We start from the raw sequence: 72,089 nt of genomic DNA, 5'->3' as shown, positions 1-72,089 counted from the left end.
ACTTAGAGTGTATACGTCTGCCTATAGTTACTTAGTGTGTACGTCTGCCTATAGTTACTTAGTGTGTATACGTCTGCCTATAGTTACTTAGTGTGTACGTCTGCCTAAAGTTACTTAGTGTGTACGTCTGCCTAAAGTTACTTAGTGTGTACGTCTGCCTATAGTTACTTAGTGTGTATACGTCTGCCTATAGTTACTTAGTGTGTACGTCTGTCTATAGTTACTTAGTGTGTATACGTCTGCCTATAGTTACTTAGTGTGTACGTCTGCCTATAGTTACTTAGAGTGTATACGTCTGCCTATAGTTACTTCGAGTGTGTACGTCTGCCTATAGTTACTTAGTGTGTACTTCTGCCTATAGTTACTTAGTGTGTATACGTCTGCCTATAGTTACTTAGTGTGTACGTCTGCCTATAGTTACTTAGTGTGTATACGTCTGCCTAAAGTTACTTAGTGTGTACGTCTGCCTATAGTTACTTAGTGTGTATACGTCTGCCTATAGTTACTTAGTGTGTACGGCTGCCTAAAGTTACTTAGTGTGTACGTCTGCCTATAGTTACTTAGTGTGTATACGTCTGCCTATAGTTACTTTGAGTGTGTACGTCTGCCTATAGTTACTTAGTGTGTACGTCTACCTATAGTTACTTAGAGTGTGTACGTCTGCCTATAGTTACTTAGAGTGTATACGTCTGCATGTAGTTACTTAGTGTGTATACGTCTGCCTATAGTTACTTAGAGTGTATACGTCTGCCTATAGTTACTTAGTGTGTATACGTCTGCCTATAGTTACTTAGTGTGTATACGTCTGGCTATAGTTACTTCGAGTGTGTACGTCTGCCTATAGTTACTTAGTGTGTACGTCTGCCTATAGTTACTTAGAGTGTGTACGTCTGCCTATAGTTACTTAGTGTGTACGTCTGCCTAAAGTTACTTAGTGTGTACGTCTGCCTATAGTTACTTAGTGTGTACGTCTGCCTAAAGTTACTTAGTGTATACGTCTGCCTATATTTATTTAGTGTGTACGTCTGCCTATAGTTACTTAGTGTATACGTCTGCCCCTCGCATCAGGCGTTTAGCTGTTTAACCACTATGTCATATTATGGAAGTCAGTGATGGTGGGACCTGTTAAGGATACACAGCTCTTAGACCAAACCTAGACAGCTGTGTCATCACGTTCTTTACAATTTGCCAACAGTAGAATATAACGCAACGTTGTAATGGCTGTTGCCACAGCCTTGAGAGAGAGAGATACAGTGACTTACTTGTCTTTCAGTGTGAGGTAACAAGTTGTTCTGTTTCGATTTACTATTGATAGTTATTACAATAGACTACCTCCTACCTCTTTTACGACTGCTGTTGTCCCTTGACCTGACATGGTGTAGAGAGTGTGTGTGTGTGTGTGTGTGTGTGTGTGTGTGTGTGTGTGTGTGTCCTTGCGTATGTATGTCTGGAGTTATTAAATCTCATCTACTTCCGTGTTGCTTTTATGAGTGCCGTTGTTCCTCCCATGACCCGATGCGATGATGCTTCCATTACGTTGTGACAGGAGCAGGAGCGGTTAACGCCCAACCAGACACATCTCCTGCTGATCGTGTGTTTTATTTAGCCAGGTGACTGTGTTACTTTATGTAGCCAGGTGACTGTGTTACTTTATGTAGCCAGGTGACTGTGTTACTTTATGTAGCCAGGTGACTGTGTTACTTTATGTAGTCAGGTGACTGTGTTACTTTATGTAGCCAGGTGACTGTGTTACTTTATGTAGCCAGGTGACTGTGTTACTTTATGCAGCCAGGTGACTGTGTTACTTTATGTAGTCAGGTGACTGTGTTACTTTATGTAACCAGGTGACTGTGTTACTTTATGTAGCCAGGTGACTGTGTTACTTTATGTAGCCAGGTGACTGTGTTACTTTATGTAGTCAGGTGACTGTGTTACTTTATGTAGCCAGGTGACTGTGTTACTTTATGTAGTCAGGTGACTGTGTTACTTTATGTAGTCAGGTGACTGTGTTACTTTATGTAGCCAGGTGACTGTGTTACTTTATGTAGCCAGGTGACTGTGTTACTCTATGTAGTCAGGTGACTGTGTTACTTTATGTAGTCAGGTGACTGTGTTACTTTATGTAGCCAGTTGACTGTGTTACTTTATGTAGCCAGGTGACTGTGTTACTTTATGTAGCCAGTTGACTGTGTTACTTTATGTAGCCAGGTGACTGTGTTACTTTATGTAGCCAGGTGACTGTGTTACTTTATGTAGTCAGGTGACTGTGTTACTTTATGTAGCCAGTTGACTGTGTTACTTTATGTAGCCAGGTGACTGTGTTACTTTATGTAGCCAGTTGACTGTGTTACTTTATGTAGCCAGGTGACTGTGTTACTTTATGTAGCCAGGTGACTGTGTTACTTTATGTAGTCAGGTGACTGTGTTACTTTATGTAGCCAGGTGACTGTGTTACTTTATGTAGTCAGGTGACTGTGTTACTTTATGTAGCCAGGTGAATGTGTTGCTTTTTGTAGTCAGGTGACTGTGTTACTTTATGTAGCCAGGTGACTGTGTTACTTTATGTAGCCAGGTGACTGTGTTACTTTATGTAGCCAGGTGACTGTGTTACTTTATGTAGCCAGGTGACTGTGTTACTTTATGTAGGCAGGTGACTGCGTTACTTTATGTAGCCAGGTGACTGTGTTACTTTATGTAGCCAGGTGACTGTGTTACTTTATGTAGCCAGTTGACGTGTTACTTTATGTAGCCAGGTGACTGTGTTACTTTATGTAGTCAGGTGACTGTGTTACTTTATGTAGCCAGGTGACTGTGTTACTTTATGTAGCCAGGTGACTGTGTTACTTTAGTAGCCAGGTGAATGTGTTGCTTTTTGTAGTCAGGTGACTGTGTTACTTTATGTAGCCAGGTGACTGTGTTACTTTATGTAGCCAGGTGACTGTGTTACTTTATGTAGCCAGGTGACTGTGTTACTTTATGTAGCCAGGTGACTGTGTTACCTTATGTAGCCAGGTGACTGTGTTACTTTATGTAGTCAGGTGACTGTGTTACTTTATGTAGTCAGGTGACTGTGTTACTTTATGTAGCCAGGTGACTGTGTTACTTTATGTAGCCAGGTGACTGTGTTACTTTATGTAGTCAGGTGACTGTATTACTTTATGTAGTCTGTTGACGTGTTACTTTATGTAGCCAGGTGACTGTGTTACTTTATGTAGCCAGGTGACTGTGTTACCTTATGTAGCCAGGTGACTGTGTTACTTTATGTAGTCAGGTGACTGTGTTACTTTATGTAGTCAGGTGACTGTGTTACTTTATGTAGCCAGGTGACTGTGTTACTTTATGTAGCCAGGTGACTGTGTTACTTTATGTAGTCAGGTGACTGTATTACTTTATGTAGTCTGTTGACGTGTTACTTTATGTAGCCAGGTGACTGTGTTACTTTATGTAGCCAGGTGATTGTGTTACTTTATGTAGTCAGGTGACTGTGTTACTTTATGTAGCCAGGTGACTGTGTTACTTTATGTAGCCAGGTGACTGTATTACTTTATGTAGTCAGGTGACTGTGTTACTTTATGTAGCCAGGTGACTGTGTTACTTTATGTAGCCAGGTGACTGTGTTACTTTATGTAGCCAGTTGACGTGTTACTTTATGTAGCCAGGTGACTGTGTTACTTTATGTAGCCAGTTGACGTGTTACTTTATGTAGCCAGGTGACTGTATTACTTTATGTAGCCAGGTGACTGTGTTACTTTATGTAGCCAGGTGACTGTGTTACTTTATGTAGCCAGGTGACTGTGTTACTTTATGTAGCCAGGTGACTGTGTTACTTTATGTAGCCAGGTGAATGTGTTGCTTTTTGTAGTCAGGTGACTGTGTTACTTTATGTAGTCAGGTGACTGTGTTACTTTATGTAGCCAGGTGACTGTGTTACTTTATGTAGCCAGGTGACTGTGTTACTTTATGTAGCCAGGTGACTGTGTTACTTTATGTAGCCAGGTGACTGTGTTATTTTATGTAGTCAGTTGACCGTTTTATTTTATGTAGTCAGTTGACTGTTTTATTTTATGTAGTCAGTTGGCCGTGTTATTTTATGTAGTCAGTTGACCGTGTTATTTTATGTAGTCAGTTGACCGTGTTATTTTATGAAGTCAGTAAAAAGAAAACATAGAGAGCTTCACCTCCATCGGAAAGTTTCCTTGAGAGAAGAGAGAAGGTTGCAAATATTGTGTGTGTGCTGGAGTATCCAGGGAGAACCACCTGGAGTGAAGTGGAGCGGAGCGTGTTCCAAACGTTCTAAACCTTTTCCGTACCAGACTTAGATGTGGATCTTATGTAAAATGGAAGATGCAAGGCAGCTTTGAGGCTGCTGTGGTGGGGAGGGAGATGTCTGTGTGGTGCCATTATCTCTCCATTATCTCTCCATTATCTCTCCAGAGAGCCACAAACCTGACCAGATTAGGGAAGAAAGAGCCTCAACACCATCTCAAATCACACCTTATCCCTCCATAAGTCCTAGGTGGGAGAGAACAGTCGGAGATCATCACTATAAAGTTTCAAGTTAGGCAGTTAAGTGTCCATTTTGTTTACCTTGTCTTTATTCTTTTATAACATGTTTTGTCTGTCGTGTTGTTGGAGCTCTGCTCTGTCCGGGGTGGAAGGAATGAGGTTTGGCTCCTGGCAGCACCACTCTGGTAGGAGAATGAAAAGAGAAGGTGATGACAGACAGACAGACAGACAGACAGACAGACAGACAGACAGACAGACAGACAGACAGACAGACAGACAGACAGACAGACAGACAGACAGACAGACAGACAGACAGACAGACAGACAGACAGACAGACAGACAGACAGACACCTGCTGGTCTGTCCACACCATGCTGTACACGGAACAATTCACGCCTGGGAGTTTAGGGCTGGGAGAAGATGGAGGGAAATGCCTAAAATACAGATTGGGGAAGGAGGGAGGGAGGAGGAAGAGACGAGGAATAGTGAGGGGAGAGAGAGAGGGACTAAGGAGGAAAACAGGAGCCATGTGGAGGGATTGGAAGAACAGTAGGGGACAGATGGCATTTTCAGGACGGAGGAGAGTGATGCAATTTAGCAATTTCAGTGTGTGCATGTGCGTGCTGTGTGCAAATGTGTGTGTGTGTGTGATGCAGAGCAATACAGATGGTGAACTTGGCAGATCAGATCAGTGGAACAGTGTGATGGAGCTGATCCCATATGGAGCTGATCCTAGTAGAATGGCTAGAGAGTTTTATTTATTTATTTTTATTTAACTAGGCAAGAACAAATTCTTATTTACAATGACTGAATGCCCCGGCCAAACCCTAACAACTCTGGGCCAATTGTGCGCCGCCCTATGGGACTCCCAGTCACAGCCAGTTGTGACACAGCTTGGAATCGAACCAGGGTCTGTAGTGATGCCTCTAGCACTGAGATGCAGTGCCTTAGACCGCTGTGCCAGTCAGGAGAGAGACTGGAAGAGGGAATATCTCCATTTAAGTACTGCCATTGTAACTATGTAACTAAACACTAGGCTTTGAAGAAGATTTGACTTATGATATTCTTTCTATAAGGTTTTAGCTTCTTTATTTAAATGCACTCATTGCCAGTCACTCTGTACACAGCAAAATCAGTGGTGTACATTTAACTCTGTGGTGTTAAAATGTAGACTGTGGTGTTTGCATAGCTCTACTAACAATACTGAGTAATACTCAACAGTGTAAAACTGTTGATTTAGAGTAAATCGGACGTACTTTGCTTAGTGCTGACGCTGTTACACTTTCTCAGTGTAAGAAATGAACACCTGTAGTGTTACAGTAAATCCTTTTGGGGTGTTATTTTAACACTGTGCATTGTAAAGACTAATTTTCATATTTCCTAGGGTGGCTTTTCGTTTTGAGTGAAGTGTAGCGTTACCACCCGTGACTGTATTTGTTAGTGACAGAGACATGGTTATTGAATTCTTTCTTTTTCAAGGCCTGTGGCTTTCACAAAGTGAGTACCTATGTGAATGCTATCATTCAAATTAAACTCTATGACAATACATACAGAACATCCCAAGGCCTTACTTTGATGGCCTAGGTTTACCCTAAGATAGTGGTGTTAGGAAACTCCTGGTTTACAGGCCACATCAGGCCTGCAAATTGCATTATACAGGCTTGCAAAGCAATGTGTAATTCCTATTGAAATCCAGCCAGAGTTAGAATAGTTTTAGTCACCCGCAACCTGCATTCAGATGACTGACAGGGTTAGGTAAATTGATAAGAACACTACCTAAATCATTTATCCTGGAACAACCATTTAAAATTTAAAATCAAATCAAATTTTATTTGTCACATGCACATGTTTAGCAGATGTTATTGTGGGTGTAGTGAAATGCTTGTGTTTCTAGCTCCAGTAAAATCTAACAATTCACAACAATACACACAATAGACACAACCTAAAAGTAAAACAATGGAATTAAGGAATATAGAAATATTAGGATGAACAATGTCGGAGTGGTATAGAATAGAATACAGTATATACATATGAGATGAGTAAAGCAAAAATATGTAGACATTATTAAAGTGACTAGTGTTACATTATTAAAGTGGCCAGTGATTTCAAGTCTATGTATATGGGGCAGCAGCCTCTAATGTGTAGGGTTATGTAACTGGGTGAAGGCCGACTAGTGATTGCTGTTTAACAGTCTGATGGCCTTGAGATAGAAGCTGTTTTTCAGTCTCTTGTCCGAGCTTTGATGCACCTGTAGTAACCTCGCCTTCTGGATGGTAGCGGTGTGAACAGGCAGTGGCTCAGGTGGCTGTTGTCCTTGATGATCTTTATGGCCTTCCTGTGACATTGGGTGCTGTAGGTGTCCTGGAGGGCAGGTAGTTTGCTCCCGATGTAGTTTGCCCCCGATTATGCATTCAGCAGCGGGTGCAATAAATATAACAAATTTATTGGATTAGTTTAGAAAAATGTATGTTATTTATCTTTCTGTAGCATACGATTAATCAATCAATCAACGTTCATGCAAAAACACAGATATTAAAACAATCCTAAAACATCTACCTGCAATAGAGAATGCTGGGAAATATGATAATGAAGGGCGTGGCTTTAATGGGATTGTTTTACTCTCCAAAGTGTAAAACAATAACTCTGGTTATTAACACCAAATCTGTGGGTTATTTTTACACCACTGATTGTTAATTTAACTCTACAGGGTGAATTGAAATCCTGAATCAACACTAGAAATGTTACAATGAAAAATCAACACTGGCCAATTTCCTGTGTTATTAGATCATTATGGGAAGTTGTCTCTACTAGACTTGAACAATTGATATTCCTAATAGTCCCAATGTTCTGTCTGTCTTTGGACTAATTGTTTTTCTGTCTTTCTCTCTGCATCTGTCTTGCTGATGCGCTGCTGCATACTGAACATTATTCATTACATTATTCTACTGTTGCATACTGAACATTATTCATTACATTATTCTACTGTTGCATACTGAACATTATTCATTACATTATTCTACTGTTGCATACTGAACATTATTCATTACATTATTCTACTGGCTGTTTATGTCCCACATTTACCCCTGACCAAATAATAAAATAATGCGATCTCATTTCTACTCTGGAGAGGGAGATGCAGTAAACAGTACTACCATAAGCAGAACGTCTTTTATGGTCTATTTTGACACCATAGGGAGATGAAACATTAAAACGTTTATGTTTGGTAAATTGAAATGTTTAATAGCTGAGCTCTGGAAGTGAAGGTCAACCAAGGACGTAGTCGTTTAAAAACTTGAAACTCCATCTAGGTATATATAATCGATGGAATGAGTTCCTTTTCTGGGCCTTGTTTCCCAGTTGCGATGTAACTTAAGCATTACGATGATTGTACCAGATGCATCATTTACGAGCCAACTTTTTAAGAGTGTTTCCCAAACAAGAAAGTTGAGAGAGCATTCGCTAAGTACATCATTAGACCATGTGTCGATACTGATAGGATTGAAAGTAAAGCAGCGCTGCTCTTGGATCAGCTTTCCCTATTCAAATCTTAGCTTAACATTAGAATTATTCCTCAATACTGATCCGAATCAGCTCCTAGGTAGATATTATTTCTTATTGCTGCAAATATTGAGGCGGATTATTGTAAGTGCTTTACCCTATAATAAAACACTAAATCAACATTTGGCACAACATTGTGCACATGTTGTTACACATCATGTCAGTAGCCTAGAATTAGCCAAATAGAATTCAATTGAATGAATATACAAAAGAAATCTGTGATTTAAATATATAGGCGTACATAGCCTATATTATACACTGAACAGAAATATAAACGCAGCATGTAAAGTGTTGGTCCCATGTTTCATGTGCTGAAATAAAATATTCCAAAAATGTTCTGTATACACAAAAAGCTTTTTTCTCTAAAATGTTTTTTTCTCTAAAATGTGCAAGAATTTGTTTACATCCCTGTTAGTGAGCATTTCTCTGTTGCCAAGACAATCCATCCAGTTGACAGGTGTGGCATATTAAGAAGGTGATTAAACAGAATGATCATTACACAGGTGCACCTTGTGCTGGGGACAATAAAAGGCCATTCTAAATGTGCAGTTTTGTCACACAATAGAATGCCACAGATGTCTCAAGTTTTGAGGGAGCGTACAATTGGCATGCTGACTGTAGGAATGTCCACCAGAGCTGTTGCCACAGAATTTAATGTTAATTTATCTACCATAAGCCATGTCGTTTTAGAGAATTTGGCAGTACATCCAACTGGCCTCACAACCGCAGACCACGTGTATGGCGTCGTGTGGGCTAGCGATTTGCTGATGTCAACATTGTGAACAGAGTGCCCCATGGTGGCGGTGGGGTTATGGTATGGGCAGACATAAGCTATGGACAATGAACACAATTGCATGTTATAGATGGCAATTTGAATGCACAGAAATACCGTGACGAGGTCCTGAGGCCCATTGTGAGGCCCATTTTTTTAAGGTTTCTGTGACCAAAACATTTGTGAAATCCATAGATTAGGACCTAATGACTTTATTTCAATAGACTGATTTCCTTATATGAACTGTAACTCAGTAAAATCTTTGAAGTTGTTGGGTTTATACACTGCTCAAAAAAATAAAGGGAACACTTAAACAATACAATGTAACTCCAAGTCAATCACACTTCTGTGAAATCAAACTGTCCACTTAGGAAGCAACACTGATTGACAATACATTTCACATGCAGTTGTGCAAATGGAATAGACAACAGGTGGAAATTATAGGCAATTAGCAAGACACCCCCAATAAAGGAGTGGTTCTGCAGGTGGTAACCACAGACCACTTCTCAGTTCCTATGCTTCCTGGCTGATGTTTTGGTCACTTTTGAATGCTGGCGGTGCTTTCACTCTAGTGGTAGCATGAGACGGAGTCTACAACCCACACAAGTGGCTCAGGTAGTGCAGCTCATCCAGGATGGCACATCAATGCAAGCTGTGGTAAGAAGGTTTGCTGTGTCTGTCAGCGTAGTGTCCAGAGCATGGAGGCGCTACCAGGAGACAGGCCAGTACATCAGGAGACGTGGAGGAGGCCGTAGGAGGGCAACAACCCAGCAGCAGGACCGCTACCTCCGCCTTTGTGCAAGGAGTAGCAGGAGAAGCACTGCCAGAGCCCTGCAAAATGACCTCCAGCAGGCCACAAATGTGCATGTGTCTGCTCAAACGGTCAGAAACAGACTCCATGAGGGTGGTATGAGTGCCCGACGTCCACAGGTGGGGGTTGTGATTACAGCCCATCACCGTGCAGGACGTTTGGCATTTGCCAGAGAACACCAAGATTGGCAAATTCGCCACTGGCGCCCTGTGCTCTTCACAGATGAAAGCAGGTTCACACTGAGCACGTGACAGACGTGACAGAGTCTGGAGACGCCGTAGAGAACGTTCTGCTGCCTGCAACATCCTCCAGCATGACTGGTTTAGCGGTGGGTCAGTCATGGTGTGGGGTGGCATTTCTTTGGGGGGCCGCACAGCCCTCCATGTGCTCGCCAAAGGTAGCCTGACTGCCATTAGGTACCGAGATGAGATCCTCAGACCCCTTGTGAGACCATATGCTGGTGTGGTTGACCCTGGGTTCCTCCTAATGCAAGACAATGCTAGACCTCATGTGGCTGGAGTGTGTCAGCAGTTCCTGCAAGAGGAAGGCATTGATGCTATGGACTGGCCCGCCCGTTCCCTAGACCTCCATCCAATTGAGCACATCTGGGACATCATGTCTCGCTCCATCCACCAATGCCACGTTGCACCACAGACTGTCCAGGAGTTGGCAGATGCTTTAGTCCAGGTCTGGGAGGACATCCCTCAGGAGCCCATCCGCCACCTCATCAGGAGCATGCCCAGGCGTTATAGGGAGGTCATACAGGCACGTGGAGGCTACACACACTACTGAGCCTCATTTTGACTTGTTTTAAGGACATTACATCAAAGTTGGATCAGCCTGTAGTGTGGTTTTCCACTTTAATTTTGAGTGTGACTCCAAATCCAGACCTCCATGGGTTGATAAATTGGATTTCCAATGACTATTTTTGTGTGATTTTGTTGTCAGCACATTCAACTATGTAAAGAAAAAAGTATTTAATAAGATTATTTCTTTCATTCAGATCTAGGATGTGTTGTTTAAGTGTTCCCTTTATTTTTTTGAGCAGTATATTTCTGTTCAGTATGTTTATCTTTTCCAGTCATATCGGTTTTGCAGCATAGCTTTATTCTTTGCTTGTTTGTAACAATTGCAAAGAAATTGGCAACTTTGTAAGCTATTTGTAGTCAACTTTGTTCTGATGTTATCTGCGGGTCACAGAGAGACACATAAACCTCTTGATTCTGTGTTTAGTGCAGATCTTCTGTGTATAAAGTGACAGGGAAGGGCAGAAAAGCATCTAACGGCGCACTTAGCTGTTCTAAGCGTGGTGTGAAGCCCACATTTCATGGAGAGACAACGGTGTCAACATTTGCCTCCAGAGAGTAGAGAGCGTGAATTCACATATACTGCTTAGCGTATGCCAACTTAACTGTCATGAAAATCCATAATAAACAGTTGCATTTTTTATGTTCGCTATGTAGCCCTTGTGAATTATTGTTGTTTGTTCCTTTTGACTCATCTTATATGTCCTATGGGAGTGTCGTGTCTTTGGCTATGCTGGATTAAGTGATATGACATGCTATTCTATAAAATCCTTTCTCTGTAATTAATATTACCTGATTGAGCTAATCATGTAAATGTAATTAACTAGAAAGTCGGGGCACCACGAAAGAGTGTTTATAGAGCTGTTATCTTCCGAATAAACTCTTAAAGACCTAGTAATATTTTACATCAATAGCAGTCAATATTAATCGTCACCTTATTTCAGTCTCATCTGAAAGTTGTAAATTCTTGGTTATCTTCACGAACCCTGGCTAACAAGTTGAATCAGCAATACAAAATTGGGTTTAATTATTTATTTACTAAATACCTAAATAATCACACAGAATTACATATACACTGAATGCAAATTAAGTCATACAGAAAATGTCCCTGGTGGACGGAGCCGACATGACGGCTGGTTACACAAAGGAAAGAGGGTTGGGTTTGAGTGAAAGAGCAGGAAGACTGAGGAACAAAGGGGAAAAGCTATGCTACCGTAAATACAGTATCTTATGCATTTAAAATTACCGCCCATTTGGAAAAGGAAAATGCAATAAATATTTACTCTGAGCTGCGCTTCAGCAGGTTGGTTGTAGATGCTGGCCGTGTTGGCCAACAGAGATCTTCCTGTCATCGGAAGAATGTCTCTGGTGGTAAATTGGATACATTGTGGTATCAACGTAGTACGTTGTAGTCGTTGTGTGTTAGACTGGATACATCGCCCGTCCTTTCCTAGCCCATGTTTATAGCGGCTGCTGCTAACTCAACGGCTAGGAGGTATCACTTCTGTAGTGAATAAGAGTTCAAAGTTCATACCATTCGCAACCAAAGCTCATGCTGAGGTTGGCTTAGTTCTGTAGTTATTATCTGAATCCTTCTGACATCTGACTGTCGCCCTAATGTACCCGGAACAGCTTATTATCTGCATCCTTCTGACATCGGACCGTCGCCCTAATGTACCCGGAACAGCGTATTATCTGCATCCTTGTGACATCGGACCGTCGCCCTAATGTACCCGGAACAGCATATTATCTGCATCCTTCTGACATCGGACCGTCGCCCTAATGTACCCGGAACAGCGTATTATCTGCATCCTTCTGACATCGGACCGTCGCCCTAATGTACCCAGAACAGGAGGTTACATTTTCGTCAAGGGCTTATATAGTGGAGGGAGAGAAGGGTGTGTTTCATACTTTATAACCCATGTCTCTTCACAGGGGCGGGCCACTGATTGAGCAGAGCTCTAACCTTATGAAAACCTAATTCTCTCATTTCGAAGCTAAAATTACATTTCATCTTTTCACAAATAGTTTCATATTTAAACATTTAAATTGCACAACAATTCCATGTGAATCTGATAACTATAACGTGTAGACTTTCCCAGATACAGTTTGTTGTCCTGTCATCAGTCATAATGTCTCAGATGACAACCGAAATGACATCATATTCATTAAGTACCAACGCATATTTTCAACTGGTTCTATTACCGAAATATGGTTCCTTTCCCCCACGTGTTTGATGTTCCCAGGCTCTCTATGTTTAACAAAGGCTATTCAACAGTCCTTCAGTAGAGTCAGAGAGAGAGGGAAGGGAGAAAGGTATTTATGGGCGGGTCATAAACCTTACCCACAGGCCAACGTCATGACAGGAGCCACCGTACCTGCCTGCTCTAAACAGTTGTTATGTTAGCTCATGAACGTGTGGACAGTTGTAGCTAATACACCTGTGCAGTTTTATAAAGAATTTAGCCCTAGTCTCGTTCTTTCTAAATAACAGTATTCTGGGTTGAAATGGGAGTTCCTTGAGTTTTCCAGCCGTAGCCTGCCTAGGCTATATGCCTGTGATCGAAATCAATACAAGTAGGCATAACGCTACGAAGGGGTTCTCTCTCTCTCCCAGAAGCCATCCTCTCTTTCCTGCCCCCTCCCCTCTCTCTTTCTTTTTCTCACTCTCATCCCTGTCTTTCCCTCCCTTCATTTACAGCTGGATTTAAGGGTGGTGACACGTTTAATTCTGTCCCCCTATTACCCTCAGTGACGGTGTGGCGTCACGTTTAATTCCGTTCCCCTATTACCCTGAGTGACGGTGTGGAAGGGATCGAAACAAATGCAGTGATGTCATGATGTCACCATAAACACGACAGGTCAGGTCTCTCATCGTAAACCTGTCCTCTCTCTCAACCCTCTCTCATTCCCTCTCTCTTCCTCTCTCATCCCTCTCACTTCTTTCCCTTCTTATTCCCTCGTTAGTCAGATGTGAGGGCAGGGGATGAGGTGTTAGAGTGGCGACCACATACTAAAGGAGCAGTTTGGGTTTTTATGTGTATGAGTCTATTGTGGCCTATTAATAAAGCTCTATAAAGACAACACACATTGTAGACAGTCAGACTGTTAATGTTGTCTGTCTGTCTGTCTGTTACATAATGAGTTGAGATGACACAGCACTGATGGAAATAGACAGACTGTTGTTAATGTTGTCTGTCTGTCTGTCTGTCTGTTACATGATGAGTTGAGATGACACAGCACTGATGGAAATAGACAGACTGTTGTTAATGTTGTCTGTCTGTCTGTCTGTTACATGATGAGTTGAGATGACACAGCACTGATGTGCTGTCATGTCTGTTATTGAGTTGGATGGTGGTTGTGTGTGTGTGTGTGTGTGTGTGTGTGTGTGTGTGTGTGTGTGTGTGTGTGATGGGGTGGTTGTGTGTAGACTGGTTGGCTGGAACTTGTCCTTAATGTATTTCAGTGTACAGAGATGTGGCTTCTAAACAAGTCATGCTCAGCAATAACTACTTTATAAATAACAACTTTATCACACACACACACACACACACACACACACACACACACACACACACACACACACACACACACACACACACACACACACACACACACACACACACACACAACCTCAAACAACTTTATTATGGTGCACCTGCAGGTTACATATTTTTATGGGCTCTCTAGGTGTATGGTTTTACAGATCTAGGATAATTTCACCTTCCCCTATCCTAAACTCAACCATTATGTTTCTTCCCCTTTTGGCTCAAGTCAGATGGCGATTGGTTAGAGAGGGATGTCCATCAAAGGCAGTTCAGTTTTCAATCAATCTATTCCAGCTATTAAGCAAGTTTGTATGAGTATTACAGTTTTTCAGTTATCAAAATATCCTCTGATAATGAAGTTCTATCAGTTCTGATGAGTCAACAAAGACTTCCCGGTGTTTAACAGCACTGGGAGGATCCATAAATTAGTGTGTCCCAAATAGAACCTTATTACCTGTATAGTGCACTACTTGTATAGGGAATAAAGTGTCATTTCGGGACTCACTCTAAATCTCCTCCATATGCCTGCATTCTTCATACGTCACTTGGCTGAGAAAAGCTGGCTTTGGGGAAAGCAGTTTAACAAGTTTAATATATCTTTGTTGCTCAACGCAGTGCAGTGTTGCACCTCAACTCTACTCTAGTCTTTTGGGGGCCGTCAAAAACAGAGCTGAACTTCCATTTTCATGGCTTCACATTACCGTGTGTGTGTGTGTGTGTGTGTGTGTGTGTGTGTGTGTGTGTGTGTGTGTGTGTGTGTGTGTGTGTGTGTGACCTCCTACAGCCCAGAGCAGGAAGTGCGTCCTCAGCAGAATAGAGAGAGAAACAGCTAGCAGTCGAGTTGGCAAAACTCTCTCTCTCTCACACACACACACACACACACACACACACACACACACACACACACACACACACACACACACACACACACACACACACACACACACACACACACACACACACACACACACAGACAAACGGAGGGACATGTGTGTTTGTGTGTCCTTATTTACCTGGTGCAACTTGGAGAGGAGGGTTATCTGCCCTCACACAGAGGGTCACATATTCCCTACATGACAGTTGGACCATCAATGCTTCAGTAGCCCAGTCGGGACCTTTGTCTGGTTTGTGTGTTGACGATGAATCACAATATAAAGTTCAACTCCCACTGTTTATCTGCATGGGCTGCATCTCAATCTAACGCGGAAGACCGGCAGAGGCGAATGTTTCAATCTAACGCGGAGACTGTAAGAGGCGGATGTTTCAATCTAACGCGGAAGACCGGCAGAGGCGAATGTTTCAATCTAACGCGGAAGACCGGCAGAGGCGAATGTTTCAATCTAACGCGGAAGACCGGCAGAGGCGGATGTTTCAATCTAACGCGGAAGACCGGCAGAGGCGAATGTTTCATGTTTCAATCTAACGCGGAAGACCGGCAGAGGCGAATGTTTCAATCTAACGCGGAAGACCGGCAGAGGCGAATGTTTCAATCTAACGCGGAAGACCGGCAGAGGCGAATGTTTCAATCTAACGCGGAAGACCGACAGAGGTGGGTGTTTCAATCTAATGCGGAAGGCCGACAGAGGCGGATGTTTCAATCTAACGTGGAAGACCGGCAGAGGCGAATGTTTCAATCTAATGCGGAAGGCCGACAGAGGCGGATGTTTCAATCTAACGCGGGAAGACCGACAGAGACGGATGTTTCAATCTAACGTGGAAGGCCGACAGAGGCGGATGTTTCAATCTAAAGCGGAAGACCGACAGAGGTGGATGTTTCAATCTAATGTGGAAGGCCGACAGAGGCGGATGTTTCAGTCTAAAGTGGAAGACCGACAGAGGCGGATGTTTCAATCTAACGCGGAAGACCGACAGAGGCGGAAGTTTCAATCTAACGCGGAAGACCGACAGAGGTGGATGTTTCAATCTAACGTGGAAGACCGACAGAGGTGGATGTTTCAATCTAACGCAGAAGACCGACAGAGGTGGATGTTTCAATCTAACGCGGAAGACCGACAGAGGTGGATGTTTCAATCTAACGTGGAAGGCCGACAGAGGCGGATGTTTCAATCTAACGCGGAAGACCGACAGAGGCAGATGCGTTAGATTGAAACATCTGCCAATATCGGCCTGTCGCATCTGAGGTGGAAGGTGGCCGAGTTACAGGGGTACTTGTCAGATCATGAGACATCCTAAAAATCGGTCTTCTCATGAAAACGTCTGTAGCATCCAAATGCTACAAACTAATGTGGAAATGGGAGACTCTCACAAACACGATGGGGTTCTCCGTTTTGCTTTACAACGCCAATAAGTGTCACGGGACTCATCTGAAGGTAACATATACAAACGAATGGAAGTAATAAGTAGTTTTCTGCCAACAAAAATATGTGTCTAAAAAAAACTAAATTATTTACATGGGTTTCTTATATCTCCTAGATACAGGACACACTTCAAAACCTTATTCCTTATGATTTATTGACATCAATAAGTTACCATAGCTTTCACCTGGATTCACCTGGCCAGTCTATGTCATGGAAAGAGCAGGTGTTCCTAATGTTTTGTACACTCAGGAGAAAAGAGTGATAAAATAAAATGGGGAAAATAGAGAGAAGAAATTTAGGAGATGGAGTGAAGAGAAGGGTGGGGGGGTTGAGAGAGGGATGGGTGCACAGCGTCCTTGTCACAGTATTGTCTCTCCTCTCTTTTTCCCTCTCCTCCTCCTCTTTTTCACTTGTTTTTTCTGTATGTTCTGCTCAAGCATTGATTCTACTGCCTCTTTTCCCTTCTTCAACTACACCCTGCATCTGTCCCGAGACACTGAGACACACAGGGTACGGTAGCTGGCAACGTGTGCTCTGAGAAGAGACACACCCTGAACAGTGGAAGAAAGAGTGTTGTGCAGGTACTGAGAGCTGTTAGCTCGGTCCAGAGCGACAGAGACAGAAAGACAAACAGACAGACCGGAATTGAGCCGAGCCGGGCTGAGCTGGACTGGGATACTCTGGACTCTCCCAGAGCTCTCTTCAGCGACGGGCACAGGTAGGATGCCAGTTGAACGTGTGTGTGTGTCAGAGAGAGAGGGAGTGTGTGTGTAAGTGGTGCCATACTGCATACTCAGCAGTTTAGAAGGCTTCTGAGAAAGTTCCCCTCATTATGTAAAATGCCTACAGAGAAAGAAGAGATGTATTTCTGTACATGCTTGTCTGAATCTGTTCTGTACGCTATATGTGTGTGGCTATGATGGTGCATATAGAGGACATTAGTGTGGTTGTGAACATGGGGTCTATCTTATAGGGACCAACTGTTAGGCTACACAAAGGTTTCTGTTGAGTGGCTCTGTGTGCTGTGCACATTTCTATAACAAACTGGTGAGCTGGCAGGAACATGGAAATGAAGACAGCATTCATATGGCGTCTGTGGCATCAAATACTCAGAAACCTTAGCCAGTTTTTGTACTGAAACTATTCAGTTTTAGATTACCACGGGGAGTCTAAGGATTCTACCAATGTCTGATACGTCTTAACAAGAATTTAAGCTTTCTGCAAATATCAGATATGTTTATGTCCTGGGAAATGTTCTTGTTACTTACAACCTCATGCTAATCGCATTAGCCTAAGTTAGCTCAACCGTCCAGTGGAGGACCCACCGATCAGAAAGAACTCTGTCCCAACAGACATTCAGACTTTGTCTAAAGAAGGAAGTGGATTTTCAATACCCGTTGTGTCTCCCGTGATTAGTTCTACTTTTTGTCTAAGCTTTATGTTAGCAGGAAGTTTCTTGAAGTTTTAAGTGCTTCTTTTATGAGACAGGCCTAGGGTCCTTAGCCAGGGATTTTGACCCAACCCTAACCATAAGCTTACCCCTAGCCTCAACACTAACCCTAACCCTAGGCTCAACACTAACCCTAGCCTCAACACTAACCCTAACCCTAGCCTCAACACTAACCCTAGCCTCAACACTAACCTTAGCCCTAGCCTCAACACTAACCCTACCCCTCCCCCTAGCCTCAACCCTAACCCTCCCCCTAGCCTCAACCCTAACCCTACCCCTAGCCTCAACCCTAACCCTACCCCTAGCCTCAACCCTAACCCTCCCCCTAGCCTCAACACTAATCTTACTCCTAGCCTCAACATTAACCCTACCCCTAGGGGACAGTGAAACAGTGATCTGTAGAGGATAGGGGACAGTGAAACAGTGATCTGTAGAGGATAGGGACAGTGAAACAGTGATCTGTAGAGGATAGGGACAGTGAAACAGTGATCTGTAGAGGATAGGGGACAGTGAAACAGTGATCTGTAGAGGATAGGGGACAGTGAAACAGTGATCTGTAGAGGATAGGGGACAGTGAAACAGTGATCTGTGGAGGATAAGGGACAGTGAAACAGTGATCTGTAGAGGATAGGGACAGTGAAACAGTGATCTGTAGAGGATAGGGGACAGTGAAACAGTGATCTGTAGAGGATAGGGGACAGTGAAACAGTGATCTGTGGAGGATAAGGGACAGTGAAACAGTGATCTGTAGAGGATAGGGGACAGTGAAACAGTGATCTGTAGAGGATAAGGACAGTGAAACAGTGATCTGTAGAGGATAGGACAGTGAAACAGTATCGAGATAAGACAGTGAAACAGTGATCTGTAGAGGATAGGGGACAGTGAAACAGTGATCTGTAGAGGATAGGGGACAGTGAAACAGTGATCTGTAGAGGATAGGGGACAGTGAAACAGTGATCTGTGGAGGATAGGGACAGTGAAACAGTGATCTGTAGAGGATAGGGGACAGTGAAACAGTGATAACAGTGTAGGGTAAGAGAGGAGGGAACAGTAATTGAATTACTGGTGTTATTGATTTAACCAGATCAGCTTAGCAGGGGTCCCAGAGGCAAGCAACACTTCTCTAACTCTCTCATTAACATATACTGTGCTGGAGAACATTACTGTACAGTGCAGTAGATACCCTCATTCTGTAATGTAATTCTCTCTCCCTTCTACCCTTGTCCCTTACCCCTGCTGGGTAAAAGTTCAGTAGTTATATTCAGCAGGCTGCCTGCCAAAGAGCCAGTAGAGAAAGAGTACAACATTAAAGCAGTGTTTTACAGTGTGGCACGGCAGGGGCAGGGAGATGGGAACTGCAGCGGTGGCACTTTCCCTCTTCTGCCCTCTTCTGCTAGACCCCCCCCCCAGCCCCCCAGGGACCTATAGCGAGTCAGCACTAAGGATCTCTAGATGCCACCATGCATACATTTTTAATAGCAGGGAAAACATTAGCATGTGTAATTAAAACAGTAATTTATTCTCAGACAACTATTAGGAACCATGATCTTCCTCAGGAGTAAGCGGGCAGAAAGACAGCAACACACACACACACACACACACACACACACACACACACACACACACACACACACACACACACACACACACACACACACACACACACACACACACACACACACACACACACACACACACACACACACACCACACTGCACACTTTCTTCTGAAACACAGTAATTAGTCATCACTTGATTGCACTGGAGCTGTAATTTAGACAAGACATGGAGCGGAGTGCTGAAGTGTGTGAGTGTGAGTGTGTGTGTGTGTGTGTGTGTGTGTGTGTGTGTGTGTGTGTGTGTGTGTGTGTGTGTGTATGTATCCTGGTTACTCTGTATGTAACTGTCAGTCATGTCGTGTGTCTACAGTGAGCAATGGTAAACACTGAGTTAAACATTGGCTGGACATGTTCAAATATTGTCTGAGATCCCCCTGAGGATGATGGCTTGCTGTCCTGTTAGCCTACTTCTCTTCTCTCCATCCATCTCTCTCTCTCTCTCTCTCTCTCTCTCTCAATTCAATTCAAAGGGCTTTATTGGCATGGGAAACATATGTTTACATTGCCAAAGCAAGTGAAATAGATAATAAAGAAAAGGGAAATAAACAATCAAAAATGAACAGTGAACATGACACTCACAAAAGTTCCAAAAGAATTAAGACATGTCAAATGTCATATTATGTCTATATACGGTGTTGTAATGATGTGGAAATAGTTAAAATACAACAGGGAAAATAAATTACATAAATATGGGTTGTATTTACAATAGTGTTTGTTCTTCACTGGTTGCCCTTTTCTTGTTGCAACAGGTCACAAATCGTGCTGCTGTGATGGCACACTGTGGTATTTCACCTAATAGATATGGGAGATAATCAAAATTTGATTTGTTTTCAAATTCTTTGTGGATCTGTGTAATCTGAGGAAAATATGTGTCTCTAATATGGTCATACATTTGGCAGGAGGTTAGGAAGTGCAGCTCAGTTTCCACCTCATTTTGTGGGCATTGTTCACATAGCCTGTCTTCTCTTGAGAGCCAAGTCTGCCTATGGCGGCCTTTCTCAATAGCAAGGTTATGCTCTCTCTCTCTCTCTCTCTCTCTGTCTCTATCTACTAACCTGTCTCAGACCTTCGGGGGAAAGCTTCATTCTTTTTCATTAAACCACACTGATGGTGAAATGGCTCTGAGGGAAGATGATGTGTTTTTCTCTTTTACTGTGCTATCTAAAATCCTTATGAGTGTTATGGGGTCATGGATCGCTGATTTGGTGGTTTAATGGTTGTGTTGCGTTTGTGTGTGTGTTTAATAGTTCTGTATAGTCGGACCCCTGGGATGGGGGCTACAGGCCCTGTGAGACCAAGAGCTCTCTCTCATCCTCTCTCTTTGGGTCTTTATTGCTCTTTCTCTCTCTTTCACCAGCTCTGTATGTCTGTTTCTCTTTCTCTCTTTCTCTCTCTTTCACCAGCTCTGTATGTCTGTCTCTCTTTCTCTCTTTCACCAGCTCTGTATCTCTGTCTCTCTTTCTCTCTCTTTCACCAGCTCTGTATCTCTGTCTCTCTTTCTCTCTCTTTCACCAGCTCTGTACATCTCTCTCTTTCCCTCTCTTTCACCAGCTCTGAATGTTTCTCTCTCTCTTTCACCAACTCAATCCATCTCTAACACAATAGAACTACCATCTGTCTCTAATACAATAGAAATACCGTCTGTCTCTAATACAATAGAACTACCATCTGTCTCTAATACAATAGAAATACCGTCCGTCTCTAATTCAATAGAACTACCATCTGTCCCTAATAAAATAGAACTACTGTCTGTCTCTAATGCAATATAACTACCATCTGTCTCTAATACCATAGAACTACTGTCTGTCTCTAATACAATAGACCTACCATCCATCTCTAATACAATAGAACTACCATCTGTCTCTAATACAATAGAACTACCATCTGTCCCTAATACAATAGAACTACCATCTGTCTCTAATACAATAGAACTACTGTCTGTCTCTAATATAATAGAACTACTGTCTGTCTCTAATACAATAGAACTACCATCAGTCTCTAAAACAATAGAACTACTGTCTGTCTCTAATACAATAGAACTACCGTCTGTCTCTAATACAATAGAACTACCATCTGTCTCTAATACAATAGAACTACTGTCTGTCTCTAATACAATAGAACTACAGTATGTCTCTAACACAATAGAACTACCATCTGTCTCTAATATAATAGAACTACTGTCTGTCTCTAATACAATAGAACTCCCGTCCGTCTCTAATACAATAGAACTACCATCTGTCTCTAATACAATAGAACTACCATCTGTCTCTAATACAATAGAACTACCATCTGTCTCTAATACAATAGAACTACCATCTGTCTCTAATACAATAGAACTACCATCTGTCTCTAATACAATAGAACTACCATCTGTCTCTAATATAATAGAACTACCATCTGTCTCTAATACAATAGAACTACCATCCGTCTCTAATACAATAGAACTACCATCCATCTCTAATACAATAGAACTACCATCTGTCTCTAATACAATAGAACTACCATCTGTCTCTAATACAATAGAAATACCGTCTGTCTCTAATACAATAGAACTACCATCTGTCTCTAATACAATAGAAATACCGTCTGTCTCTAATTCAATAGAACTACCATCTGTCCCTAATAAAATAGAACTACTGTCTGTCTCTAATGCAATATAACTACCATCTGTCTCTAATACCATAGAACTACTGTCTGTCTCTAATACAATAGACCTACCATCCATCTCTAATACAATAGAACTACCATCTGTCTCTAATACAATAGAACTACCATCTGTCCCTAATACAATAGAACTACCATCTGTCTCTAATACAATAGAACTACTGTCTGTCTCTAATATAATAGAACTACTGTCTGTCTCTAATACAATAGAACTACCATCAGTCTCTAATACAATAGAACTACTGTCTGTCTCTAATACAATAGAACTACCGTCTGTCTCTAATACAATAGAACTACCATCTGTCTCTAATACAATAGAACTACTGTCTGTCTCTAATACAATAGAACTACAGTATGTCTCTAACACAATAGAACTACCATCTGTCTCTAATACAATAGAAATACCGTCTGTCTCTAATACAATAGAACAACCATCTGTCTCTAATACAATAGAAATACCGTCTGTCTCTAATACAATAGAACAACCATCGGTCTCTAATACAATAGAAATACCGTCTGTCTCTAATTCAATAGAACTACCATCTGTCTCTAATACAATAGAACTACCATCTGTCTCTAATACAATAGAACTACCGTCTGTCTCTAATACAATAGAACTACCATCTGTCTCTAATACAATAGAACTACCATCTGTCTCTAATACAATAGAACTACCATCTGTCTCTAACACAATAGAACTACCATCTGTCTCTAATACAATAGAACTACCATCTGTCTCTAATACAATAGAACTACCGTCTGTCTCTAATACAATAGAACTACCATCTGTCTCTAATACAATAGAACTACCATCTGTCTCTAATACAATAGAACTACCATCTGTCTCTAATACAATAGAAATACCATATGTCTCTAATACAATAGAAATACCATATGTCTCTAATACAATAGAACTACCGTCTGTCTCTAATACAATAGAACTACCATCTGTCTCTAATACAATAGAACTACCATCTGTCTCTAATACAATAGAACTACCATCTGTCTCTAATACAATAGAACTACCATCTGTCTCTAATACAATAGAACTACCATCTGTCTCTAATACAATAGAACTACCATCTGTCTCTAATACAATAGAACTACTGTCTGTCTCTAATACAATAGAACTACCATCTGTCTCTAATACAATAGAACTACCATTTGTCTCTAATACAATAGAACTACCATCTGTCTCTAATACAATAGAACTACCATCCATCTCTAATACAATAGAACTACCATCAGTCTCAAATACAATAGAACTACAGTCAGTCTCTAATACAATAGAACTACAGTCAGTCTCTAATACAATAGAACTACCATCTGTCTCTAATACAATAGAACTACCGTCTGTCTCTAATACAATAGAACTACCATCCATCTCTAATACAATAGAAATACCATATGTCTCTAATACAATAGAACTACCATCTGTCTCTAATACAATAGAACTACCATCTGTCTCTAATACAATAGAACTACCATCTGTCTCTAATACAATAGAACTACCATCTGTCTCTAATACAATAGAACTACCATCTGTCTCTAATACAATAGAACTACCATCTGTCTCTAATACAATAGAAATACCATATGTCTCTAATACAATAGAACTACTGTCTGTCTCTAATACAATAGAACTACCATCTGTCTCTAATACAATAGAACTACCATCTGTCTCTAATACAATAGAACTACCATCTGTCTCTAATATAATAGAACTACCATCTGTCTCTAATACAATAGAACTACCATCCGTCTCTAATACAATAGAACTACCATCCGTCTCTAATACAATAGAACTACCATCCGTCTCTAATACAATAGAACTACCATCTGTCTCTAATATAATAGAACTACTGTCTGTCTCTAATACAATAGAACTCCCATCCGTCTCTAATACAATAGAACTACCATCTGTCTCTAATACAATAGAACTACCATCTGTCTCTAATACAATAGAACTACCATCTGTCTCTAATACAATAGAACTACCATCTGTCTCTAATACAATAGAACTACCATCTGTCTCTAATACAATAGAACTACCATCTGTCTCTAATACAATAGAACTACCATTTGTCTCTAATACAATAGAACTACCATCTGTCTCTAATACAATAGAACTACCATCCGTCTCTAATACAATAGAACTACCATCTGTCTCTAATACAATAGAACTACCATCTGTCTCTAATACAATAGAACTACCATCTGTCTCTAATACAATAGAACTACCATCTGTCTCTAATACAATAGAACTACCATCTGTCTCTAATACAATAGAACTACCATCTGTCTCTAATACAATAGAACTACCATCTGTCTCTAATACAATAGAACTACTGTCTGTCTCTAATACAATAGAACTACCATCTGTCTCTAATACAATAGAACTACCATCTGTCTCTAATACAATAGAACTACCATCTGTCTCTAATACAATAGAACTACCATCTGTCTCTAATACAATAGAACTACCATCTGTCTCTAATACAATAGAACTACCATCTGTCTCTAATACAATAGAACTACCATCTGTCTCTAATACAATAGAACTACCATCTGTCTCTAATACAATAGAACTACCATCTGTCTCTAATACAATAGAACTACCATCCGTCTCTAATACAATAGAACTACCATCTGTCTCTAATACAATAGAACTACCATCTGTCTCTAATACAATAGAACTACCATCTGTCTCTAATACAATAGAACTACCATCTGTCTCTAATACAATAGAACTACCATCCGTCTCTAATACAATAGAACTACCATCCGTCTCTAATACAATAGAACTACCATCTGTCTCTAATACAATAGAACTACCTTCTGTCTCTAATACAATAGAACTACCATCTGTCTCTAATACAATAGAACTACCATCTGTCTCTAATACAATAGAACTACCATCTGTCTCTAATACAATAGAACTACCATCTGTCTCTAATACAATAGAACTACCATCTGTCTCTAATACAATAGAACTACCATCCGTCTCTAATACAATAGAACTACCATCTGTCTCTAATACAATAGAACTACCATCTGTCTCTAATACAATAGAACTACCATCTGTCTCTAATACAATAGAACTACCATCTGTCTCTAATACAATAGAACTACCATCTGTCTCTAATACAATAGAACTACCATCTGTCTCTAATACAATAGAACTACCATCTGTCTCTAATACAATAGAACTACCATCTGTCTCTAATACAATAGAACTACCATCTGTCTCTAATACAATAGAACTACCATCTGTCTCTAATATAATAGAACTACCATCTGTCTCTAATACAATAGAACTACCATCCGTCTCTAATACAATAGAACTACCATCCGTCTCTAATACAATAGAACTACCATCTGTCTCTAATACAATAGAACTACCATCTGTCTCTAATATAATAGAACTACCATCTGTCTCTAATACAATAGAACTACCATCCGTCTCTAATACAATAGAACTACCATCTGTCTCTAATACAATAGAACTACCATCTGTCTCTAATACAATAGAACTACCATCTGTCTCTAATACAATAGAACTACCATCTGTCTCTAATACAATAGAACTACCATCTGTCTCTAATACAATAGAACTACCATCTGTCTCTAATACAATAGAACTACCATCTGTCTCTAATACAATAGAACTACCATCCGTCTCTAATACAATAGAACTACCATCTGTCTCTAATACAATAGAACTACCATCTGTCTCTAATACAATAGAACTACCATCCGTCTCTAATACAATAGAACTACCATCCGTCTCTAATACAATAGAACTACCATCTGTCTCTAATACAATAGAACTACCATCTGTCTCTAATACAATAGAACTACCATCTGTCTCTAATACAATAGAACTACCATCTGTCTCTAATACAATAGAACTACCATCCGTCTCTAATACAATAGAACTACCATCTGTCTCTAATACAATAGAACTACCATCTGTCTCTAATACAATAGAACTACCATCTGTCTCTAATACAATAGAACTACCGTCTGTCTCTAATACAATAGAACTACCATCTGTCTCTAATACAATAGAACTACCATCTGTCTCTAATACAATAGAACTACCATCTGTCTCTAATACAATAGAACTACCATCCGTCTCTAATACAATAGAACTACCATCTGTCTCTAATACAATAGAACTACCATCTGTCTCTAATACAATAGAACTACCATCCGTCTCTAATACAATAGAACTACCATCCGTCTCTAATACAATAGAACTACCATCCGTCTCTAATACAATAGAACTACCATCTGTCTCTAATATAATAGAACTACTGTCCGTCTCTAATACAATAGAACTCCCGTCCGTCTCTAATACAATAGAACTACCATCCGTCTCTAATACAATAGAACTACCATCTGTCTCTAATACAATAGAACTACCATCTGTCTCTAATATAATAGAACTACCATCCGTCTCTAATACAATAGAACTCCCATCCGTCTCTAATACAATAGAACTACCATCTGTCTCTAATACAATAGAACTACCATCCGTCTCTAATACAATAGAACTACCATCTGTCTCTAATACAATAGAACTACCATCTGTCTCTAATACAATAGAACTACCATCTGTCTCTAATACAATAGAACTACCATCTGTCTCTAATACAATAGAACTACCATCTGTCTCTAATACAATAGAACTACCATCTGTCTCTAATATAATAGAACTACCATCTGTCTCTAATACAATAGAACTACCATCCGTCTCTAATACAATAGAACTACCATCCGTCTCTAATACAATAGAACTACCATCTGTCTCTAATACAATAGAACTACCATCTGTCTCTAATATAATAGAACTACTGTCTGTCTCTAATACAATAGAACTCCCATCCGTCTCTAATACAATAGAACTACCATCTGTCTCTAATACAATAGAACTACCATCTGTCTCTAATACAATAGAACTACCATCTGTCTCTAATACAATAGAACTACCATCTGTCTCTAATACAATAGAACTACCATCCGTCTCTAATACAATAGAACTACCATCCGTCTCTAATACAATAGAACTACCATCTGTCTCTAATACAATAGAACTACCATCTGTCTCTAATATAATAGAACTACTGTCTGTCTCTAATACAATAGAACTCCCGTCCGTCTCTAATACAATAGAACTACCATCTGTCTCTAATACAATAGAACTACCATCTGTCTCTAATACAATAGAACTACCATCTGTCTCTAATACAATAGAACTACCATCTGTCTCTAATACAATAGAACTACTGTCTGTCTCTAATACAATAGAACTACCATCTGTCTCTAATACAATAGAACTACCATCTGTCTCTAATACAATAGAACTACTGTCCCTCTCTAATACAATAGAACTACCATCTGTCTCTAATACAATAGAACTACTGTCTGTCTCTAATACAATAGAACTACAGTATGTCTCTAATACAATAGAACTACCATCTGTCTCTAATACAATAGAACTACCATCCGTCTCTAATACAATAGAACTACCATCTGTCTCTAATACAATAGAACTACCATCTGTCTCTAATACAATAGAACTACCATCCGTCTCTAATACAATAGAACTACCATCTGTCTCTAATACAATAGAACTACCGTCTGTCTCTAATACAATAGAACTACCATATGTCTCTAATACTATAGAACTACCATCCGTCTCTAATACAATAGAACTACAGTCAGTCTCTAATACAATAGAACTACCATCTGTCTCTAATACAATAGAACTACCGTCTGTCTCTAATACAATAGAACTACCATCCATCTCTAATACAATAGAAATACCATCAGTCTCAAATACAATAGAACTACCATCTGTCTCTAATACAATAGAACTACCATCTGTCCCTAATACAATAGAACTACCATCTGTCTCTAATACAATAAAACTACTGTCCCTCTCTAATACAATAGAACTACCATCTGTCTCTAATACAATAGAACTACCATCCGTCTCTAATACAATAGAACTACCATCTGTCTCTAATACAATAGAACTACCATCTGTCTCTAATATAATAGAACTACTGTCTGTCTCTAATACAATAGAACTCCCATCCGTCTCTAATACAATAGAACTACCATCTGTCTCTAATACAATAGAACTACCATCTGTCTCTAATACAATAGAACTACCGTCTGTCTCTAATACAATAGAACTACCATATGTCTCTAATACAATAGAACTACCATCTGTCTCTAATACAATAGAACTACCATCTGTCTCTAATACAATAGAAATACCATATGTCTCTAATACAATAGAAATACCATATGTCTCTAATACAATAGAAATACCATATGTCTCTAATACAATAGAACTACTGTCTGTCTCTAATACAATAGAACTACCATCCGTCTCTAATACAATAGAACTACCATCTGTCTCTAATACAATAGAACTACTCTCTGTCTCTAATACAATAGAACTACCGTCTGTCTCTAATACAATAGAACTACCATCTGTCTCTAATACAATAGAACTACCATCTGTCTCTAATACAATAGAACTACCATCTGTCACTAATACAATAGAACTACCATCTGTCTCTAATACAATAGAACTACCATCTGTCTCTAATACAATAGAACTACAGTCAGTCTCTAATACAATAGAACTACCATCTGTCTCTAATACAATAGAACTACCATCAGTCTCTAATACAATAGAACTACCATCTGTCTCTAATACAATATAACTACTGTCTGTCTCTAATACTATAGAACTACTGTCTGTCTCTAATACAATAGAACTACCTTCTGTCTCTAATACAATAGAACTACAGTCTGTCTCTAATACTATAGAACTACCATCCGTCTCTAATACAATAGAACTACAGTCAGTCTCTAATACAATAGAACTACCATCTGTCTCTAATACAATAGAACTACCGTCTGTCTCTAATACAATAGAACTACCATCCATCTCTAATACAATAGAAATACCATCAGTCTCAAATACAATAGAACTACCATCTGTCTCTAATACAATAGAACTACCATCTGTCCCTAATACAATAGAACTACCATCTGTCTCTAATACAATAAAACTACTGTCCCTCTCTAATACAATAGAACTACCGTCTGTCTCTAATACAATAGAACTACTGTCTGTCTCTAATACAATAGAACTACAGTATGTCTCTAATACAATAGAACTACCATCTGTCTCTAATACAATAGAACTACCATCCGTCTCTAATACAATAGAACTACCATCTGTCTCTAATACAATAGAACTACCATCTGTCTCTAATATAATAGAACTACTGTCTGTCTCTAATACAATAGAACTCCCATTCGTCTCTAATACAATAGAACTACCATCTGTCTCTAATACAATAGAACTACCATCTGTCTCTAATACAATAGAACTACCGTCTGTCTCTAATACAATAGAACTACCATATGTCTCTAATACAATAGAACTACCATCTGTCTCTAATACAATAGAACTACCATCTGTCTCTAATACAATAGAACTACCATCTGTCTCTAATACAATAGAAATACCATATGTCTCTAATACAATAGAACTACCATATGTCTCTAATACAATAGAAATACCATATGTCTCTAATACAATAGAACTACCGTCTGTCTCTAATACAATAGAACTACCATCCGTCTCTAATACAATAGAACTACCATCTGTCTCTAATACAATAGAACTACTCTCTGTCTCTAATACAATAGAACTACCGTCTGTCTCTAATACAATAGAACTACCATCTGTCTCTAATACAATAGAACTACCATCTGTCTCTAATACAATAGAACTACCATCTGTCACTAATACATTAGAACTACCATCTGTCTCTAATACAATAGAACTACCATCTGTCTCTAATACAATAGAACTACAGTCAGTCTCTAATACAATAGAACTACCATTTGTCTCTAATACAATAGAACTACCATCAGTCTCTAATACAATAGAACTACCATCTGTCTCTAATACAATATAACTACTGTCTGTCTCTAATACTATAGAACTACTGTCTGTCTCTAATACAATAGAACTACCATCTGTCTCTAATACAATAGAACTACAGTCTGTCTCTAATACTATAGAACTACCATCCGTCTCTAATACAATAGAACTACAGTCAGTCTCTAATACAATAGAACTACCATCTGTCTCTAATACAATAGAACTACAGTCTGTCTCTAATACTATAGAACTACCATCCGTCTCTAATACAATAGAACTACAGTCAGTCTCTAATACAATAGAACTACCATCTGTCTCTAATACAATAGAACTACCGTCTGTCTCTAATACAATAGAACTACCATCTGTCTCTAATACAATAGAACTACCATCTGTCTCTAATACAATAGAACTACCATCTGTCTCTAATACAATAGAAATACCATATGTCTCTAATACAATAGAAATACCATATGTCTCTAATACAATAGAACTTCTGTCTGTCTCTAATACAATAGAACTACCATCTGTCTCTAATACAATAGAACTACCATCTGTCTCTAATACAATAGAACTACCATCTGTCTCTAATATAATAGAACTACTGTCTGTCTCTAATACAATAGAACTCCCATCCGTCTCTAATACAATAGAACTACCATCTGTCTCTAATACAATAGAACTACCATCTGTCTCTAATACAATAGAACTACCATCTGTCTCTAATACAATAGAAATACCATATGTCTCTAATACAATAGAACTACTGTCTGTCTCTAATACAATAGAACTACCATCGGTCTCTAATACAATAGAACTACCATTTGTCTCTAATACAATAGAACTACCATCCATCTCTAATACAATAGAACTACCATCAGTCTCAAATACAATAGAACTACAGTCAGTCTCTAATACAATAGAACTACAGTCAGTCTCTAATACAATAGAACTACAGTCAGTCTCTAATACAATAGAACTACCATCCATCTCTAATACAATAGAACTACCATCAGTCTCAAATACAATAGAACTACAGTCAGTCTCTAATACAATAGAACTACAGTCAGTCTCTAATACAATAGAACTACCGTCAGTCTCTAATACAATAGAACTACCATCAGTCTCAAATACAATAGAACTACCATCTGTCTCTAATACAATAGAACTACCATCTGTCCCTAATACAATAGAACTACCATCTGTCTCTAATACAATATAACTACTGTCCCTCTCTAATACAATAGAACTACCATCTGTCCCTAATACAATAGAACTACCATCTGTCTCTAATACAATATAACTACTGTCTGTCTCTAATACAATAGAACTACAGTCTGTCTCTAATACAATAGAACTACCATCCAGCTCTAATACAATAGAACTACCGTCTGTCTCTAATACAATAGAACTACCATCTGTCTCTAATACAATAGAACTACTGTCTGTCTCTAATACAATAGAACTACCATTTGTCTCTAATACAATAATACTACCATCTATCTCTAATACAATAGAACTACAGTCTGTCTCTAATACTATAGAACTACCATCCGTCTCTAATACAATAGAACTACCATCTGTCTCTAATACAATAGAACTACCATCTGTCTCTAACACAATAGAACTACCATTTGTCTCTAATACAATAGAACTACCATCTGTCTCTAATACAATAGAACTACCATCTGTCTCTAATACAATATAACTACCATCCGTTTCTAATACAGTAGAACTACCATCTGTCTCTAATACAATAGAACTACTGTCTGTCTCTAATCCACATTCCTGTTTTTTATTATGATATCTGACCAAACAGCGATCTCCCCAGAGAGTGACCTCATAAACGTATGACCTTCCCACCTAATAAAAAGCAACACTTTCTATTGGTTGTCTGTCTGGCTGAGGAATTCTCCTCTGGTGGCGTGTCTCTGTCTGCTGACAGCTCTTTACCGTTTAATGCTATTGAGTTGTGTCACCTCTAAGTTATTATATGGAGACACACACACACACACACACACACACACACATTCCTTGGTGTACTGTATGTGTGTATATCTGTGGTGTTTTATAATGGCATTGATTTTATATTTCTTCCGATCCCTGCAAAACAGGAACGCACAGAAACATTGTTAATCAAGTGTATTTGACAGGAACGCACAGAGACCTTGGTAATCAAGTGTATTTGACAGGAATGCACAGAGACCTTGGTAATCAAGTGTATTTGACAGGAACGCACAGAGACCTTGGTAATCAAGTGTATTTGACAGGAACGCACAGAGACCTTGGTAATCAAGTGTATTTGACAGGAACGCACAGAGACCTTGGTAATCAAGTGTATTTGACAGGAACGTACAGAGACCTTGGTAATCAAGTGTATTTGACAGGAACGCACAGAGACCTTGGTAATGAAGTGTATTTGACAGGAACGCACAGAGACCTTGGTAATCAAATGTATTTGACAGGAACGTACAGAGACCTTGGTAATCAAATGTATTTGACAGGAACGCACAGAGACCTTGGTAATCAAATGTATTTGACAGGAACGTACAGACCTTGGATTAATTGAAAAATTATGAATTCTGTTTGAGATAGAATGTTTTCCTTTTGAATTTAGAAGGTTGTCCTTCTTTTCCATGTGTAGATATGTTGGATCAACAGAGAAGCTGCAAATTTGTCTGGTTTCTGTGAATTGATCCCCTCTCTCTCTCTCTCTCTCTCTCTCTCTCTCTCTCTCTCTCTCTCTCTCTCTCTCTCTCTCTCTCTCTCTCTCTCTCTCTCTCTCTCTCTCTCTCTCTCTCTCTCTCTCTCTCTCTCTCTCTCTCTCTCTCTCTCTCTCTCTCTCTCTCACACGCACACCAAGGACACACACTCCCTACCTACAAACACCCACACACACACACACTCCTCTCCATCCATCTCCCTGAAGTGATTGTTCCTCTCTTGTTACTTTATGTTCTAATCAATCAGCATTGAGTGAAACGCCAGTTACACTGGCCCATCAATAGCAGCTACAGACACATGCTAGAGTTATGGCACAAGCCTTCACTGCAAATTGTCATTAAAGTATTTTTTTCCTCTAAAGAAGAGGGGAAGGAGGGAGGACGGAGGAGAGTAATGGATAATCATAATAAGGTGCATATATTTAGCCATCCCATCGGTTTAATTGCTGCCGATTAATTTTCTCTGTGTGTGTGTTTGTGTGTGTGCTTCTGTGAGAGAGAGAGGTGGAGGGAGAGAGATAGATAGGGAGGGGGAGGGAGAGAGATAGATAGATAGGGAGGGGGAAGGGAGAGAGATAAATAGGGAGGGGGAAGGGAGAGATAGATAGGGATGGGGAAGGGAGAGAGATAGATAGATAGATAGATAGATAGATAGATAGATAGATAGATAGATAGATAGATAGATAGATAGATAGATAGATAGATAGATAGATAGATAGATAGATAGATAGATAGTTGATAGATAGATAGATAGATAGATAGATAGATAGATAGATAGATAGATAGATAGATAGGGAGTGGGAAGGGAAGGGAGAGAGATAGATAGGGAGGGGGAAGGGAGAGATAGATAGGGAGGGGGAGAGAGCTAGATAGGGAGGGAGGGAGGGAGGGAGGGAGGGAGGGAGGGAGGGAGGGAGGGAGGGAGGGAGGGAGGGAGGGAGGGAGGGAGGGAGGGAGGGAGGGAGGGAGGGAGGGAGGGAGGGAGGGAGGGAGGGAGGGAGAAGGAGAGGGGAGGGTTCTCCAACATTCCTGTCAGGTTAATCACTGATAGTTACGTGTAGATAAGCTCTAGGCCTTCATAACAGCTTAATCATAACAGCCTTTTCAGATGTGTAAATAACTGTTCATTCATCATTCAAACCTGTGTTTCATGTAAGGTGTTTCCAAACTTCCCTACTAAAACTTTCTAGACCTTGTAAAAACAAACTCTACTCAGTAAATATGTCGCAGTACATAAAAATCAATACAGTGTTATAATGTCATCTCTCAACAAGGATGGGCATAAATCTGTTTTATTACATCTCAAACACTTAGATAAAGTGCAAGGCCTCTGGATGTCGTAAAAAGTTTTTATAGGTTTTTATAAGTTTGCTGTCTTGTGATATTATAAAAACCTGTATTGAAGGCTGTTATTTATCTGTTCAGTGAGGACCTGGTAGAGAGACCTGTGGTAGAGATAGCTGTGGTAAAGAGACCTGTGGTAAAGAGAGCTGTGGTAAAGAGACCTGTGGTAAAGAGACCTGTGGTAAAGAGACCTGTGGTAGAGATAGCTGTGGTAAAGAGACCTGTGGTAGAGAGACCTGTGGTAGAGAGACCTGTGGTAGAGACACCTGTGGTAGAGAGACCTGTGGTAGAGAGATCTGTTGTTGAGACCTGTTGTAGAGAGACCTGTGGTAGAGAGACCTGTCGTAGAGAGCTGTATCTGAAATGTTTGAAGACTCTTCCTTCTCATCCTGTCTTTTCTCTAAGTTCTCCCAAGGGATTTTTGCTTCAAAAGCAACTGCCTTCCTCAGTGAGAACATGCTATATTTGGAAGAAAGAAAAAGTTTTGCAGTTTCTTCCCTCTTCCTCCTTTATCATTTGTACCCCCCCCCCCCCCCTGGGAGTAGAGTGTTGAGTGCTTGTTGTGCAGGTAGTTACTGTGCTTTGTAGTGTTGGCTTCACCAGAGACCGCACACACACACACACACACACACACACACACACACACACACACACACACACACACACAACTTGTGTTGAAGACTTGCAGTACTGAACACCACCTGTTGAGGGTGCTCTAACTATTATAATAATATTTTCTTGAGCCGATATGGCAGCTATACAGGGCTCTCTCTGTGTGTGTGTGTTGTACTGACTGAGTCCATTCAGGCTGTTCTCAGGTTGATGTGTAACCACGGTGACAGGTCTGGTATTCTAAAGGTCACCCACGGCAACATGACTCAGCTGACCACACACACACACACACACACACACACACACACACACACACACACACACCTCAGGTTGTTAGTGTGTTTGAAAAGGTTACTCCCCCTCACTCTGTGCTGTGTATTCTGACCTGGTGTGACAGAAAGGCTTCTGACACATGCAGAGTTTTTTAAAGGTTGTTTCAGAATGGTTTAGATCACTCTGACTGTGTTGAGTAAGATGTACGAATCATACAAATACAACTCTATCACAAAGTGCTTTGGTTACTTTAAAAATACGACCCTGATCCCTGATAACAGAGATGGAATAAGTGTTCTATTGGGATTTAGAACTGTGGAGACTCTCTGGTCTCCAGAGGTGGGACCACGTCACTACTATTCAAGTCTCAAGTCACAAGGTCCGAGTCTCAAGTCGAGTCCAAAGTAAAACAGGTCAAGACTTGAGTCAAGTCCAAGTCGTGCATTCTAAGAGCAAGTCGAGACGATTCACAAGTCTCAAGTCAAGTAAAAAAAAAATATATATAATAATAATAATATATATATATATATAATAATACAAATATGCAGTAGACAACATAATGAAAAGGGCTGTCTGGATGCCTCAATAAATACACAAAGACTTTGGGTTGAACAAGTCATTGCATATATATATATATAATATGTGTGTCTTTATTGAGGCTACCAGACAGCCCTTTTCATTCTGTTGTCTACTGCATATTTTTATTAGCCTATGTAATGGTGAAGTAGAGACCTTGTAGTCACCGTAAGGTCATGACATCAGCAGCAGGCAAAGCAGGTTGACATGCTCAGAGTGTACATTTATTTACAGGTCTTGGTGATCCAATGGTGAAAGAGCCATATCATACCAAATATACAAGTAGATTTACCAATCCTATCTGAACGGACACAGGTAGAGGGCAAGACTGGATAGCCTCCCCTTGAGAAACCAAATATACAAGTAGATTTACCAATCCTATCTGAACGGACACAGGTAGAGGGCAAGACTGGATAGCCTCCCCTTGAGAAACTAAATAGAATTTGTGTAACAGAGGAGCTCAAACAGGTCGGCCCCCAGGACCATACAATTACTCAATTGGCAATTACAACCAATACACTGGTTCTACAATGTAAAAGGCAATTTCCACATCCATTGTTACATTGGTACATTGGTCTTAATCAGACGTATTGATTATTAATGATATTTCAACACCACGTCTACATGGAACAATCATTTTCTTGTATTCAACGTTCTGACTGCAAAGCACGGACCGCAGGCCACGTAGCCTATTTCTATGTGCACTGAGGCGCGCTCCTACAGTATTACCCACAACCTGAATGACAGAGACATAGGTATCAGACACACGGAACTCCGACATAAGCGGGGAAATGTGAACAAAGGAAACCATACATTTAATTAAATAAACAAATTATACCGTATGAGTCTTGTGAACGTTCATCTGCACAGTAAACACCACACCCATTCAGACGGTAAGAAATGGTTGGCTAAATGTATCATAGGCTCATCAAACATGAAACAGAAATGTCTACGTGTTGCAATACACGATACGAGGATGGAATGATAAAACCAGCCACTGTCATAATTCATGTTAAACTATTTCCAAATGCAAGCTTCATAATTAAATATCAATTTCAAGCAATTGTTACATACCAAAAGACCAGCAGACCTATGTTAGTAAATGATGCCCCACTGCTGATGAGCTTGCAATGTAAACAGTTCATGTTCTTGATGGAGTTGCATATTTATTTATTATGGCAATCCTTTCTTCCTACAATTTGACATTTGCGCTGCAGTCGCTCCTATAGCTGTACAGAAAAAGCTATTTGTTAGCTCTCCGCCATGACCTGTGTTGATTGACAGTTTGCTGTTCCAATCAGAGTGCCGAGTGTGCATTTCACCAGCCAATCTGTTGCAAGTTGTTTTGCAAGGGCAATGCTGAGGCTACTCTCTCTGGCTGCGTGGAGAGTCATTCAAGTAGACTGTGCCACGAAATGGGTGACAAAACATTACAAAACCTGGCCAGATAAGTTAGTCAGTCTCAAGTCAAAGTTGAGTCCTGGGTCTTGAGGCTCCAAGTCAATTCTCAAGTAATACAGTTTCAATTGTTTAAGCACAATTTTGAAAACAGGGCCCGGTTTGTCAAAACACTACACACAATTAGCACAACCCTACACCAAAGTAGCACAACACTTCAGATCATTTGCAAAATGGAACACTATACACGACTTCATGAAAACAATATTTTGTTACCATACGAAACACACACATTTCATATGACTTCAATCTTTATGAACCAGTTACACACTGCTGTTGCTAACCTAAAACACTTTTAGTAAGTCTAATTGTCAGTGATTAGAGTACTGTAAATGAAGTACACAGAGAAAGTGCAACTATACAAACACTACACAAGACCAATGCTGCAGACTGAAGAAAATATCATTTATTTCTCTCCATATACCCAAATCAGTCAACATGTCAACATGGAGAATCACAACAAAACATGTCCCAGTTTTCATGCTACTACAGTAGTGTGCATAACACTGTTAGCTCAGCAAACAGACAAACGTAAAATACTGTATCCAGTACAGGTTACAATTACAGTAAATAACAACAACAAACATAAAAAATAATCTGAAAAAAACTGACTATTGTACAGAAAAGACTACAGTAAACATACTATACATTATCTCTTCGCCTAGCTGGATCTGGCCAGAGAATTTCATCAACATCACAAGCAATATCCTCATTAGCAAGACAACGCGGGAATAACCGTCTTGAATGTCGAATCCATCCTTGCGAGGTGTGAATGTGAGGTGTGTTGTAAGGGCCCATTTTGGCATGACGGAGGAGAACCCCATGCTGTGAAATGGCAGCGCAAAGCGTGATGTTACCCCCACGTTGCCCTGGGACATTGATTATAGCCCTGTGGCCAATGATATTTCTGCCGCTCCTTCTTGCTTTTGTGAGGTTGAACCCTGCCTCATCAATATATATGAATTCATGCAGGATTTCCTCAGCATCCATCTGCAAATCTCCCTGAAATACAGTGAAAGACAAGATTGTGTAGTTCAGGATAGGTCTAGTATACAGTCAATGTAAAAAAGTCATGTGTGCAGTATGCAACATCACAGTGCTAAAGTGAACAATACAAACCTCCACATACTCATGCCGCAGCCGTTTGACCCTCTCTGAATTCCGCTCAAAAGGCACTCGATAAAGTTGTTTCATTTGAACCTGATGTCTTTTCAGGATGCGTGCCAGTGTTGACAGAGACCTGATGGACATTATTGAAAATGGCATGGTCACCGATAATGTTGGCTTGTAGTTCTCTGAGCCTGATAGCATTATTGGCCAAAACCATGTTTATTATCTCTCTTGTTCTTGCGTGAATATGGGCCCCCTTCCTCCTTGTTGTTCCCGACCCTCAACGCTATGTAGAGAATAATACATGTAACTTACTGTACAATGTCACAGGAAGGGGTATCACAAGTGCTGATATGGTGCATACAATAAGCGTCTGATTACTGTAACTGTAGACAGATCTTCTTTTACCTGTTTTCCTGTCGAAAAGTCCTTATGACAGATGCCACTGTATATCTGCTAAGATTTGGCTGAACTCTCAGTCCAGCCTCCCTCAGCGTCAATCCGTGGTTCACAACATGGTCCACTAGTTTTGCACGAATGTCATTTGATAAGTTTGGTCCTCTTCTTCTTTGTGCACCTTCTCCTCCTGCTTCAGGTCTTCCTCGACCTCTGGCTCGACCTCTGCCTCTTCCTCTACCTCCTTCTCCTCCTCTGTGTACTCCTCCTCTCACCCTCACTCTTCTTCTGACTCCTTCCATTTTGGTTTAAGGCAGGTGAACCTACCTGCTGCATTTTTATAGTGCTTAAACCTGATTGGTGTGTGTACAATTTAGCAATCATGTGTTTGTGCACCTGATGGCTGTGTTTAACAGATTGGCTCATAGGTGTGGTAATTTGACAGTCAGTGCTTTGGAATTGCAAGGAAGTGACATCATGATATACTTCTGTGTCTGATGTATACAAGTGTGTTGAGTGTTTTGCAAATCACTGTGTGTAATGTTTTGCAAATAGTGTGAAGCTGACAATGTGCTTACAGTTGTGCAAATCTAGCCTTGTGTTTTGCTCCTTGAGTGTAAGGTTTTGCTAATTGTGGGAAAAGTAAAATTTTTGTGTGTAAGCAATCGTAAAAAACTGTAAAATGTGTGACTCCAGTCAGACTTACTGATGATTTGTTTTATTTTTACCAATGCAGTATTTTATGTGTTTTTCAGCCTTGGTTTTTATCCGCAGACTTTCACATTTTGGGTTAATTTAGTCCAAAATAAAAACAGACAAAAATACCATCAGATCTCTGGCTGTGTGCCTCAGGCAGAGAACAGTACCTAAGTGACTGTAGTGTGTGTGTGACTGTAGTGTGTGTGTGTGTGTGTGTGTGTGTGTGTGTGTGTGTGTGTGTGTGTGTGTGTGTGTGTGTGTAAGTAGAGGTCTACTGGACTGTAGTGTTTTCAGACATTGCACACTTAAGGGTAGAGACGGAATTGGAAACAACCTTGGTGATGTTTATCGTTGTTTTGCCTAAAGTAGCGCAGGCCACGTAGCCTATTTCTATGTGCACTGAGGCGCGCGCTCCAACAGTATTACCCACAACCTGAATGACAGAGACATACTTGGAAACAACCTTGGTGATGTTTACCGTTGTTTTGCCTAAAGTACTTTTCACTGACTGCACTTATTCCCTTTCGGTTCCTCTGACCTCCCCTCAATGCTTCCTGGTTATTTCTGCATCTATAGCCTCTTTTCCTGCTCTTGACAAACACAGAGAAAAATACAGCTCTGTTTTAAATGACTAAAGAAACCCAACAGAATGGAGACATTCGGATGTCCTTCTCTCCGTTTTAAGTAGGTCCTATCCACAGAGGCTTGTTGCTGTTTCAAGTGTCCTGTCATCACCTAGGTGACCGTTATTTGACTTTTTGGTTCACCGTGGTACACTCCCAAAAATTATTTTGGATGTCTTTAGGTTTTGCTCTTTCATATTTTGTTAATATTACACAATCAATTCATGTTTTAAGGCGGAATGAAATTGTCTCTTAGAATTTACCTTGGTGTAATCTGATGTGCACCAGATTCATTCATGTGGTGAAAGAGTTCGTCTTTTTGGTGGCAGAGCTTATTAGCATAATACTCAGCATGCACTGAAACTGTACATTTGTACATTAAGACCTTGGTCATTTAGCAGACACTTTTATCAAGAGCAACTTCAGTCAGAGCATTCAACTAAGGTATGTAAAAAAACACATGTAAAACATGTAACGTTACTGAGAATGACGTTGTAGTTAAACTGGTTAGTTCAGGATATGGCAAAGAAACTTATTGTGACGATTGTCGTAGAGAGGAGACCAAGGTGCAGCGTGGTAAGTGCTCATGATTAATATTTATTATAACTCAGAACACTAAATCAAAATAACTAACAAAGGAAAACGACCGTCACGTTCTGCAGGCTATACTGAGCTGTAAAAAACAAGATCCCACACTGAAGGAGGGAAAAAGGGCTGCCTAAGTATGATTCCCAATCAGAGACAACGATAGACAGCTGCCTCTGATTAGGAACCATACTCGGCTAAACACAAAGAAATAGAAAACACAGAATGCCCACCCCACACCCTGACCTAAACAAACAGAGAAAAACAGCTCTCTCAGGTCAGGGCGTGACACTTATGGATATGGCAAAGAAACTTATAGATGATTGAGAAGCAGGTGGGAGTGCAAAGTGTCCTGCTAAAATTGTTTCCATACCATTATTTATTTGAAATGAGACTTTAGAGTGTAAACTTTTAATTTTTTTATTTAGATGTTGAATGAATGATGAATGCAGCTCATGGAGCTAGAACAGACACAGTTGATTCATTTGGGAGGTAATTAAAACATGTTTCAATAACACAATTCAATGAAGTAGATCTGTTTTACTCATTTAATGTAAAAAATAACTTGTTTCCATTAGATGTAACTACTTTCCAAAATTGAATTAAGTAGATTCAAATACTTTTTGTTGTTGAATGTAACAGTGATGAGTCGCCATCACATATTACCCAGCATGCTCATGGTCCAGTGTGACCTTTGTTGACCTACAGGCAATGTGTCTGTGACAGGGAATCTGTCAAACATTACATTCACATCAAATATTCAGCTGGTTCAGAGTGCATCTTTGAGAACGAAGAAAGGCAGAGAACGAGAAGGTTATGTGTGTGTGTGTGTGTGTGTGTGTGTGTGTGTGTGTGTGTGTGTGTGTGTGTGTGTGTGTGTGTGTGTGTGTGCGCGTGAGTGTGTGTGATTTTGTCAGTGGCTCCGTCAACACGTACGCTCTATCATTTCCTCCTGATCATTCACACTGACATCATCTCTGAAATAAATACTACTATGAGAGAGGCAGTGAGGGAGAGAGAGAGACATGGAGGTAGAGAGGAAGAGAGGGGGAGAGACAGAGACATGAAGGGAGAGAGGGGGAGAGGGGGAGAGAGACATGAAGGGAGAGAGGAAGAGAGGGGGAGAGAGACATGGAGGTAGAGAGGAAGAGAGGGCAAGAGACAGAGACATGAAGGGAGAGAGGGGGAGAGAGAGACAAGGAGGGAGAGAGGGAGAGAGAGAGACATGGAGGGAGAGAGGAAGAGATGGGGGAGAGAGAGACATGGAAGGACAGAGGAAGAGAGGGGGAGAGAGACAAGGAGGGAGAGAGGAAGAGAGGGGGAGAGACACATGGAGGAAGAGAGGAAGAGAGGGGGAGAGACAGAAACATGAAGGGAGAGAGGGGCAGAGAGAGACATGGAGGAAGAGATGGGGGAAAGAGAGACATGGAGGTAGCGAGGAAGAGAGGGGGAGAGAGAGAGACATGGAGGTAGCGAGGAAGAGAGGGGGAGAGAGAGAGACATGGAAGGAGAGAGGAAGAGAGGGGGAGAGAGACAAGGAGGGAGAGAGGAAGAGAGAGGGGAGAGATAGAGGCATGGAGGGAGAGAGGAAGAGAGGGGGAGAGAGAGACATGGTCGGAGAGAGGCATAGAGGGGAAGAAAGAGAGAGACAGAGCGGAATGGGGGATGGGGAAAAGTACATTAGAAGAACTTTCTCCTTTTGTTTGTTTTCTGCAACAAACCACTGAGGCACCTGCCTACTTACCTTTCCTCTCAACCTGTCCTTCACCTTCACAGGTAAACACAACTTCATGACCTGTCCTTCATCTCCACAGGTAAACACAACTTCATGACCTGTACTTTGTCTCTACAGGTAAACACACACCTTCATGGTTCTCCCCTGTGTTCCAACCCCCTCAGAGTTCCAGAATGGGTCTGTTTATGGTAGCCTGGAGAGACTCAAATAAAGAAAACAACTACTACTTCAGGGTTATTGACATATTCCTAAAAGGTTGTGACTGGCAGCCTGGATCAATCTGCTGCACTTTATTTTAGTATTCCAAGACAGCCTGAGGGAGAGATGAACTTCTGAGGAGAAAAAGAGCCAGAGAAAGAGTGTGTGTGTTTATAAAGGTATGATGTGTTTATAAAGGTATGATGTGTTTTATAAAGGTATGATGTGTTTATAAAGGTATGATGTGTTTATAAAGGTATGATGTGTTTATAAAGGTATGATGTGTTTATAAAGGTATGATGTGTTTTATAAAGGTATGATGTGTTTTATAAAGGTATGATGTGTTTATAAAGGTATGATGTGTTTATACAGGTATGATGTGTTTTATAAAGGTATGATGTGTTTATAAAGGTATGATGTGTTTATACAGGTATGATGTGTTTTATAAAGGTATGATGTGTTTATAAAGGTATGATGTGTTTTATAAAGGTATGATGTGTTTATAAAGGTATGATGTGTTTTATAAAGGTATGATGTGTTTTATAAAGGTATGATGTGTTTATAAAGGTATGATGTGTTTATACAGGTATGATGTGTTTTATAAAGGTATGATGTGTTTTATAAAGGTATGATGTGTTTATAAAGGTATGATGTGTTTATAAAGGTATGATGTGTTTTATAAAGGTATGATGTGTTTATAAAGGTATGATGTGTTTATAAAGGTATGATGTGTTTTATAAAGGTATGATGTGTTTTATACAGGTATGATGTGTTTTATACAGGTATGATGTGTTTTATACAGGTATGATGTGTTTGTAAAGGTATGATGTGTTTATACAGGTATGATGTGTTTATAAAGGTATGATGTGTTTATAAAGGTATGATGTGTTTATACAGGTATGATGTGTCTATACAGGTATGATGTGTTTATAAAGGTATGATGTGTTTATAAAGGTATGATGTGTTTATAAAGGTATGATGTGTTTTATAAAGGTATGATGTGTTTTATAAAGGTATGATGTATTTATAAAGGTATGATGTATTTATAAAGGTATGATGTGTTTATAAAGGTATGATGTGTTTATAAAGGTATGATGTGTTTATAAAGGTATGATGTGTTTATAAAGGTATGATGTGTTTATAAAGGTATGATGTGTTTAATAAAGGTATGATGTGTTTAATACGGGTATGATGTGTTTATACAGGTATGATGTGTTTTATAAAGGTATGATGTGTTCATAAAGGTATGATGTGTTTATAAAGGTATTATGTGTTTATACAGGTATGATGTGTTTATAAAGGTATGATGTGTTTATACAGGTATGATGTGTTAATAAAGGTATGATGTGTTTATAAAGGTATGATGTGTTTATAAAGGTATGATGTGTTTTATAAAGGTATGATGTGTTTTATAAAGGTATGATGTATTTATAAAGGTATGATGTATTTATAAAGGTATGATGTGTTTATAAAGGTATGATGTGTTTATAAAGGTATGATGTGTTTATAAAGGTATGATGTGTTTATAAAGGTATGATGTGTTTATAAAGGTATGATGTGTTTAATAAAGGTATGATGTGTTTAATACGGGTATGATGTGTTTATACAGGTATGATGTGTTTTATAAAGGTATGATGTGTTCATAAAGGTATGATGTGTTTATAAAGGTATTATGTGTTTATACAGGTATGATGTGTTTATAAAGGTATGATGTGTTTATACAGGTATGATGTGTTAATAAAGGTATGATGTGTTTATACAGGTATGATGTGTTTTATAAAGGTATGATGTGTTTATACAGGTATGATGTGTTTATAAAGGTATGATGTGTTTTATAAAGGTATGATGTGTTTTATACAGGTATGATGTGTTTATAAAGGTATGATGTGTTTATACAGGTATGATGTGTTTTATAAAAGTATGATGTGTTTATAAAGGTATGATGTGTTTATAAAGGTATGATGTGTTTATAAAGGTATGATGTGTTTTATAAAGGTATGATGTGTTTTATACAGGTATGATATGTTTATAAAGGTATGATGTGTTTATACAGGTATGATGTGTTTATAAAGGTATGATGTGTTTATAAAGGTATGATGTGTTTATAAAGGTATGATGTGTTTATAAAGGTGTGATGTGTTTATAAAGGTATGATGTGTTTATACAGGTATGATGTGTTTTATAAAGGTATGATGTGTTTTATAAAGGTATGATGTGTTTATAAAGGTATGATGTGTTTATACAGGTATGATGTGTTTATAAAGGTATGATGTGTTTTATAAAGGTATGATGTGTTTTATAAAGGTATGATGTGTTTATAAAGGTATGATGTGTTTATAAAGGTATGATGTGTTTGTACAGGTATGATGTTTATACAGGTATGATGTGTTTGTACAGGTATGATATGTTTATACAGGTGTGATGTGTTTTTACAGGTATGATGTGTATGTACAGGTATGATGTGTTTATACAGGTATGATGTGTTTATACAGGTATGATGTGTTTGTACAGGTATGATGTGTTTGTACAGGTATGATGTGCTTGTACAGGTATGATGTGTTTATACAGGTATGATGTGTTTGTAGGAAAGCGAGAAGGAGAGATAGATGGGAAAGGGCAAGATTGAGTTTTTTATACACCAACCCAACTTCCACACACATTACTTCATCTCTGTCTCCTCTCCACAGCACATCTCTGTCCAGCTCATAGCCTGCTATTACAGCAGGGAGGCTGTGTGATTTTGGTTTTCCTGTTGTGTCATTAAACTGTGTTGAGACTGGGACTATATCCCAAAACGGCTCCCTATTTCCTTTCTACTGCACCAAGTACCATGGAGACCCAGGCTCAGGGCGTGTCCCAAATGGCTCCCTATTCCTTTTATAGTGTGCTACTTTTGACCAGGACCCATAGTGCACTGTAGAGGGAATAGGCATTTGGGACCCACGGTGAACCTGGGCCTGCATGGTATTTGGTATAGAGAGCAGGCCTAGCTGTTGTAATGCTCCTGGACAGGAGAGCTGATAGAGACAATAACTGCAGCAATGAAAACCACTTCACCGTCACATTGGACAGAATTTAATTTACAGAAACCACGCCAACATGCACGCATGCACTCATGCACGAACACACAGACAGAAGCATCAATGCACACAAACACACACACACTCCTTATCAGCCTCCTCCAGCACAGCAGCCCTGTCAGATAGAGATAGCTGTGTGTTATTGTTGAAAAAGTCACAGAGGAAAACAGAAGAGTTACATGGAGAGAGAGATGGAGAGAGTGGAGTGGGTTTCAGAGAGAGAGAAGAGAGAGAGGGGAGAGAGAGAGAGAGAGAGAGAGAGGAGAGAGGGGAGAGAGAGAGAGAGGAGAGAGAGAGAGAGAGGAGAGAAAGAGAGAGAGGGAGAGAGCGGGAGAGAGCGAGGTAGAGAGAAAGAGGGAGAGAGAGATACTGTAGCCTCCCAACCCCTCCATGCCATCTCTGCATGATGGATTACTCTCTCCTCTTCTCTCCTGTGTTGTCATCTCCACAGCCATGTGCTTTTACTGCTGAGTACTGTTACACCAGCCACTCTACAGACAGCTAGAGCAGCAACAGAGCAGCGAGCAGTGCAACCAGGCCTTAGATCCCATCCTGTAAGAGTACAACTTTGGTATGCTGATAAAGACATCACAGCTGTGTTCTACTAAAGCATAGGAAGTCTTAAAGCATTCGTTCTAGCACAAACTAGGACTTCACCAGCTCAGCACACATAAAGCCAGGCCTTACATCCCATCCTTTAAGAGGACAGTGTAATGATTTTTTGGTTCCCGAGTGGAGCAGCAGTCTAAGGCACTGCATCTCAGTGCTAGAGGCTTCACTACAGACCCTTGTTCGATTCCAGGCTGTATCACAACCGGCCGTGTTTGGGAGTCCCACAGGGTGGTGCACAATTGGCCCAGTTAGGGTTTGGCCGGGGTAAGCCGTCATTGTAAATAAGAATTAGTTTTTAACTGACTTGCCATCATTGTAAATAACAATTTGTTCTTGACTGACTTGCCATCATTGTAAATAACAATTTGTTCTTAACTGACTTGCCATCATTGTAAATTACAATTTCTTCTTAACTGACTTGCCGTCATTGTAAATAAGAATTTGTTCTTGACTGACTTGCCGTCATTGTAAATAAGAATTTGTTCTTAACTGACTTGCCGTCATTGTAAATAAGAATTTGTTCTTAACTGACTTGCCTAATTAAATAAAGGTTAAATATTTTTTTATTTTAAATGATAGAAGTTTAAGTCCAGACATATTGATTCTTGTTGAGCGGTTTAAACCATCACTCTGTACACTAGGGTTGCGGTCAGATATATACGGCAGTATAATAACTCACAACAAATGTTTTCTATCACTAAAACCTCCTCATTCACTGTGACATTTGAGATCTTTCAAACGTACAATGCTTGGTACACTACGTCAATACCTGAGTATGTTAACTCTCCCTGATCTGGGCTTATCTTTCTCTGTGTGTTACGAACGGATGTCACACACACACACAAAATAAGTAATCCACTGTGAAGAAGAAAAAAGGCCATTATTAATGAACTCCATTTGCATCTGGCTGAATGGAGGTTCGTATTGTATCGTTCCTTCAGAGGAAATATTGGCGGCTGCCGCGTGTCGCCGTGTTAGCGAATGGCATAATTATCGTCCATTATGTGTCATTATTTAAAGTAAGAAGCAAAGTGTTCGACTGTGTCACAGGCTGGTCCATTATTGTGTCAGCGACTGTGACAGAACAACAATCTATTGAATCTAAGAAATTATAAACCCACACAGCCTTCTGTGGGTTTCTATTTGTGTTGACTTCCCTTACCGTCACACACTGGAGCACGGAGGAATTAGTATTGTATTAAGCAGGAAATGACATCCTGTCATGTTAAAGTTATACCCTGCAGTTTACTTGTCTGCTCTTCTTCGTGGTTTTATCCTTTACCTTCGGGGGGTTGTAACAACGGCCCTTCACGTAATTGGGGACAAATATGAGATGTTTCTGCTGTGTTTGTTTTTACCTTGTTTGATTCCACTTGGGAAACTTTAGTTTGACGTGTCCCTGTTTGCTCTTGGTTATTGACACTCAGTGTTAGTGGTTTGTGCTCACAGCATGTAAACAGTTTAAATAAAAATGTAGGCCTAGATTCAATCAGTTCAAGCATTAACCAACGATAGCAGACACCCGCATAGCAGATGTATTGGCGGTGTTGGAGGTGGAACAGCGTTGGACCCGTCAAATATGTGAGCAGCTGCTCTTGCGATCATTGTCACAAAGCCACAACCATGCCACTCGTGTTAGAATTTCAGAACGAGAAATTGTAGGCTATATAGAAATAATGACGCAAATGTAAAAAAAAATCATTAAACAAAATAATAAGGATTTCTATCAGCCTAATCGTAGATTACATCTCACATTCCAGTGTTCAAACTTGTAAACGATGCTACATAGGATTTCTGTTTAAGCGTCTCTGTGCAGCTAACCTGCAATGTTCGCTTAAGGTATAATTATTAAACACCTCCCGCTGCAACTGGATCCTGGACTTCCTGACGGCCGCCCCCAGGTGGTAAGGGTAGGCAACAACACATCTGCCACGCTGATCCTCAACACTGGGGCCCCTCAGGGGTGCGTGCTTAGTCCCCTCCTGCACTTCCTCTTCACCCACGACTGCATGGCCAAACGACTCCAACACCATCATTAAGTTTGCTGATGACACAAAAGTGGTAGGCCTGATTAACGACAACTATGAGACAGCCTATAGGGAGGAGGTCAAAGACCTGGCAGTGTGGTGCCAGGACAACAACCTCTCCCTCAATGTGAGCAAGACAAGGGAGCTGATCGTGGACTACAGGAAAAGGCGGGCCGAACAGGCCCCCATTAACATTAACGGGGATGTAGTGGAGCAGGTTGAGAGTTTCAAGTTCCTTGGTGTCCACATCACCAATGAACTATCATGGTCCAAACACACCAAGACAGTCGTAAAGAGGGCACGACAACACCTTTTCCCCCTCAGGAGACTGAAAAGATTTGGCAGGGGTCCCCAGATCCTCAAAAAGTTCTACAGCTGCACCATTGAGAGCATCCTGAGCGGTGGCATCCCTACCTGGTATGGCAACTGCTCGGCATCTAACCGCAAGGCGCTACCGACGGTAGTGCGTACGGCCCAATACATCACTGGGGCCAAGCTTCCTGCCATCCAGGACCTAGGCAGTGTCAGAGGAAAGCCCCAAAAATTGTCAAAGACTACAGTTACCTAAGTCATAGACTGTTCTCTCTGCTATCGCACGGCAAGCAGTACCGGAGCGCCAAGTCAAGGAGCAAAAGGCTCCTTAAACTTAACAGCTTCTACCTCCAAGACATAAGACTGCTGAACAATTAATCCAATTGCCACCCGGACTATTTACATTTACCCCCTCCATTTGTTTTGTGCACTGCTGCTACTCGCTGGTTATTATCTATGCATAGTCACTTCACCCCTACCTGCATGTACAAATTACCTCGACTAACCTGTACCCCCGCTCACTGACTCAGTACCAGTACCCCCTGTACTGCATATAGCCTCGTTATTGTTCTTTTATTGTGTTACTTTTTATATATTTTTTAATTTAGTTTATTTGGTAAATATTTTCTTAACCTGTTAGGGATAGGGGGCAGTATTTTCACGGCCGGATAAAAAACGTACCCGATTTAATCTGGTTTATTACTCCTGCCCAGAAACTGGAATATGCATATAATTTGTAGATTTGGATAGAAAACACCCTAAAGTTTCTGAAACTGTTTGAATGGTGTCTGTGAGTATAACAGAACTCATATGACAGGCCAAAACCTGAGAAGATTCTATATGGGAAGTGCCCTGTCTGACCATTTCTTGTCCTTCTATAGCCTCTTTATCTAAAATACAGGATCTCTGCTGTAATGTGACATTTTCTAAGGCTTTCTTTGGCTCTAGGAAGGCGCCAGAACGTTGAATGATAGCTCTGCAGTCTCTGGGCGAAAAACAGCAGGGGTTTTGGTGAGTGGTCCTTCTGAGGACAATGGCACTGGAGCGCGCATGCATGTGACGACTCCATGTTTTACTTTCAGTGTTTGAACGGATACAACGTCTCCCGGTTGGAATATTATCGCTATTTTACAAGAAAAATCTCATAAAAATTGATTTTAAGCAGCGTTTGACATGCTTCGAAGTACGGTAATGGAATATTTTGAATTTTATTCTCCTCTTCCACTCCTTCTCTTCTCCGATTCCACTCCATCTTTTCTCCTCTTCCACTCCATCTCTTCTCCTCTTCCACTCCATCTCGTCTCCTCTTCCACTCCATCTCTTCTCCCCTTCCACTCCATCTTCCACTCCATCTCTTCTCCTCTTCCACCCCATCTCTTCTCCCCTTCCACTCCATCTCTTCTCCTCTTCCACTCCTTCTCTTCTCCCCTTCCACTCCATCTTTTCTCCTCTTCCACTCCATCTCTTCTCCCCTGCCACTCCTTCTCTTCTCCCCTTCCCCTCCATGTCTTCTCCCCTTCCCCTCCATCTCTTCTCCTCTTCCACTCCTTCTCTGTTCTCCTTCCACTCCATCTCTTCTCCTCTTCCACTCCATCTCTTCTCCTCTTCCACTCCTTCTCTTCTCCCCTGCCACTCCTTCTCTTCTCCCCTTCCCCTCCATGTCTTCTCCCCTTCCCCTCCATCTCTTCTCCTCTTCCACTCCTTCTCTGTTCTCCTTCCACTCCATCTCTTCTCCTCTTCCACTCCATCTCTTCTCCTCTTCCACTCCTTCTCTTCTCCTCTTCCACTCCTTCTCTGTTCCCCTTCCACTCCATCTCTTCTCCTCTTCCACTCCATCTCTTCTCCTCTTCCACTCCTTCTCTTCTCCTCTTCCACTCATCTCTTCTCCTCTTCCACTCCATCACTTCTCCTCTTCCACTCCATCTCTTCTCCTCTTCCACTCCTTCTCTTCTCCTCTTCACTCTTCTCCTCTTCCACTCCATCTCTTCTCCTCTTCCACTCCATCTCTTCTCCTCTTCCACTCCATCTCTTCTCCTCTTCCACTCCATCTCTTCTCCTCTTCCACTCCTTCTCTGTTCTCCTTCCACTCCATCTCTTCTCCCCTTCCACTCCTTCTCTTCTCCTCTTCCACTCCATCTCTTCTCCTCTTCCACTCCATCTCTTCTCCACTTCAACTCCATCTCTTCTCCCCTTCCACTCCATCTCTTCTCCACTTCAACTCCATCTCTTCTCCCCTTCCACTCCATCTCTTCTCCTCTTCAACTCCATCTCTTCTCCCCTTCCACTCCATCTCTTCTCCTCTTCCACTCCATCTCTTCTCCACTTCAACTCCATCTCTTCCACTCCATCTCTTCTCCTCTTCCACTCCTTCTGTTTTCCTCTTCCACTCCAGCTCTTCTCCTCTTCCACTCCATCTCTTCTCCTCTTCCACTCCATCTCTTCTCCCCTTCCACTCCATCTCTTCTCCCTTTCCACTCCATCACTTCTCTTCTCTTCTTCACTCCATCTCTTCTCTTCTCCCTCTTCTCCCCCCTCTGTGTTGTTTAAATTGAATCAACGTTAAAGACGTGAAAATAACAAAAGAAGACGAAAGTATAGAAGAGATAGCCCAAGGTTAGTAGAGATGAAGAGATTTTCACATTCACTTTACAGGCAAAAGAAGTTAAGTTTAAGGAAGGAAACTTGGAAAATATTTATTTTGCTCTCTCCTCCAATCTGCCTCCAATTTAAAAACACTTTTTTTCCCCTAGTTTATTTAGAGACCCTGTAATACTGTCTGTGTCTGTGTTCTATCTTAACAAAGAAACTTAAAGAAAATCAAGTATACTGGAAGAGCATGAAGATGTCATGAAACAGACACCAATATAGAGTGTTACTGTGTTCAAGTAAATAGAAGTATCAGCAGATAGATGAAACAGTTCACAGAAGAGTCCCCCATTAACCCTACTGTCTTGGTTAGTATTTAGTATTGTATTAGGATGCATTGTGCTGTGATGTGCTGGTCCTGGTGATTTTGAACTAGTTCAGCTGTTTGTTTAAAGCAAAATGACTGATACGTATTGGCTCCTAATTAGCTATTACCACAACCTCGCTGCAAGGAAGGAGTAAATCAATGCTTATTTCTCTTATAAAGTGAAACTTAAAGTAGAAAAGGGAAAATGGAGGAGGGAGGAGAGTGGGAGAGAGAGGGGGATAAAGGAGAGAGAATATCTCTATGTTTGTATTTCAATGTGCTTAAAGCATAAGCTCAGGCTTTGGAGCCATTTACACACCAGCGAGAAATACAGCCCACAATTTAATCTGAATAGAATTAGCTGGGAATGGAACTGTAGGGGCAGTCTGGCTTTGAGATAACCATCAGCATTTACTGTAATATCTATCACAGGCAGAGGGGGAGTACTGTTACATTGGAGATTAATGAAGCTTTATACAGTATGTGTGTGTGTATCTGCTCGGTGTGTCCCCTTGTGTGAGGAAATTGTATTTATATCTTCCAGGAAACGTTTCCAGACGCAAAGACATTTATATGTTTTCATTTTTGACACACTGCACCGCACAATAATTGATTGCTGCAGCTGGTGTTCAAAAACCATTCATACACGTTGCCATCTAGTGGTCAGATTTATACAATGCAGAGCAGAGAGGAGTGGGGGTCTCTGTTTGGTGGTCTATGGAGACATCCATAATGTGTGTGTGAGAGAGAGAGAAGAGTGTCTGTGTGTGTGTGTGTGTGTTGTTTTGTCAAACTTTTGTTCACACAGACTGCTTAGTCTGTCATCAATTTCATAAATAGTGTACACACACACACACACACACACACACACACACACACACACGTCTCTCTTTTATCAAAATGAATAATGGGAGTACCTTTTCTGTCCTATTGATTGCCTGCTTTTATGGAATGACATCTTTGGAGCAGGTCAGGCAGGGCTCATTGCAGGGCTCAGAGAGAAGACAGATAGCCATGTTTGGCTAAATGAGAGCGAGAGAAAGCACAATCCACATTGAGCCAGTTAGAGCCCCTTAGACAGATTGGGCTGAAACCACCTGAGGGCCAAGCACTGATGGAAGCTGCCACACTCTGCTCCCGACAGGAAATACAGGGCAGGAAAAACCAAATGCTCTGATTGGAGGGACAGGGCAGGAAGTACATTCTGATTGGAGGGAGAGGGAATTAAATATGCTCTGATTGGAGGGATGGGAAAGTGTACACAGGCAGGTTGAGGAAACATATATTTGTGTGTCTCCAGAGAAAGACGGAACTTTGTGGTCGGTACTCATACACACAAATAACCTCTTCACACCACACACATACACACACAAGCATGTGCGCGTGCGCACACACACACACACACACACACACACACACACACACACACACACAAAGGGCAGTCGGTGTGGCGGACACCACAGTTTTGGACATTAGCTAATCAAGTGTGTTGGTAGGGTGTGTTTTAGGAGTGTGTGTGTGTGCATGTGCGTTGGGAGGCAGTTATTGGCAGGGTGTGTTTTAGAAGTGTTAGGGTAATTTGGTGATGGCAGGGCGCTCCAGAATAAGAAATATCGAAATGGTTCTCACTTTTTATTTTATTAGGCAAGTCAGATAAGAACAAATTCTTATTTTCAATGATGGCCTAGGAACAGTGGGTTAACTGCCTTGTTCAGGGGCAGAACGACAGATTTGTACCTTGTCAGCTCAGGGATTTTGAACTTGCAACCTTTCAGTTACTAGCCCAACACTCTAACCACTAGGCTACCCTGCCACCACAACCCCATACTGTCACTTAAGCACTTCAGCCACTTCCACACTGCTCTGACTAAAACATCTGTTTAAATCTACTGCCTGATACGTCCCCAGCTACTTACTGTAGGGGTTGGACGCTCATTTAATAAAATCACATCTGAAATAACTTTATCATTCGTGGTGACTGGCATGTGACAAGCAATTATTAATACAGGCAACATAGTAATGATGTGATATTGATGTGTAACGTGTGTAAAAGTATCTAAATCATACTGTGTCACTCCAGTATCTAAATCACACTGTGTCACTCCAGTATCTAAATCACACTGTGTCACTCCAGTATCTAAATCACACTGTGTCACTCCAGTATCTAAATCACACTGTGTCACTCCAGTATCTAAATCACACTGTGTCACTCCAGTATCTAAATCACACTGTGTCACTCCAGTATCTAAATCACACTGTGTCACTCCAGTATCTAAATCACACTGTGTCACTCCAGTATAAAACATATTGCAGTATTACTACAAGGGGAAAGAAGGAGCTTTGACTGGGTAACTAGAGGGTGGCGACAGAGCTCGTCCTGAACCTGGTAAGTTTTCTCCTACACCCACATACAGTGTTGTATTATTATTATGACCCTGCTGGTCATCTATGAATGTTTGAACGTCTTGGCCATGTTCTGTTATAATCTCCACCCGGCACAGACAGAAGAGTACTGGCCACCCCTCAGAGCCTGGTTCCTCTCTAGGTTTCTTCCTAGGTTCTGGCCTTTCTAGGGAGTTTATCCTAGCCACCGTGCTTCTACACCTGCGTTGCTTGCTGTTTGGGGTTTAAGCTGAGATATCAGCTGATGTAAGAAGGGCTTTATAAATACATTTGATTTGTTTGGGTGTAGGAGAAAACTTACCAGGTTCAGGACGAGCTCTGTCTCCACCCTCTAGTCACCCAGTCAAAGCTTCATACTCTTATTGTCCACGTTGATGCACACAATCAGATGTAATGACAGTAGCGATAGTTGTAGGGCTGGCTCGTTGGTTTGTTACACTAGTTCTAAGGACGGTTCAGTCTTAATTTCTGGTAAACTTGAGACTGTCAGTCCACAGCCCAGTCCACAGCCCAGTCCACAGCCCACACACACACAGCCCTGTTTCCAAATCTGTTTAACAGACAATATTCCTCATACTGCTGCAACCTATTTGTCAGGCATTACAGCAACTGCCTCTGGGGACTTATATTTTTTACAAACTCTCTTTCTATTTGTTTGATATGATTTGATTCCATGTATTAATTCCCCCATTTGTAAACCCCTGTTGGGTGGATAAGCCTGGGGGCGATGGGTGGTTATCATGTACAGTGCTTTCTGAAAGTACCCATTGATCACATTTTGTTGGGATTCATTTTAGATTTTTGTCACTGACCTACACACAACACCCCATAAACCCAATAATTCCATAAGTGGAATTCTGTTTTTCAGAAATTTTACAAATTAATACAAAATGAAAAGCTGAAGTGTCTTCAGTCAATAAGTATTCAACCACTTTGTTATGGCAAGCCTAAATAAGTTCAGGAGTAAAAATGTGCTCAACAAGTAACAAGTAAATAAGTTGCATGGAGTCACTCTGTGTGCAATAATAGTGTTTAACATGATTTTTGAATGACTACCTCATCTCTGTACTCCACATATACAATTATCTGTAAGGTCCCTCAGTGCAGATTCAACCACAAAGACCAGGGAGGTTTTCCAATGCCCCACAAGAAGGGCGGCATTCTTCCCATCTACCACCTATTGGTAGATGGGAAGAAAAAAAAGCAGACATTGAATATCTGTTTGAGCATGGTGAAATTATTGATTACACTTTGGATGGTTTATCAATACACCCAGTCACTACAAAGATACAGGTGTCCTTCCTAACTCAGTCGCAGGAGAGGAAGCAAACCGCTAAGGGATTTCACCATGAGGCCAATGGTGACTTTAAAACAGATACAGAGTTTAATGGCTGTGATAGGAGAAAACTGAGGATGGATCAACAACATTGTAGTTACTCCACAACACTAACCTATTTGATAGAGTGAAAAGAAGGAAGCCTGTACAGAATAAAAAGTATTCCAAAAAATGCATCCTGTTAGCAACAAGGCACAAAAGTAATACTGCAAAAAATGTTCGTTTTTTTACTTTCTGTCCTGACTACAAAGTTTTATGTTTGGGGCAAATCCAAAACAACACATCACTGAGTACCACTCCATATTTTCAAGCATAGTGGTGGCTGCATTGTGTTATGGGTATGTTTGCAAATGGGGTGTGTTCACTCCAGTAAGACCTCTTTTTACTCAGACTATTTTACTGGTTTTCCCCATCTGTAGAATCTGTAGAATCATCTAGGACAGCTGGACTACCAGGTGCATCCACAACTCCAACTAGACCCACAGGCACATAGTCTGTGTCATCTGAATTGGATAGCTCAGATTCTGAGTCAGAGGCACCAATGGCTTCCTCATCCAGCATCTGTAAAACCATTTTGGTTGTATATCTGGCAACACTCTTATGAGCCTCTTTATGAAACTCCTTTTACGCAATGAGCTAAAAAAGAGAAATGAAAATGGTAATTCATGAACATTAAAACAAGATATTAAATAAATATTTTATTAATTACTTTGATTTTATTGTAGAAAGGTCAGTTTGACAACTGCATTGCAGTGAATTCCATAGGAAATACAGTTGAAGTCTGAAGTTTACATACACTTAGGTTGGAGTCATTAAAACTCGTTTTTCAATCACTCCATAAATTACTTGTTAACAAACTATAGTTTTGGCAAGTCGGTTAGGACATCTCCTTTGTGCGTGACACAACTAATTTTTCCAACAGTTGTTTACAGACAGATTATTTAACTTATAATTCACTGTATCACAATTCCAGTGGGTCAGAAGTTTACATACACTTAGTTGACAGAGCCTTTAAACAGCTTGGAAAATTCCAGAAAATGATGTCATGGCTTTAGAAGCTTCTGCTAGGCTAATGGACATCATTTGAGTCAATTGGAGGTGTACCTGTGGATGTATTTCAAGGCCTACCTTCAAACTCAGTGCCTCTTTGCTTGACATCATTGGAAAATCTAAAGAAATCAGCCAAGACCTCAGAAAAAAAATTGTAGACCTCCACAAGTCTGGTGCATCCTTGGGAGTAATTTTCAAACGCCTGAAGGTACCACGTTCATCTGTACAAACAATAGTACGCAAGTATAAACACCATGGGACCACGCAGCCGTAATACCGCTCAGGAAGGAGACACGTTCTGTCTCCTAGAGATAAACGTACTTTGGTGCGAAAAGTGCAAATCAATCCCAGAACAACAGCCAAGGACCTTGTGAAGATGCTTGAGGAAACCGGTACAAAAGTATCTATATTCACAGTAAAACGAGTCCTATATCGACATAACCTGAAAGGCCGCTCAGCAAGGAGGAAGCCACTGCTCCAAAACTGCCATAAAAAAGCCAGACTACGGTTTGCAACTGCACATGGGGACAAAGATCATACTTTTTGAGAAATGTCCTCTGGTCTGATGAAACAAAAATAGAACTGTTTGGCCATAATGACCATCATTATGTTTGGAGGAAAAAGGGGGAGGCTTGCAGGCCGAAGAACACCATCCCAACCATGAAGCACGGGGGTGGCAGCCTCATGTTGTGGGGGTGCTTTGCTGCAGGAGGGACTGGTGCACTTCACAAAATAGATGGCATCATGAGGAAGAAAATTATGTGGATATATTTAAGCAACATCTCAAGACATCAGTCAGGAAGTTAAAGCTTAGTCGCAAATGGGTCTTCCAAATGGACAATCACCCTAAGCATACTTGCAAGCAAAGTTGTGGCAAAAAGGCTTAAGGACAACAAAGTCAAGGTATTGGAGTGACCATCACAAAGCCCTGACCTCAATGCTATAGAAAATGTGTGGGCAGAACTGAAAAAGCGTGTGCGAGCAAGGAGGCCTACAAACTTTACAAGCTCTGTCAGGAGGAATGGGCCAAAATTCACCCAACTTACTGTGGGAAGCTTGTGGAAGGCTACCCGAAACGTTTGACCCAAGTTAAGCAATTTAAAGGCAATGCTACCAAATACTAATTGAGTGTATGTAAACTTCTGACCCACTGGGAATGTGAGGAAAGAAATAAAAGCTGAAATAAATCATTCTCTCTACTATTATTCTGACGTTTCACATTCTTAAAATAAAGTGGTGATCCTAACTGACCTAAGACAGGGAATTTTTATTTGGATAACATTTCAGGAATTGTGAAGAACTGAGTTGAAATGTATTTGGCTAAGGTGTATGTAAACTTCCGACTTGAACTGTACATATGGGTCATATTTGACCCACATATGAAAACCTGAGGAAGTGATGCAAAAACTCTTTTTGCTTAAAAAATAAGAAATCAAAAAACAAAATTAGGATATTAGAATGTTAAAGACACTTTATTTAAGGAATTCCTGGAATATTACATGATGACAATTTTTAGGGGGATCAATACTGCAAAAAAACACTAGGCCGGGTCATTTTCACCAGCATATGCATCCTAGGGTTAAGATCCGACATCTGTACACAGAAAAGTGTTTTTTGAGACAATAAACTTTACCCCTGAAAGCTTGCACCAAGTTTTCCGTGCATTAGTATTTAATGTTAGTATTGTCATATATCTTAGAGATAAAATAACATTTTTTAACCGTTTATTGTTTTTGCTGAAGACAGTCTCAATATATAATTCCATACAATTTTTTAACTGGTAGGGGACCTTCAGATGAGTCCTGTGAGGCCTGTGGGTGTCCTAAAGCAAAACAACCAACACGTATTTGTGAGAGTCTAACCTTTGCACAGGTGGGTCATATGAGTGTGTAGCCCAAACTGTTGGGACGCTACAAACAGAAGTTGGCAGATCGTCTGTATCGACTTCAGACGAGTCTCAAGAAGCTTGTGGGTGTTGTAAAGCAAAACTGAGAACAACATCTTGTTCATGAGAGTCTCATCTTTTCATAAATGGGTTGTAGTTTGTAGGCCAAAACGTTCGGACGCTACAGATGATTTTGTGAGAAGACCGATTTTTGGGATGTCTCATGATCTGACAAACACTGCTCTAGCCCTGTCACATTTCAGTGCAGATGCGGAAGTGCGACATATGCGGATGTGATGGATTGAGATGCATATCTCTAAGATAGATATCTCTAATATCTCTAAGATAGATATCTCTAAGACAGATATCTCTAATATTTCTAAGATAGATATCTCTAATATCTCTAAGACAGATATCTCTAATATGTCTAAGACAGATATCTCTAATATGTCTAAGACAGATATCTCTAATATAGATATCTCTAATATCTCTAAGACAGATATCTCTAATATCTCTAAGATAGATATCTCTATCTTAAAACCTCTTCAGCGTCTCATCCTGTCAGCGGGATCAAAATCCAGCGAAAAATCATATCGCCAATTAGCATTAAAAAAAAATCATAATTAAAAATAAATATATATATTATTATATATTTTTTTTTTATAGATACACCTCTCCTGAATCGACCCACGTCGTCCGATTTCAAAAAGGTTTTACAGGAAAAGCAAATCATTAGATTATGTTAGATGAGTCCATCGTAAAAAGCAGCTTCATAGCCATTTTCCGACCAACCACTTGTATCACATATAATCAAAAAACAGCTAAATGCAGCACTAACCTTTTACAAACTTCATCAGATGGCACCCCTAGGACATCATGTTATACAATGCATGCATTCTTTTGTTCAATAAAGGTCATATTTATATATAAAAACAGCATTTTACATCTCTGTCTGAGGTTGACTAAATAATTTCCCCTCAAATGCGTCCCGGTAAACAATGCTACATTTCCCTAAATTACTATCCTATAACTATTTTTTAAATTTATATTGTCAATCTAACATTTATAGATGAATATCTCTTGAGAACACCTGTCATACCAGATTTTAAATTAACTTTACTGGGTAATCACACTTTGCGATAAAAAGGAGATGCGATACTCAGAAAATGAGCTAATATACAGAGCTCGGCGCCATCTTGGAAACAATCGCATGTCACATCTCATCTTGTATAATATTGTCAATAATCGCCTACCTTTAGTTGTCTTCATCAGAAAGCATCCCAGGTCCACAACAGATGTATTTTCGGTCAAAAAGTCCATACTTCACGTTCCATTAGCCTGCTGTTGGTAGCGCGTCCTATGGCTCTCTCCAAGCGCAGGGCTGAAGTTCCGGATAAAATGCGATTCTCCCGCCTGTAGGTTCGTTCAAACATGTCAAACGTTGTAAAACATTAATCTTCAGGGCCTGTAACACCAAGAGAGCCAATAAGATTCGAGGGGGATGATTTCATGGCCTTTAAAACCGTTTCCAAAGGTGGGGGCAGACATGGCCGCCGGCGTCATAATGGTGATGGCCCATCCCCTGTGACCAATTTCCAACTCGTCTCATTCACTGAGTTTTGACTCTATAAGGCTCAAACCACTGTGAAAAGACTGGCGACATCTAGTGGAAGCAATAGGAAGTGCTCACTGAACCATGGTTAATGGTGTTATTTATAGGGAAAGATGAGAATTCGAGTCCACAATTCAGAATTCCACTTCCTGTTTCAATCGGTCTCGGGGTTTTGACTGCCATTTGAGTTCTGTTATACTCACAGACACCATTCAAACAGTTTTAGAAACTTTAGAGTGTTTTCTATCCATATATAATAAGTATATGCATGCCCTAGCTTCTGAGTTTGATTAGTAGGCCGTTGAAAATGGGAACGATTTTTTTTCAAAATGCGCTGTGGCGCCCCCTATCCTAGGGTATCCTCAAGATTAATTTATAGAGATGTTTTTATTATGCTAATTCGATTTATACGGGGCCACAGACCTTTGTTTGTTTTTTAAATAATATTTTACTTGAAACATTTCAAAATATCTATCACTTACCATTGGTAGACATTATTCAAAGTATTTGGTAGACTTAAAATATAATACTTCAAATAGAAGGAGTTGATTTGACCAGTGTATTTGAAAATACTAAAATACTAATGCAAATACCCGTATATCTGAACCCAGGTGTGTGCCTGGTTAAATACCCATATATTTGAACCCAGGTGTGTGCCTGGTTAAATACCCATATATCTGAACCCAGGTGTGTGCCTGCTTAAATACCCATATATCTGAACCCAGGTGTGTGCCTGGTTAAATACCCATATATTTGAACCCAGGTGTGTGCCTGGTTAAATACCCATATATCTGAACTCAGGTGTGTGTCTAGTTAAATACCGTATATCTGAACTCAGGTGTGTGCCTGGTTAAATACCCGTATATCTGAACTCAGGTGTGTGCCTGGTTAAATACCCATATATCTGAACCCAGGTGTGTGCCTGGTTAAATACCCGTATATCTGAACTCAGGTGTGTGCCTGGTTAAATACCCATATATCTGAACCCAGGTGTGTGCCTGGTTAAATACCCGTATATATGAACCCAGGTGTGTGTGTCTGGTTAAATAGCCGTATATCTGAACTCAGGTGTGTGCCTGGTTAAATACCCATATATCTGAACCCATGTGTGTGCCTGGTTAAATACCCATATATCTGAACCCAGGTGTGTGCCTGGTTAAATACCCATATATATGAACCCAGGTGTGTGTCTAGTTAAATACCCGTATATCTGAACTCAGGTGTGTGCCTGGTTAAATACCCGTATATCTGAACCCATGTGTGTGCCTGGTTAAATACCCGGATATCTGAACTCAGGTGTGTGTCTGGTTAAATACGCATATATATGAACCCAGGTGTGTGTCTAGTTAAATACCCGTATATCTGAACCCATGTATGTGCCTGGTTAAATACCCATATATCTGAACCCATGTGTGTGCCTGGTTAAATACCCGTATATATGAACCCAGGTGTGTGTCTAGTTAAATACCCGTATATCTGAACCCATGTGTGTGCCTGGTTAAATACCCATATATCTGAACCCATGTGTGTCTCTGGTTAAATAGCCGTATATCTGAACTCAGGTGTGTGCCTGGTTAAATACTCATATATCTAATCTCAGGTGTGTGAGTCTGGTTAAATACCCGTATATCTGAACCCAGGTGTGTGCCTGGTTAAATACCCGTATATATGAACCCAGGTGTGTGCCTGGTTAAATACCCGTATATATGAACCCAGTTGTGTGCCTGGTTAAATACCCGTATATATGAACCCAGGTGTGTGCCTGGTTAAATACCCATACATCTAATCTCAGGTGTGTGTGCCTGGTTAAATACCCATATATCTGAACCCAGGTGTGTGCCTGGTTAAATACCCGTATATATGAACCCAGGTGTGTGCCTGGTTAAATACCCGTATATATGAACCCAGGTGTGTGCCTGGTTAAATACCCATATATATGAACCCAGGTGTGTGCCTGGTTAAATACCCGTATATATGAACCCAGGTGTGTGCCTGGTTAAATACCCATACATCTAATCTCAGGTGTGTGTGCCTGGTTAAATACTCATATATCTAATCTCAGGTGTGTGTGCCTGGTTAAATACCCGTATATATGAACCCAGGTGTGTGTGGCTGGTTAAATTCCTTACTCATTAAGGAAGAACATAGAAGGGACATTATATAATGAAATAAAATATTATATGGATATTATATAATGATTATAGAGGTTGCTCTTCTTTGACTCCTATCACATACATCACTGGATGTGAATGAAAAGACAGAGTCAAACGGCTTGAGAAAGAGGTTCAAGAACCATCCAACTGAATATCCTCTCAGTGTGAATCTATAAATGATCCATTTAGCATCAGTGACCCCCATATCTGTCAAAGCAGCAGATTTATGGCCTTTCTAAAAGAAAATCTCCTGATTTTAGTGAAATAAGAAAATGTCCCGAAGGTTCTGCTAGAAGACATTAAATCATGAAGTCATATACGAGCACTTCATTACTCAGAGTAATAACTGGTTGTAGTGCAATAGAGGACTGGTCAGATATAGGATATGATCAGGCTTATAGGAGATGCAGTATACTCTAAGGGACAATATCGGAGATGACAGGGAGAGCAATGAACACACGCTCACACACACACATGCACGCACACACGTACCCACTGTAGTACACTGTAGAATTCTATACTCTAGTATTTAGACCATAATATAATATAGTATTTATTTATATGGGTAAGCCACATTTCCAAAGCTGTTTTGATTTTGTATAAAGTGTCAGCTTTTTGCTTTGCAGTTATTAAACCATCAGTCAGTTTTAATTGTTATTAAGCTACTATGCCGACCTAAGCTAGCAAACAGAAGTCCCACCGCTCGAATATAAACAAGCTGGGCGATGAATCAACAACCACAAATGACATCCTAAAAACAATAGAGAATATGGAATGCAGACTCTCTACAAGCATTAAATGTTTGTAAGATACCATCACTGAAAAAGTGGCCGCTGCATTCAGAGAGAACATGGATCTTATTCGAGAGGAGTTTAAACAAGACATTGAGTATCTAATCGACCAAGTCGCTAACTTACAGGCATGGAAAACAACCCCTCTCCCACAGTGTCTCTATCGGACTCCGAGGTTAGTGCTCTAGATGCCCGGCGGAAAGTGCCAGAATCCTGCCCCTGTGCTGACGCCGGCACAAATTACATTGTGCTTAATGAGGTCATCAGAAATCTCCCATACAAAGAAAACTAAGTAAACCTGAACACTGGGAACTGTATTATTAAGATGGGCTGAACATGAAGGACATAGTTAGAGCTCCCGAGTGGCGCAGCGGTCTAAGGCACTGCATCTCAGTGCAAGAGATGTCAAGAGACAGACCAGGAGGTAGACAGACCAGGAGGTAGACAGACCAGGAGGTAGACAGACCAGGAAGTAGACAGACCAGGAAGTAGACAGATCAGGAGGTAGACAGACCAGGAAGTAGACAGACCAGGAGGTAGACAGACCAGGAGGTAGACAGACCAGGAAGTAGACAGATCAGGAGGTAGACAGACCAGGAGGTAAATAATTACCAAATCCGGCTGTCATGAACACAAGAAAGCTATAATGGACAAAAAGGCTATGCTCCTAAAAACCAAGATGTACCAGAGATGATTTTTTTTTGTGAAAATTTCTCTAAAGCCTTTGACCACATTAACAGAAATATGTAATGGGACAAGCTGGAGTCAATTGGTCTAAATGGTAACAACCTGAAATGCCTTATCTCCATGTATAAACTGTGAAATGTTGTTTTCGAGTCAATGGCTGCCTAACTAACTGTTTACACGTTGACATTGGTGTGAAACAGGGTTGCATTTTATCTCCTATTCTGTTCTCAGTGTATATTAATGATCTCACTCTGGCCATCAAAGCTCTAGGAAAATATGTGAAAACGGTGAGGGAGTGTGTGTTCTTGTAGAGGACATTGTAGTCAATGGTGTTGTGAAAACGTAGGTAATTGCAGTGTACCCACCATTTGCAGAAAAATGCATTGAAGGTACAAGGAGTGTTCCTTTTTTCTTACCAACCCATTTTTTTACCACTACAAAACTAATTGTATTGATATCTCAAACTGAAGATGAGCTTCAAGAAATGTGAAATATTATTTTTAACTGGTGTGATCAATGAAAACTGAATATCAATGTAGACAAAACTAAGGTAGTCCACTATAGGAAGTCAGCAGTGTCTAGAACCACTTTTATTTTCTCCTGTGGTCCTAACATACTACATGTTGTCAGTGAGTACAAATATCTGGGCTTGATTATCAATAAAAAAAAATATTGTAATTTGTCTGTAATATGTAACGATCTGGGCTACCTGACCAAATTCATATAGAAATATGAGTAATAGATCTGTCATTTTCATTGAAAGCAAGTCTAAGAAGCAGTTCTATCTATTCTGTTCTATTTGCACTATTTCTATGCTTTGCGTACTTAAATTCCATTTTTGCGTCTTTTACTTTCGGTTTTGTACACCATCTTCAAACAGCTGAAAATACAATATTATTGGTTATTGACAAGATATTTCACAATGGTTTAGATGGTACAATGATTCTCTACACCAATGGTTCCCAAACTTTTTATAGTCCCGTACCCTTTCAAACATTACCCCCTCTGGCATCAGGGTCAGCAAACTCTCAAATGTTGTTTTTTGCCATCATTGTAAGCCTGCCACACACACACCATATGATACATTTATTAAACATAAGAATGAGTGTGAGTTTTTGTCACAACCCAGCTTGTGGGAAGTGACCAAGAGCTCTTATAGGACCACGGCACAAATAATAATATAACAATTATCAATCATTTTGCTCTTTATTTAATCATCTTAATTGTAAATAACTCACCACAGGTTAACGAAAAGGTTATGCTTGCAATGTTGGGTTGTATTGGAGAGAGTCTCAGTCTTGAATCATTTTCCACACACAGTCTGTGCCTGTATTTAGTTTCATGCTAGTGAGGGCCGAGAATCCACTATCACATAGGTACGTGGTTGCAAAGGGCATCAGTGTCTTAGTTCGATTTGCCAAGGCAGGATACTCTGAGCGCAGCCCAATCCAGAAATCTGGCAGTGGCTTCAGGATAGGGGACATAGAGAGTCAAAGGATGCAGAAAGGGAGGAGAGGAGGGTTGAGGAAGCAGAATCAGGAGATTGGTTGGAGAAGGATTGAGCAGAGGGAAGAGATGATAGGATGGAAGAGGAGACAGTACCAGGAGAGAGAGAGCGAAGGTTGCGACGCGCAATACCATCTGAGTAGGGGCAGAGTGAGTAGTGTTGGAGCAGAGCGAGAGGGAAAAGGATACAAGGTAGTGGTCGGAGACTTGGAGGGGAGTTGCAGTGAGATTAGTAGAAGAACAGCATCTAGTAAAGATGAGGTCAAGCGTATTGCCTGCCTTGTGAGTAGGTTTGGGACGGTGAGAGGGTGAGGTCAAAAGAGGAGAGGAGTGGAAAGAAGGAGGCAGAGAGAAATTAGTCAAAGGTAGACGTAGGGAGGTTAAAGTCACCCAGAACTGTGAGGGATGAGCCATCCTCAGGAAAGGAACTTATCAAGGCATCAAGCTCATTGATGTACTCTCCAAGGGAACCTGGAGGGCGATAAATGATAAGGATGTTAAGCTTGAATGGGCTAGTGACTGTGACAGCATGGAATTCAAAGGAGGAGATAGACAGATGGGTCAGGGGAGAAAGAGAGAATGTCCACTTGGGAGAGATGAGGATTCCAGTGCCACCACCCCGCTGACCAGATGTTCTCAGGATATGCGAGAACACGTGGTCAGACGAGGAGAGAGCAGTAGGAGTAGCAGTGTTTTCTGTGGTAATCCATGTTTCCGTCAGCGCCAAGAAGTCGAGGGACTGGAGGGTAGCATAGGCTGAGATGAATTCTGCCTTGTTGGCCGCAGACCGGCAGTTCCAGAGGCTGCCGGAGACCTGGAACTCCACGTGGGTCGTGCGCGCTGGGACCACCAGGTTAGAGGGGCAGCGGGCACGCAGTGTGAAGTGTTTGTGTGGCTTGTGCAGAGAGGAGAGAACAGGGATAGACAGACACATAGTTGACAGGCTACAGGAGAGGCTACGCTAATGCAAAGGAGATTGGAATGAAAATGAACTAAACAACTGGGGAAGCGAGAGAGCAGGGCCTCCCTCACTAACCATTCACTGAAACACTCAAATATAACTTTTCCAACTTCCACTTTAGAAATTATAATTGATGTAAACTACAGATGTTCAATGTTTCCAGGAATAGGCTCAAACTTAGTTTATTCAGCTAGATAACTTGGTACAGTATTCTTCCGTGAAACCCACTCAGTGCACCGTATCCTATGACGCCGTAGCTAACTAGCATGCTAGCATCCAATAACACACGGTTAGCACCAATACTTGGTTACAACAAACTACCAATGGATCATTCGTGTCCGTGTTTAGTTCCTTTCATAACGCAGAAGTAATTAAACGTTGGCTAGCTAACACAAAGTCAGTCCTGCTAGCTACACAAGTGGACTACACATCTCGAAAGTTCAGAAAGTTAAGCTTACGTTGCAAAAATCTTATTGACTAAAAATGATACAGTACTGCTAGCTGGTAGAGTTGGCTAGCTAGCAATGGCTGCTTTTACCTTTATCTTTGATACAAAGACAACTATGTAGCTAGCGAACATTACACTAATCATAGTTGCGGAGAGTCCCTGTAATCCTAGATTCAGATCATTCAGGCGAGAAAAAACATAACCCAGATAGGCCAGTCGTGTGAGAAACTCGTCATCATGCAAGCGGTCAGACAAGTGAAAATGATTGTCAGTAAAGAAAACTTTAAGCTTGTCTCTCAATTTTAAAAAACGTGTCAATACTTTGCCACTTGATAACCAGCGTACTTCTGTATGTTGTAAAAGCGTTACTTGGTCGCTGCCCATATCAGTGTGTAGTGCAGAAAATACACGAGTTTTCAGGGGCCTTGCATAATCAAAGTTGGATGTTAATTATTTGACAAGGCTACCTGTATTAGACATTGTGTTGCTATTTCGCTGAACACTAGATTGTTTAATTTTATTTTTGGCAGTGAAACGAGCCTTCTTAGGCGAGAAAAAAACCTCACCCAAGTGTATAGTCCTGTTGGAAAATATAAATGGATTGCTTGAAAATGTGAAGAAAAAAATGTCATTGTTTCAACAACAACAACAAAAATATATTTGGCATACCCCTGTCGAAATTGTGTTTTGTCCGCTTGTCGTCCCCTTATGCCATAGTTTGCACATCTCAATTGTCAGTAGAAACCACATTTGTTTAACTTCTATGGGCTAGGTGGGACGTTTGCGTCCCACCCTAGTCAACAGCAAGTGGAATCGCGTGCCGCGAAATACAAATACCTCAAAAATGCTATAACTTCCATTTCTAAAACATATGACTATTTTACACCATTTTAAAGACAAGACTCTCGTTAATCTAACCACATTGTCCGATTTCAAAAAGGCTTTACAGCGAAAGCAAAACATTAGATTATGTCAGGAGAGTACATAGCCAAAAATAATCACACAGCCATTTTCAAAGCAAGCGTATATGTCACAAAAACCAAAACCACAGCTAAATGCAGCACTAACCTTTGATGATCTTCATCAGATGACACTCCTAGGACATTATGTTATACAATACATGCATGTTTTGTTCAATCAAGTTCATATTTATATCAAAAAACAGCTTTTTACATTAGCATGTGATGTTCAGAACTAGCATACCCACCGAAAACTTCCGGTGAATTTACTAAATTACTCATGATAAACGTTGACAAAATACATAACAATTATTTTAAGAATTATAGATACAGAACTCCTTTATGCAATCGAGGTGTCAGATTTTAAAATAGCTTTTCGGCGAAAGCACATTTTGCAATATTCTGAGTACATAGCTCGGCCATCACGGCTAGCTATTTTGACACCCACCAAGTTTGGGTCTCACTAAACTCAGAATTACTATTAGAAAAATTGGATTACCTTTGCTGTTCTTCGTCAGAATGCACTCCCAGGACTTCTACTTCAACAACAAATGTTGTTTTGGTTCCAAATAATCCATAGTTATATTCAAATACCTCCGTTTTGTTCGTGCGTTCAGGTCACTATCCATTTCATGACAAAAAAATTCAAAATATTCCGTTACCGTACTTAGAAGCATGTCAAACGCTGTTTAAAATCAATTTTTATGCGATTTTTCTCGTTAAATAGCGATAATATTCCAACCGGGCAACGTTGTATTCATTCAAAGGCTAAAAGAAAAAAATGGAGTAGTCTCGTGAACGCGCATCTCAGTCTCACTGTCCCCAGGCTGACCACTCACAAACTCTGCTGCTGTTCTTTGCCCAGAGACAGCAGACACCCCATTCCACTTTCTGGCGGCTTTAGAAAGCCAATAGAAGCCTTAGAAAATGTCACATTACAGCACAGATGCTGTATTTTCGATAGAGATGCAACAGAAGGACAACAAATTGTCAGACAGGGCACTTCCTGTATGGAATCTTCTCAGGTTTTGGCCTGCCATTTGAGTTCTGTTATACTCACAGACACCATTCAAACAGTTTTAGAAACTTTAGAGTGTTTTCTATCCAAATCGACTAATTATATGCATATTCTCGTTTCTGGGCAAGAGTAGTAACCAGTTTAAATCGGGTACGTTTTCTATCCGGCCGTGCAAATACTGCCCCCTAGCCCCAACAGGTTTTAAGCCAGTCAGCCATATCAGCTATGTTTTTTTAAAAGGCAGTAAATGAGGCTGAATTAACTGTTTTGCTGCCAGACAAGGCTCCGCTGAATGCCAGGTGTAGCAGTGGTAAGGTGTTGGGACTGCTGTTGGGACAGCTTTATGTAGGCCCTAACAGTTTGTGGGCACCGTTTGTCACCGTTATAGTGCTATTAATGTATTGTTTACTGTTGTGTTGTGTAGTGGCTTTGCTGGCATGCGTCTAAAACATGTTTTGTTTTTTTGCCCCACCAAGATTTACATGCTAAAATCGTAACTGGATGTAACTCATTATAGATGATGCCTGTACCATATTTGATCATGATGTTTTCTAAAAACCGATCTGTAGTTTGTATTATTGTATCATTGTGGAGTTTTCTAACTCTAAAACACACACACACAGACACACATGCACACGCACACACGCACACACACAAACAGAACGTTCGCACACACAAGCAGACACACTGTGTGAGATGTGCAGTGTACCTCTCATTGGTATTCATTGGCTCAGGGAAGGAAAGATGGGCATCACAGTTTGTATTTAATCAGACTCTTATTATGGTCAGCAGTGTGTGTGTGTATGTGTGTGTGTGCATATGAATGTGTGTGTGTGTGCGTGCTATTGAGTGTGTGCGTGCTATTGAGTGTGTGTGTGTGTGTGTGTGTGTGTGTGTGTGTGTGTGTGTGTGTGTGTGTGTGTGTGTGTGTGTGTGTGTGTGTGTGTGTGTGTGTGTGTGTGTGTGTGTTGGGCCCAATCTGTCAGCAGATAATAAGGCAGCTTGTCAAGGTGGAGGGGAGAGAACCTGAAGCTGGGTTAAGTAATTGGATTCTTGTTCAATAAAGGTTGGTCTGTGTGTGCGTGTGAGCGAGTGTGTGTGCATAAATGTGTGTATGTGAATGGCACATGTGTCTGTAAGTCTGAATTGGGGGTGGCGTATGATGCGTATTTGGCGAATGTTACTCTGCAGACCAGGAGGCTCAAGGTAGCATCAGTTTTGACCAGTCAGTCGTGTCCAGCAGACTGTCTCATTTACTGACTACTTTCTTTAGCCTCACACAAACATACACACGCACGCACGAGCGAGCACACACACGACACACACACACGTACAGGCTAGGTTTCAGTATTTTTTTCCTTCATATTTTCTCTCTTTCTCCCCCCTCCTCTCACACCTTGGTTTCAGCAGCTTCGAGGAGATAAATGGTGTGAAACTTACTGTGGCTCGTCTGTCTCCTAGTGTCTGTTTCGTTGGAGGAAACGAGAGAGGGAGAATGTGTGGGAGAGGAGAGAGGGAGAGGGGGAGGTATATTTACAAGCATTTAAGGCTGTTTCAGGTTAATACGGTACCTCTACAGTCTTGATATGCAATAATATCCAGGAATATATTTGCCAGCAGCATACTACCCTGCATCCCGCTGCTAGCTTGCCTCAGAAGCTAAGCAGGGATGTTCCTGGTTTGTCCTGGATGGTAGATCAGATGCTGCTGGAAGGGGTGTTGGAGTGCCAGTAGGGGGCACTCTTCCCTCTGGTCTAAGGAGATCCCAATGCTCCAGGGCAGTGAAGGGACATTGCCCTGCGCAGGGTGCCGTCTTGCTGAAGGGACATTAAAGGGGAGTCCAGACTCTCTGTGGTCACTAAAAAGCCCACTTATGTGTCATCGCTAAATTCCCCAACTGGTATCATTCCATCATGGCCAGCTAATCATTCCCCTCATTCCTAATTGGCATATATCACTCTCTAGCTGATGAGGTTCGTTTCCCCCCTTACTATGTAATGTGCTTTGAGTAGCTCAGTTGGTAGAAAGGTGCAATTTAAATCCAATCCATTATAGATACAGTATTTATGTCATTCTCCTCTGGGGGGAAGTTCATTTGCAATTGGTAGATTTACATTTACATTTTACATTTTAGTCATTTAGCAGACGCTCTTATCCAGAGCGACTTACAGTAGTGAATACATACATTTCATTTTCATTTCATGCATTTTTTTTTGTTGTACTGTAGATCCTTTCACATTCAATAGCACGCACACACACACACATTCATATGCACACACACACTTACACACACACACACACTTACACACACACACTTACACACACACACTTACACACTTACACACACACACTTACACACACACACACACACACACACACACACACACACACAACACACACACACACACTGCTGACCATAATAAGAGTCTGATTAAATACAAACTGTGATGCCCATCTTTCCATAGATCCTTTTGTGGACAATTAAATAAATTATATACCCAATGATTCTTGAAAAATATTACTTTTAAATGCTTAATGAGCTTAGTTCAACTCTCCTACCCAATCAGAAAAATATAAGCTTGTTTAACCCTATTGTTTGTAAAATGTTTTATTGTAAACAAGCCTCAAAAACATGGATGAGTTTGAGAGATCAGTTTGATCTCACAGATGGCCAGTCAGGCATCCAATCTATGCATTTGAGAGTGGTTTCATTTCTCTATCCCTCAACTGTTTTACCAAAACAGTGGCGGGGTAATCATTAATCAATCATTTTGTTGTTGTTTGAACAGCAGATTACCCCTTTACAGCTACCTTGGCCCTGTGAGAGCAGGCTGGGGAAAGCTGGCTGGTCTTATTTAGGAACCTGTCAAAGCTGTCACTCCCCAAAGCTGGTCAATTACATTACCAGACCCCTGAGGGAGGAGTCTAGGAATCAGGCCTGTCTCCAACTCACTCTCCTGGGCTGGACCTGACCGCTGACTGGGGGAGAGTGGAGGGTCTGGAGGGAGGTAGCAGAGGCTTTCCATAATTACATGTATGCTATGTGGCTTTGGCTGCCCTCCTCTCGCTCTACCTATTTCACCATCTCTCTCTCTCTCTCTCTCTCTCTCTCTCTCTCTCTTTCTCTCACTCTCTGATGGTGATGGGCGTGTGATGGGGGTGTGGATCCATCTTGTCAGTGGTTAAACAATGACTCAACCGAGGTATGTGATGAGAGACTAGAGGGAGTGAGAGACAAGAGGGAGTGAGAGACGAGAGGGAGTGAGAGACGAGAGGGAGTGAGAGACGAGAGGGAGTGAGAGACGAGAGGGAGTTAGAGACGAGAGGGAGTGAGAGACGAGAGGGAGTGAGAGACGAGAGGGAGTGAGAGACGAGAGGGAGTGAGAGACGAGAGGGAGTGAGAGACAGAAAAACATTAAAAGACTGTCAGCCCTACGGGGCTTGGCCGTCCCTCTTCTAGTCAGCATTAGGGTGGACACAGGGCAGCTGAGATATCCGCCAGGGACATGGACATCTGTCACACGCCACGAGACACTCAGAATCATATTAAGATGGCTTAAATCATAATAATAATACATCATGGAAAAATGTGTGGAATTGCAAGAAATGTGCTGTAAAACTGGACACAAAATGCAAATGAATTTGTTTACCTTTTGTTAATAAAATACTTTGCTAACATATCCCTCTGAACGTATTAAATTATTGTTTTTAATCCCGGTGCTTAGTTAATATGAGTTAATGTGGAGCGGCTAATTATGTAGCTAATGCGCTATGTGTTTGTAGATTGTGTTTGTAGGACTGAGGTGAATGAAGCTACAGCAGCCAATGTGACACACACACACACACACCCACACCCACACCCACACACACACCCACACCCACACCCACACACACACACACACACACACACACACACACACACACACACACAC

General features: G+C 40.7%; 1 long non-coding RNA gene across 1 annotated transcript; it reads left to right on the top strand.

Annotated features, from left to right (window-relative positions):
- Window positions 1-16,666: 16,666 nt before the first annotated feature.
- Window positions 16,667-43,949, top strand: LOC123744674 (uncharacterized). The gene is made up of 2 exons (XR_006771081.1): window positions 16,667-17,037; window positions 42,284-43,949. It is a non-coding gene; the product is annotated as an uncharacterized lncRNA (long non-coding RNA).
- Window positions 43,950-72,089: the final 28,140 nt, after the last annotated feature.

The sequence above is a fragment of the Salmo salar genome, chromosome ssa09 (assembly GCF_905237065.1).
Source record: "Salmo salar chromosome ssa09, Ssal_v3.1, whole genome shotgun sequence".
Lineage (NCBI taxonomy): Eukaryota > Metazoa > Chordata > Actinopteri > Salmoniformes > Salmonidae > Salmo > Salmo salar.
This window is presented reverse-complemented; position numbering and strand designations above follow the sequence as displayed.